Source organism: Chiloscyllium plagiosum, unplaced genomic scaffold (assembly GCF_037043375.1).
Source record: "Chiloscyllium plagiosum isolate Xiang-an unplaced genomic scaffold, Cpla_swu_hap1 HiC_scaffold_24, whole genome shotgun sequence".
Taxonomy (NCBI): domain Eukaryota; kingdom Metazoa; phylum Chordata; class Chondrichthyes; order Orectolobiformes; family Hemiscylliidae; genus Chiloscyllium; species Chiloscyllium plagiosum.
In genome coordinates, this window is record NW_028270162.1 from 56,604,981 (window position 1) to 56,677,069 (window position 72,089).

Genomic DNA, 72,089 nt, shown 5'->3' on the forward strand with positions numbered 1-72,089 from the left:
TCTGTGGGACATGCAGGATAGCCTGTTTCCCCTTGGCCTTCGACCCTAACAAATGTCTCACCTTGCACTTTATTTGTTCAGTTTCTGTGTCTCTGTGGAAAGGATTTGGAGTTGTAGTTCTGGGTTTGTAGTTTGTGAGTAGGAGTGTAATGAGGAGACACACAGGCAGCAGTTGTTGAAACTGGTCATAGAGTCGTAGTGATGGACAGCACAGGAACAGTCCCTTCGGTCCAACTCATCCATACTGACCAGATATCCTGACCTAATCTATAGCCCTATTTGCCAGCACTTGGCCCATATCCCTATTCATGTCCCCATCCAGATGCCTTTTAAATGTCGCAATTGTACCAGCCTCCACTACGTTAGGGTTTAACACATAAACCCTAAAGTACTACGCACATACATAGAATCCCTACAGTGTGCAAACAGGCCCTTCGGCGAAACAAGTCCACACTGACCTTCCAAAGAGTATTCCACCCACACCCATGTTCCACATTTATCCCTGACTAATGCACAAACCTACACATCCCTGAACGCTAGGGGCAATATAGCATGGTCAATTCACCCTAACCGGCACATCTTTGGACTGTGGGAGGAAACCAGAGCACCTGGAGGAAACTTGGAGTCCTCCTCTTTCCCAGAAAGTGTTTATTAATGCCTGCCCCTTTATATTCTACTGTGACACAGTCTCAGCATATCCCACAGCCCCTGGGTTCTGGAAGCAGTGTCATATAGGATACCAACAAATACCAGGCACAGCTAGTCCTCACACACACACAGAGGAATGTGACAATGGTAGATATTCCATTCTTTGGCACGAATTGAGGAGTAAATATTGAACCAGAACGCTGGCGTAACTTTGAAGTATTGGGCAGAGTCTTACAGGGCACTGGGCCATACAAACCCTCTGAAGACTATCCCACCCAGACACATTCCCCTCCACTGTTACTCTGTATTTCCACTGATTATACATTGAACCTACACATCCCTGAACACTATCGGCAATTTAGCGTGACCAACTCACCCTAATCTTTGGATTGTGGGAGGAAACCAGAGCACCCAGAGGAAACCCACACAGACATGGGGAGAATGTACAAACGGACAGTCACCCGAGACTGGGATCGAACCTGGGTCCCTCAGTGCTAACCACTGAGCCACTGTGCCACTTATACAGATTACAAAGACACACAAATACATATAGGAATACACAGACTCTAATATACATAGGAATACACACATGCAGTCCTTAGGAGCGTTCATAGACAGACACTTAGGAATACACAAAGACATATATACAACATACTTATGCAAACACATTTACATACAGATAATTATTCATGCTATTATCAAAGGGCGACTAATCGAGAAACTCAGCTAATGTTCTGGGGACTTGGGTTGAGTAGCCATTTCATAACCTCTGCCTCACAACCTCTCAAAAAAAACTAGGACAAAGTGACAGCATTATCACAGTCTCTCAGCCTCAAATATATTTAATGATCTAAGTTGAGAATCCGAAGGATTCATAATGTTTGGAGCGAAGCAATTTCTCCCCATCCTAGTCCCGAATAATTGGGCCCGACCCCTGGGAACATCATCCCCAATTCTGGACTCTCCTGCTATGTTTGCCCACACCCCATCAGGTTGTTGAAGGTTCCAATGTGATCACCCCTCAGTCCTCTAACCTCGAGCCAGCATTACCCCATTCACAGAGCCTTATAACAGCCTCCTGGCTGCTAGTTGGATAACTTGGCCAAACTGCAAGGGATGCTGGGTACGTTGGCCAAGTAAAACTCTGAAGTCACAAAACCTGCACACCAGACACAGTACAAACAAAGAAACCAGGTGCTAATGACATTAGTGAAATGTAAAAGGCAACAGTTATCCTGGGCAGGCATATGCCCCAATAACTTATCCACCAAACAAAGCAGGGCCCAGACAGAACAGCACTGGGTCCAGCTGTGCAAAGAAACTAACAAATGATTGACAACACTCCAAACTATTAAGTGAATCTCCCTGATTGGCCAGAATACAGAAAGTTCCAGAAAACCATCCGAAAAAGTATAAAAACAGGGTTCACCTGCAGGCTGCTCTCTTGAATCTTCTGGAAGCTTCCGAGTAGACCACCATGGCAAGAAGCAGAGACCTGCTGACCAGGGAGAGAGCGACTGTGTAAATCTACAAGAGACTGTCAGCTGAGGGGGACAAACAGAATTAGAGAGAGTATGTTTAGTATTCAAGGTTATTGTTACTTCTTTCCTAATAAAGTTGGGACTATTTTGCATTGGTATTGACTTGTGACTTTGACTGCTTCAGTATTGTGGGACACCTGGGCAAATTCACTCATAACATTCTTATCGGAGCTGTCTCACTTGTTTAAGGGAGGAAGTCGACAATGGTCTGTGTTCATAATCCCATCCAGTGACCCTCTGCTCGGCCAACTCCAACACGGTGTCTCCCTGTGTAGATACGGAGACCAGAACCCTGCTCAGTATTCCCGATGTGGTCTCACTCCAATCCTGGAAGCCTGCCCCGTTCGAGGGGAAAGTGAGGGCTGCAGATGCTGGAGATCAGAGTCTGGATTAGAGTGGTGCTAGAAAAGCGCAGCAGGGTCAGGCAGCATCCGAGGAGCAGGAGAATCGACGTTTCAGGCATAAGCCCTTCTTCGGGAATTCAGAGGGAGAAGGAACTGAGAAATAAATGAGGGTGTTGGAAGTGGGGCTTGGGGGGACGGTAGGTGGGAAGGTGCTAGGTAGATGCAGGTAGACAGTGAAGGCCTACAGAGTTCTTACCAACATTTCATTTGCCTTTCTAAATGCTCGTCATACCCGTATGTTAATTTTGTGTGTTTCTCGCAAGAGATTTTCAACATTTCAAAGTTTCCTATCATTTTGAAAATATTCTGTTAAAAGCATGGCGAGAGTCATTGTCTGAAACAGGGAGTCACTGCCTGAGGGCAGCAGGCGGCCTGTTCATTTTCCCACATGGATCTTGACTGCAGCTTCTCCCCATTCCCAGAAATAACGAGGTAAATGTCTGTCTTCGCTGCTTTCACTGAATACTGGCTTCAGATTGAATCTGCCCACTGCCACATGACCAGAGAGGTCGAATTTAGGATGGAGTTTTACCTCAGGAGAGTTTAACAACATGCTCCATATACCCCTCATCTGCTCCCCCTCACTCCCATCCCATCTCCCTCCCACGTCTCCATCCCTCCTGACCCACAGCTTCCACCGACTCCCTCCCCTTCACCTGCCCCTCTCCCACCTCCCACTCATGTGAGTGAGTGAGTGAGCAGGCCGTGTGGAGGATGTGAGTGTGAGCAGGCCGTGTGGAGGATGTGAGTGAGTGAGTGAGCAGGCCGTGTGGAGGATGTGAGTGAGTGAGTGAGCAGGCCGTGTGGAGGATGAGTGAGTGAGTGAGCAGGTCATGTGGAGGATGTGAGTGAGCGAGGGAGCAGGCCGTGTGGAGGATGTGAGTGAGTGAGTGAGCAGGCCGTGTGGAGGATGTGAGTGAGTGAGTGAGCAGGCCGTGTGGAGGATGTGAGTGAGTGAGTGAGCAGGCCGTGTGGAGGATGTGAGTGAGTGAGTGAGCAGGCCATGTGGAGGATGTGAGTGAGCGAGGGAGCAGGCCGTGTGGAGGATGTGAGTGAGTGAGTGAGCAGGCCGTGTGGAGGATGTGAGTGAGTGAGTGAGCAGGCCATGTGGAGGATGTGAGTGAGTGAGTGAGCAGGCCGTGTGGGGGACGTGAGTGAGAGAGCGAGCAGGCGGTGTGGAGGACGTGAGTGAGTGAGTGAGCAGGCAGTGTGGAGGACGTGAGTGAGTGAGTGAGCAGGCCGTGTGGAGGACGTGAGTGAGTGAGTGAGCAGGCCGTGTGGAGGATGTGAGTGAGTGAGTGAGCAGGCCGTGTGGAGGATGAGTGAGTGAGTGAGCAGTCCGTGTGGAGGATGTGAGTGAGTGAGTGAGCAGTCCGTGTGGAGGATGTGAGTGAGCGAGCAGGCCGTGTGGGGGATGTGAGTGAGAGAGCGAGCAGGCGGTGTGGAGGACGTGAGTGAGTGAGTGAGCAGGCAGTGTGGAGGACGTCAGTGAGTGAGTGAGCAGGCCGTGTGGAGGACGTGAGTGAGTGAGTGAGCAGGCCGTGTGGAGGATGTGAGTGAGTGAGTGAGCAGTCTGTGTGGAGGATGTGAGTGAGTGAGTGAGCAGGCCGTGTGGAGAATGTGAGTGAGTGAGTGAGCAGGCCGTGTGGAGGATGAGTGAGTGAGTGAGCAGTCCGTGTGGAGGATGTGAGTGAGTGAGTGAGCAGTCCGTGTGGAGGATGTGAGTGAGTGAGTGAGCAGGCCGTGTGGAGAATGTGAGTGAGTGAGTGAGCAGGCCGTGTGGAGAATGTGAGTGAGTGAGCAGGCCATGTGGAGGATGTGAGTGAGTGAGTGAGCAGGCCGTGTGGAGGATGTGAGCGAGTGAGTGAGCAGGCCGTGTGGAGGATGTGAGTGAGTGAGCAGGCCGTGTGGAGGATGTGAATGAGTGAGTGATTAGGCCGTGTGGAGGATTTGAGTTAGTGAGTGAGCAGGCCGTGTGGAGGATGTGAGTGAGTGAGTGAGCAGGCCGTGTGGAGGATTTGAGTTAGTGAGTAGGCCGTGTGGAGGATGTGTGTTAGTGAGTAGGCCGTGTAGCGTGCATGCAGGATTCATAGTCTCGGGGTTACTCGACATCGCTGGTCATTTCCCCAGCGCGGCTGAGACTGTCCGGAGCTGGGTGGTCACCTGGGACTAGCCTGGGCAGTGTTTGGTGTCACTGCCTTGACTGCCCATCTTGGGGGAAGAGGGCATGGCATGCCTGCACCATGCAGGGCAGCCCTGGACTGACACTGACTGTCTGGGTGCACAATGGGCACGATGGGGCTGTCAAAGTCCTCCAGGCCATCGTGAGCTCATTGATGGCGGTAGATGTGAGCGTGGGCCTCCCCCTGAGCATCAGCCGGCCTGGCATTGTGCAACAAACCTCCCAATCATCAAGATCCACTGGGAGGCTTTAGAGGATGTTGACCACGTCCAACCCCTTGATAGTGTCCTGTTGACCAAAGCAGTTATTGATGAAGAGATCTAGCGTGGCCTCCAGTGTGCCAGCACAGCCTCCGGCCGTATGAGGAAAAGGGCGTTCGAGGACAACAACATCAGATCTGACTCCAAGCTCATGGGATACAGGGCGATGGTGGTTTCCACCATCCCATTCAGCTCAGAGACATGGACTGGCTACAGCAGGGCCCTCAAGGTGCTGGAGCAGTCCCACCAACGCTGTCTGTGCAGGATCCCGCAAATCCACTGGGAAGACAGACACCAACAGCAGTGTCCTCGACGAGGCCAACATCCACAGCGTCGAGGCACTGCCCCACCCAGCCTGACCGGCTGCGATGGGCTGGCTACGTCGTCCCCATGATTGACACAAGACTCTTCAGGCTGGTGCCCTCCTCCCAGTTCCCAAATGGCAGCCGCGCCCCAGGGGAACAGAGACAGTGTTTCGGGGATACCCTCAAGGCCTCACTGCAGCATTCCCACCAACCCCTGGGAATCACACGGGCCAAGACCGTCCGAAGTGAAGGAGGAGTATCTGGGAAGGTGTCGAGGCTTGCCTTTAGGTAAAGGTGGAAGCCAGACATGAACAGCGTGAGGAGGGGGTGCTGCCACATCAGTTCCCCACCCACTCTTTCCCATGACCACCACCTGCACCAAGTGTCACAGAGCCTGGACAACCACCTACGGGCTCACTCTGAGACGGGAAAGAGAGTCAACCTCATCTGCGAGGGGCCGCCAATGATAATGATGCTATTTGACATGAGCTGAATATTTAATACCTGTTACTTGTTACGGTAATGGACCACACAACGTGTTCCCTGATGCAGAGCATGTGAGGATCAGGGTTACTGTGTTTGAGTAAGGTTTGAGCTGTCGGCTGTGCTGTGTTCGGTCCCAGTCATAATGCAGCCGTGAGCTTCAGTGATCTGCGACACGGGACAGAAGAAAACTGCAAGAAGATCTATCCTTGGCGTGGATCCTAGAACCACTGATCTGTTCCTGATCTGTCTCTGGCTCAGGGAAATGGTGATGACTGTCTCTGGTGCAGCCTGAAACATGGTCTCTGCTCCTCTGACTGTAGACAGGAGAGTGAATGGGTCTCGCACACACACCAGTATGTTCCCTCGTAGATTGCTGTGTTATACAAATGACATGGAATCATTCCAGAATACAGGTAAACGCTACAATCAAAAATAGAGCATTCCAATTAACCCTTTCCTCAACTGAAATGAAGTAAAGCGAAGAAGCATTAATTTAAATGGGAAAACATTTCAGTTTTTCTCATATAAGCGAAAATCCTCTTTGGATTTTTTTCCGGTTAGAGAAAGCAACTCATGCAGGTCATTCGTAAAGATGAAGTGGCGTAAAGTGAACTGTTGAAAAGCGGGGGATACCTGTATAACGCTGCAGCAGCGTGCGGTATCATCAGTGACACCGAACTGATTATGACAGCCCCACGACAGCGAGGCAAGGACTTGTCTCCAGCTTCCCCCCTGCCTTTCAGCCTGGTGTGGCCTCAGCTTGGGCCTCCAGCCTCAAGGTGATTCCAGAGCAGTGTCCCAGCCCCAGCAGCCTCCAGGTAAGGCCCAGCACTGTCTGGAGTCAAGGCCTAGCCTGGTCTGGAGGCTCGGTGCCAGCGTGGCCTTGGTGGGAAGGGCCATTATCCTGAACGCTTCATTTCTTTACTTTTCCAATGTATTCCTACGATCTGTAATGCTGGACTTTTTAAAAAAAATCTTTCTCGTTATTTTCCCTTTTAACTTAAGAGTCTATACCGAGGTACCTTCGTACCTGAAATGGCTCCGTAAGTGGCGACCTGTTAGCTTTTCAGTGTGAGTACGTGTATCAGTGAAGCTAATTCCGATTATATTTCATCCCATTGCTGGGAGCTGTGCCTTCAGCTCTAAGCTGTAAGATTCCCCTTCCTGAACCTCTCTCTTCCTTCCTTGAAGACGGTTCCTTGTGAACACACCTTTTGTCTACATGGCCTGCCCTTTGGTAGTTGGCACCTGCCCAGTCCAGCTCCTGTGAACTACCTTTGGGACAGGTTCAGGCTGGGACGGGTGGTATTTGTGGACAGGAGGGTGCTACAATCGATCTTCTTCCCTTTGATCCCTCTGTCTAATTGGTTGACAGTGACAGAGGGATCGACCACTCTTGAGTCTGATCAAGCAGAGTGTCTTGTTTAATAAGGTATAGTTGATTGCATCTTGATAGTCAGGTTCAAGTGACCGTAGTCTATTGGACATTGTGACAATGATGACGACATGAGGAGACTTGTGAATTTCAGTCTGTACTCCACAAGACCATAAGGTTCTGCCTTATCCCCTCCCAAACCTTATAGCAGCATCTGATTGGTTGGAGCTGAATTTGATCATGGCATTCACTGGGATAGCATGGTGGCTAAGTGGTTAGCACTGCTACCTCACAGCACCAGGGACCCGGGTTTGATTCCACCCTCGGACGACTGTGTGGAGTTTGCACATTCTCTACGTGGGTTTCCTCCCGCAGTCCAAAGGTGTGCAGGTTAGGTGGATTGGCCGTGCTAAATTGCCCATGGTGTTCAGGGATCTGCAGGCTGGATGGGTGAGCCACGGGGAATGCAGGACTACAGGGACGGATATGGGTTTGGGTGAGCTGACCTTCGAAGGGTCAGTGGGGACTTGGTGGGCTGAATGGCTTGCTCTCCACTACCCTATTGCCTTCCCTCCCGCCCCCATCAAAGTCTCTGACTTTCCAAATTGGAGTGGTCTGCAGGTTTCAGAACTTTTCCAGGATGCGTTCGAATTGGGCTTGGAATCTTGGTTGGGGTTTGGCCGGAGAGATGCTGGCTTTGATTTTGCTCTCCCTTGTACTCATTGTCGCCGTCATGATGCTCTTTGCTGAGCTCATCCCTATCAATCATGATAGTACTGTAGCGAGACGGGGTTTCCTGCAGATCCTCTGTACAGAATGTGTTGGCCCACTCTCTCTTTGAGTGACCGCACCATTCCCTAATCAACTCCCTCAACCCCCATCCTCATTGCCAGTTGGTCTATGTTTGGTATCCATCGTGCACCAAGTCTGTGGGTCACTTGCTGCTGCTCCCTCCTACATACAGGCCCCTGGGCACAACGTGGAATCGGCCTCTTTGCAAGGGGAAGGCATTGAGTCCTCTTACCGTTCGGTATTCCTGATGGCAATAAGGTAGACCAGTGGTTAAACATGTTATTAACCAGGCCAGACCACCTCAATCCACTTCAAGAAAGTAGTCTGGACCCTAACTTGGCTAGTTGCTTTAAGCAGGTGTAAAGTGGATATTCCAGGAGGGATGCAGCTGACCCAACCATTGAGTTTTAAACAAAACAGAATTGATTTACAAGATTACTGAATGAAACTCAAACAGAACAGAATACAGAATAACTTAACCAATCTGAAAACCTAACAGATTACCCCAACTTAATGATGCTGTTCCAAATACTTGCAGTAATCCCCATAAACACCCCTCAGCACAAAAGGTAAAACCCAACCCAGGTTGTGACAGCAGAGATGTCAGAGAGAGGGAGGGTCAGTGTGGATCTGCTTCTTTGGGTCCAGCAGCTTCACAACTGACTATTTGCTAAAACCAAACCAAACCAGAGTAAAGCTGAGCTGGGAGAACTGGCCACTCCCCTTTCATTGTACAAGTGGGTTTTTTTAAAGCTTGAAAGCCTTTTTGCCTGAGGCAGTATCTGGTAGCTATAACCATAAAACCCTTCGAACCTAAACCTTTTGGAATCGCTGCTTTAATGACCCCTCTGTAAAAGATGCCAAGGACAGCATAACCTTGTTAAAGGAGCAACATTGTCATAGACAAGGCTTTGTAAAAGGGAGCTAACTAACGCAGCACCATACTCCATTTCCCCATTTGGCAGTGGAGATGTCGGTGCTCCTGTTACTTCTTCACATCTCACGGCAGTTATGAATTGGCCAAAAGTATCATAAGTACCTTGGGAGAGAAAAGAATGAGATTCTGAGGACAGAATATAGGAAGTTTGGCAGGAATTTAAAAAGGAGGTCCTCGAGGGTAATAATATCTGGATTACTCCCAGTGCTACGAGCTAGTGAGGGTAGGAATAGGAGGATAGAGTAGATGAATTCGTGGCTGAGGAACTGGTGCAGGGGAGAAGGGTTCACATTTTTTGATCATTTGAGTCTCCTCTGGGGTAGAAGTGACCTGTACAAGAAGGACGGATTGCACCGAAATTGGAAGGGGACTAATATACTGGCAGCTGAAAATGTGTTGCTGGAAAAGCGCAGCAGGTCAGGCAGCATCCAAGGAACAGGAGACGTTTTGGGCATAAGCCCTTCTTCAGGGGACTAATATACTGGCAGGGAAATTTGCTAGAACTGCTTGGGAGGATTTAAACTAGTAAGGTGGGGGGAGGTGGGGGGAGGGGGGGGGAGGGGGGGGGGGAGGGGGGGGGGGAGGGGGGGAACCCAGGGAGATAGTGAGGAAACAGATCGATCTGAGACTGGGACAGCTGAGAACAGAAGCGAGTCAAACAGTCAGGGCAGGCGGGGACAAGGTAGGACTAAGAAATTAAACTGCATTTATTTCAATGCAAGGGGCCAAACAGGGAAGGCAGATGAACTCAGGGCATGGTTAGGAACATGGAACTGGGATATCATAGCAATTACAGAAACATGGCTCAGGGATGGACAGGACTGCCAGCTTAATGTTCCAGGATACAAATGCTACAGGAAGGATAGAAAGGGAGGCAAGAGAGGAGGGGGAGTGGCATTTTTGATAAGGGATAGCATTACAGCTGTGCTGAGGGAGGATATTCCCGGAAATACATCCAGGGAAGTTATTTGGGTGGAACTGAGAAATAGGAAAGGGATGATCACCTTATTGGGATTGTATTATAGACCCCCTAACAGTCAGAGGGGAATTGAGAAACAAACTTGTAAGGAGATCTCAGCTATCTGTAAGAATAATAGGGTGGTTATGGTAGGGGATTTTAACTTTCCAAACATCGACTGGGACTGCCACAGTGTTAAGGGTTTAGATGGAAAGAAATTTGTTAACTATATACAAGACAGTTTTCTGATTCAGTATGTGGATGTACCTACGAGAGAAGGTGCAAAACTTGACCTACTCTTGGGAAATAAGGCAGGGCAGGTGACTGAGGTGTCAGTGGGGGAGCACTTTGGGGCCGGCGATCATAATTCTATTAGATTTAAAATAGTGATGGAAAAGGATAGACCAGATCTAAAAGTTGAAGTTCTAAATTTGAGGAAGGCTAATTAAGAGGGAAATCAGGAGGGCAAAAAGGGGACATGAGATAGCTTTGGCAAATAGGGTTAAGGAGAATACAAAGGGTGTTTACAAATACATTAAGGACAAAAGGGTAACTAGGGAGAGAATAGGGCACCTCAAAGACCAGCAAGGCGGCCTTTGTGTGGAGCTACAGAAAATGGGGGAGATATTAAATGAGTATTTTGCGTCAGTGTTTACTGTGAAAAAGGACATAGAAGACACAGAATGTGGGGAAATAAACGGTGACAACTTGCAAAATGTCCATATTACAGAGGAGGAGGTGCTGGATGTCTTAAAATGCATAAAAGTGGATAAATCCCTCGGACCTGATCAGGTGTACCCTCGAGCTCCGTGGGAAGTTAGAGAAGTGATTGCTGGGCCTCATGCTGAGATATTTGTACCATTGATAATCACAGGTGAGGTGCTGGAAGACCAGTCTCACCAACAAATTCCTTATCATTTGTTGTCATGCTGAAAAGTGTCACCTTGGCGAGCATTTGTAGCTTCCAATGTGATCACGATGAACCCTGGGGTCTGATTGTTCGTGTAGTCGCTCAAAGGAAGACAGCTGGGGCCTTTTCCAACTTCCCGTGACATTTCACTCCACACATGGCTGAGACATTATGGGCCACATCCCACCAACTGCCATTCTCTGTCAACACTTCAGAATAAACGTGTCCTTTTTGCCTCCAATCCCGTGATTTCTATCCACTAGAAGGTCAAAGACATGAACAGGGGTGTCAAGGGGGGAGGCAGGAATTAGATTTAAGGCCAATCCTGTTTCACGTCTTGCGATTGGTCTGTCGATATACCTTAAAGAGACATGTTCTTGATCCCGTCAATGTATCATAACATATGTCCTGAGAGAATAAAGGTCTCATACTCCATCCGAGCTGTAATAAATGTCTTCTGGATACTTCAATACCACAGTATCCACATCCAGTGTCTAACTTTGCAAGGGATAACAGAAACATTGTAAAGTACCCATTAGAGGTAAAATCACATTAACCTATGACCTTATTAAATGGAAGAGGGAAGTTAAAATGGCTCCAAATTTGTACGTTCATATGTAAAGGCAAGTTTCCCTCCAAGCCACTCATCATTCTGACTTGGAAATATATCGCTGTTCCTTCAGTGTCTCTGGGTCAAAATCCTGGAATTCTGTTTCTGGGGGCATTGTGGGTCCACCCATATTGCACTGAGTGGAGCGGTTCAAGGAGTGGCTCACCATCACCTTCTCAAGGGGGCAACTTGTGATGGGCAATAAACACTGTTTTTTGTTAATGACACTTATACTTGTAAGAATTCATTTTTGACAGTTGTGCCATCTGTTGTCATGGTTACCTACAATAAGCGTCTGGGTTTTGAAGTCAGCTCGTTCCATACAAGTGAAAGCTCCAGTGACAATGAATCTTTCGCATTGCGGGACACGCTGGAGGTAACTGGCACTTCCAGCCTGTGGCGAACCATCTGTGTCGACACTGGGGTTCACAAAGCAGAACGTCCTCTTGCAAAGGTGGCTTCAGCTAACAGACCATTGAGCTGCCATTGGTGCCAAGGGTCCCCTCTAGTGCAAGGCATTGTGGGATAGAGGTGCCCTGCAAGGCATCATGGTACCTTATGTTTACTTTGTGGCCTATGCTGGGAATGCACATCATGTTCCACAGAATCTGAGTATCTTACTTACTGACTCTTATCCTGACAACTACCATGGTGTTTCTTTACAAACACAGGTAACATTGGCCATTTTACTGCCAGGAAGACTGGGCCGATTTGTTGTGGGAAATGAGAATTGACCCTGAGGAGCCCAGCACCCCTTTGTGTATTGTTCCCCAGACCTCACTTCCCACCAATAGGGGATGGGCTCCACCCAGATTAGGCTCACTCAGAGAAATTATGCAAATGTTTGTGTTGACTGGTCTCTTCCAGGGGGACATTAGTGCCACATTTGAGACTCTGACTGAAACACATGTGCGAACACGCACTGACAAATGCCATCATGGTCTTGACCTAAGACAAGAACCAAATGGAAGGTTGGCTGTTGGTTTTACCCACCAGGCCCCTTGCTGCAATGTTCCCTTGTTCCTCTGGGCACATGGATGTGACAGTCCAGGAATATAGGTTCAGCCAATCCCTACTGAGAATATTGGAGGGTGGATGTCTTAATGTGCTGTAGCTGTCTGGGTGGGCCCACACGCAAAGTGGCAAAGTGTGTTTGGGTCAATATGCTTTAACATAGTAAATAGTACATGTGGGTGCTCTGGGTGAATGTGTAAAAATGGATGGTGTAAGTGTGTGTAAGTGATTGGTGAGTGTGTAAATAGATGTTGAGAGTGTGTAAATGTAAAGTGAGTGTAAATGATTGGTGTGTGTGTAAATGATTGGTGAGTGGGTAAATGGAATTTGAGAGTGTGTAAATGGAAGGTGTGAGTGCGTAACTGAATGGCGTGAGAGGGTAAATGATTGGTGTGAGTGTGTACATAGATGAGGATGTATACATGGATGATGTGAGTGTGTAAGTAACTGGTGTGTGTCTGTGTGTGTGTCTGTGTGTATGTCTGTGTGTGTGTATGTCTGTGTCTGTCGGTGTGTGTGTGTCTGTGTGTATGTCTGTGTGTATATGTCAGTGGGTATGTCTGTGTGTGTATGTGTGTCTGTGTGTATGTGTCTGTGTCTGTGTGTATATGTGTCTGTGTGTGTATGTCTGTGTCTGTCGGTGTGTGTGTGTCTGTGTGTATGTCTGTGTGTATATGTCAGTGGGTATGTCTGTGTGTGTATGTGTGTCTGTGTGTGTGTCTGTGTGTATGTGTCTGTGTCTGTGTGTATATGTGTCTGTGTGTGTATATGTCCGTGTGTGTGTGTATGTGTGTGTGTATGTGTGTGTATGTATGTATGTGTGTGTATGTGTGTGTATGTATGTATGTGTGTGTATGTGTGTATGTCTGTGTGTATTTGAGTCAGTATGTGTGTATGTCTCTGTGTGTCTGTGTGTCTATGTGTGTGTCTGTGTGTGTCTGTCTGTGTGTGTGTCTGTGTGTGTCTGTCTGTGTGTTTGTCTGTGTGTGTGTCTGTGTGTGTATGTCTGTGTGTGTATGTCTGTGTGTGTTTGTCTGTGTGTATATGCCTGTGTGTATGTCTGTGTGTGTGTCTGTGTGTGTCTGTGTCTGTGTGTATGTCTGTGTGTATATGTCTGTGTGTATGTGTGTGTATGTCTGTGTGTATATGTCTGTGTGTGTATATTTGTGTGTGTATATGTGTCTGTATGTGTATGTGTGTGTGTATGTATGTGTGTGTGTGTATGTGTGTTTGTGTGTGTGTATGTGTGGGTGTATATGTGTCTCTGTCTGTGTGTATGTCTGTATGTGTGTGTATATATGTGTGTATGTGTGTGTGTGTATATGTGTATGTATGTGTGTGTGTATATGTGTGTGTGTATGTGTGTGTGTGTGTATGTGCGCGCTGAGTGTTGTGATGATCCCTGACTGAGCAGAGGGGCCTGGAACATCATGGGGCCGGGGGGGGGAGGGATCATGAGCTGAGAACAGGATCAGTGTCACTGTGATCCTGGGAAATCTGAGGGATCCGATCATCTGAGCAGCACTGGAAACAACCACCAGTGGGAACCACAGCACTTCCCCTCCCCCCAACATGTCTCACGGAATATGAAGGTGGGGATAGGAGAAAGTGTGGGATCCAGCATCACTCTGTTTCCTGGCGACGACCCATGTTCTCACACTCTGTGTAAATGAGAGGCTCCGGTTGCCATGGAAACACTAGGTTGCAGGTTCACATTGTGCGTCTGTAATGGTGGGGTTTGACTCAGAATTGAGATGTGAAGGAGAAGGTTCTGGAATGAGCGTGGATCCTACAGATTCCTCTCATCGACCTGACCCAGGAGAATGTGCCAAATGGGCTCCATGCATTTGGGTTTGGGAGCGGTGCCAGGGTCCTGAGATTGAGAGCCGGGCCTTGCCACGCTATTACTAAATGAGATACAACTGATTAAACCGCCTGCCTAACCTGCAATCTTCTTCCTGACCTCTCCGCCCCCACCCCCACTCCGGCCTATCACCCTCACCTTGACCTCCCTTCACCTGTCGAAATTCCAACGCCCCTCCCCCAAGTCCCTCCTCCCTACCTTTTATCTTAGCCTGCTGGACACACTTTCCTCATTCCTGAAGAAGGGCTCATGCCCGAAACGTCGATTCTCCTGCTCCTTTGATGCTGCCTGACCTGCTGCGCTTTTCCAGCAACACATTTTCAGCTCTGATCTCCAGCATCTGCAGTCCTCACTTTCTCCTACAACAGATTAAACCATCACACAATTCGCAAAAACCTACTCACAGATGAGAAATTTCCCTGTGAATGTGCCGAGTGCAAGTTCTATCAGGGAACACTTGATTTCAGCAAATGTGTCAGGGGAAACATATTTCTGGGCTTACTACTGACAATAAGTCAGATCCAGCAACTCAGACACCAAAACTAACAATTATTTTTACTCAAATCTGGTGAAAATGATAATTCTTTCAGAGATCTCCCAACATTTTATTTTAAATGCTATGATGTGACAATCTGGAGAGTGTGGCTCACTTTAACTCAGTCATAATGCGCACAGAATTTGTTCATGCGAGGGCGGGACTCAGTATGTGACTGCTGTGATTGCTCAGAACAGCAGCTCCAGGGACATGTGTTGTTCCGACTGAGAAGTCGCGGTGTGGAGGAGTTCAGATATTTGGGATACTGTGGCGAATAACTCACTTCCTGACTCCCCAGAGCCTGCCCACCATCTGCAAGGCACAGGTCAGGAGTGTGATGGAATACTTAAGCAAGTTACAGACAATTACAGACAACAGAACGAAAGTGTTCCACAATACTGAAGCGATCAAGTCAATACGTGCACAAGACAGTACCAGTACAAAACAGTCCCAACTTTATTAGGAGCAAAGTTACAATCAGCTTTAATACTAAACTAAGCTAATCTGTAACACTATTTGAACCCTTAAGGTTACAATACGTCTCTTGCAGATTTACACAGTTGCACACTCTCTGTCGCTCTGTCTCTGGGTCTGCAAACCTGTTTCTCTCTCTCACTCTCTGAATGGTCAGCTAGTCTCTGCCTCTTACCATGATGGTCTCCTCAGAAGGCGACCATTCGAAGAGAGAGGTCTGCAGGTGAACCCTGTTTTTATACCGTTTTAGATAGTTTTCTGGAACTTTCTAGACTTCAGACTAATCAGGGAGATACAGTTATTGTTTGAAACAAGAGTCAATCATTTGGATGGCTTGTTCCTGTTAGTTTCTTTGTGTAGCAGGACCCGGTGCTTTTCTGTACAGACCGTCTTTTATTTAGTGGGTAAGTTGTTGGGGATAGTTTGACCAGGATAACTGTTGCCTTTTACATTATGCTAATGTCATTAGCATCTGGCTGCTGTGTTTGCACTGTGTCTGGTGTGTGGGTTTTGTGATTTCGGAGTTTTACTTGACCAATGTACCCAGCATCCCTTGCAGTTTGGCCAAGTTAGCCATCTACCTGTGTTTTAGCAGTGAGGAGGCTGCTACACTCCCCATTTGTCTGGATGGACTCAGCCCCATTAACATTCAAGAAGCTCGACGACATCCAGGACAAAGCAGCCCATTTGATTGGCACTACATCCACAAACATCCACACCCTCTATCACTGATGCTCAGTAGCAGCAGTGCGTAATGTCTACAAGATCCTTAGATAAAACCTTCCAAAGCCAGGACCACTTCCAACTAGAAGGACAAGGCCAGCAGGTACATGGGAACACCATCACCTGCAAGTTCCCATCTGAGTCACTCACCATCCTGCCTTGGAAATCTATCTCTGTTCCTTCACTGTCGCTGGGTCCAAATCCCAGAATTTCCTCCCCAAGGGCATTGTGGGACATCTTTCAGCACATGGACTGCAGTGGTTCAGGAAGGCAGCTCAGCACCAGCTTCTCAAGGGCAATTAGGGGCGGGCAAAAGCCCATATCCCATGAATGAACTGAAAAAAACCCGTGTAGTCCTACCTGACCCTGAGGATATGAGGGAGATCAGTTGAGTTGCCTCAGTCTTTTCTCAGTTTTCATGTCACATCAGAAACGTAAGCAGCTCTGGGTTTAACTAACACCTGAATCTGATCTCAATCTCATTCAAAAGTTTAATTCCTGGGAAGAAGCCTACAGTTCACCCATGAAGTGAACTCATTCTTGATTTATTTGTTGTGACTATGGGTTGAGGTCCTGGGATATTTACAGGTGCTTTTAGCTCTGAATTCAAAAATATATCTTCGTTTTAAAAGAGGTCTGGCCCGATCAGGTGTACCCTAGAACTCTGGGAAGCTAGAGAAGTGATTGCTGGGCCTCTTGCTGAGATATTTGTATCATCGATAGTCACAGGTGAGGTGCCGGAAGACTGGAGGTTGGCAAACGTGGTGCCACTGTTTAAGAAGGGCAGTAAAGACAAACCTGGGAACTATAGACTAGTGAGCCTGATCTCAGTGGTGGGCAAGTTGTTGGAGGGAATCGTGAGGGACAGGATGTACATGAATTTGGAAAGGCAAGGACTGATTCGGGACAGTCAACATGGCTTTGTGCGTGGGAAATCATGTCTCACAAACTTGATTGAGTTTTTTGAAGAAGTAACAAAGAGGATTGATGAGGGCAGAGCAGTAGATGTGATCAATATGGACTTCAGTAAGGCGTTCGACAAGGTTCCCCATGGGAGACTGGTTAGCAAGGTTAGATCTCACAGAATACAGGGAGAACTAGCCATCTGAATACAGAACTGGCTCAAAGGTAGAAGACAGAGGATGGTGGTGGAGGGTTGTTTTTCAGACTGGAGGCCTGTGACCAGTGGAGTGCCACAAGGATCGGTGCTGGGTCCTCTACTTTTTGTCATTTACATAAATGATTTGGATGCGAGCATAAGAGGTATAGTTAGTAAGTTTGCAGATGACACCAAAATTGGAGGTGTAGTGGACAGCGAAGAGAGATACCTCAGATTACAACAGGATCTGGATCAGATGGGCCAATGGGCTGAGAAGTGGCAGATGGAGTTTAATTCAGATAAATGTGAGGTGCTGCATTTTGGGAAATCAAATCTTAGCAGGACTTATACACTTAATGGTAAGGTCCTAGGGAGTGTTGCTGAACAAAGAGACCTTGGAGTGCAGGTCCATAGCTCCTTAAAAATGGAATCGCAGCTAGATAGGATAGTGAAGAAGGCGTTTGGTATGCTTTCCTTTATTGGTCAGAGTATTGAGTACAGGAGTTGGGAGGTCATGTTGCAGCTGTCAAGGACATTGGTTAGGCCACTGTTGGAATATTGTGTGTAATTCTGGTCTCCTTCCTCCGGAAAGATGTTGTGAAACTTGAAAGGGTTCAGAAAAGATTTACAAGGATGTTGCCAGGGTTGGAGGTTTTGAGCTGTAGGGAGAGGCTGAACAGGCTGGGGCTGTTTTCCCTGGAGCATCGGAGGCTGAGGGGTGACCTTATAGAAGTTTATAAAATTATGAGGGGCATGGATAGGGTAAATAGGTAAAGTTTTTCCCTGGGGTCGGGAAATCCAGAACTAGAGGGCATAGGTTTAGGGTGAGAGGGGAAGGATATACAAGTGACCTAAGGGGCAACTTTTTCACGCAGAGGGTGGTACGTGTATGGAATGAGCTGCCAGAGGAAGTGGTGGAGGCTGGTACAATTACAACATTTAAGAGGCATTTGGATGGGTATATGAATAGGAAGGGTTTGGAGGGATATGGGCCGGGTGCTGGCAGGTGGGACGAGGTTGGGTTGGGATATCTGGTCAGCATGGACGGGTTGACTCTATGACTGCTACAGAGACTAAATGACAGTACGTGTAAATTCAGTCACTGGCTGGCAAATAGTTTATGTGAGATCCATGGGATATATATACTTGGATAAGTAAAAGATGGTAAAGAAACTTCAAGTGGATTGGACTATGATCTCTCATGACTACAAAGATAAGATACTGTCACATGTACCGAGATGCAGTGCCAAGTATTGTTTTGCCTGCAAAGCAGACAAATCATACCTTACATGAGCACATCAGGGTAATGGAACAGAGTGCAGAATATAGTGCTACAGCTACAGAGAAGGTGCAGATAAATATCGACTCTAATATATGACATGTCCATTCACAAGTCATTAACATCAGGGAGGGAGCTGGTCTTGAACGTGGTGGTATGTGTTTTCAAACTTTTGTACCTTCTGGCCAAGAGGGTGGGAGAGAGTATAACCAGGGTGGGAGGGGTCTTTGATTGTGTTGGCTGTTTTCCTGAGGCAGTGGGAAGGGTAGGCGGAGTCATTGGAAGGAAGGCTGGTTTGTATGTTCACAATACTCTGTAATTTCTCACAGACTTGTTGTCATAGATGCATCCGGATAGGATGTTTTAAATGGCAGAACTGTAGGAATTGGTAAGGGTCATTGTGGATGTGCTGAATTTCCCTAGCCTTCTGAGGATGTAGAGGCGTTGGTGTGCTTTCTTGACCATGGCGTTGATGTGGATGGACGAGGACAGATTGTTGGTGATTTTTATTTCAAGGAAACTGAAGCTGTCAAGCACCTCCACCTCAGCACCATTGATACAGAGCTATCTCCTAATCACCCCTGCACTCCAAGTAAAAGAAGGCTCTCTCACCCTGAATGCTGCAATTCAATCGTAATCAAAAGGAAGCAAAGCTACAGAATCTCAACCAATCTGCATGGTGCCTGGAACTGTAACAAATTGGGGAATCTCACTGGGTCTGAATATAACAAACTGCACTTTCACCAGTTCAATTGCATCAGTTCTCCTGCAAGAGGGATTTCTGAACACAGCCAACGAAATGAAATCTCCTCAGGATATTGACTTACTGCACTCTCTGACTCATGTGAACTTAATACAGATATCTTGGATTTAAAGTAATTTGTAACTTCTCTCCTTTCTCTTCCCTTTCTCCTTGGTACGTGTGGGTGTGATTGTGTGGTGCAAACCATTCCCCACTCAGGAATTTGCTGCGGATCACATTTAAAGTGGACTTCACAAACAGGGCGTGGATCAGTGCACGACCTTGTCTTTTTCAAAGGGAATGGAAAATAGAATCATAGAGCCATACAGCACTGAAACAGATCCTTTAGCTCAACATATCCACGCCAACCAGGTTTCCTTGACTTTACTAGTCCCATTTGCTTGCATTTGACCAATATCCCTCCAGGCGAAAGTGAGGACTGCAGATCCTGGAGATTAGAGTGGTGCTGGAAAAGCACAGCAGGCCAGGCAGCGTCTGAGGAGCAGGAAAATCGACATTTCCGGCATGAGCCCTTCATCAGGAATGAGGCTGGAAGCCTTGCGGGTGGAGAGATAAATGGGAGGGGGTGGGGCTGGGGAGAAGGTAGCTGGGAGTGCAATAGGTGGTTGGAGGTGAGGGTAAAGGTGATAGGTTGGAGAAGAGGGTGGAGTGGATAGGTGGGAAGGAAGATAGGCAGGTAGGACAGGTCATGGTGATGGTGCTGAGCTGGCAGGTTGGAGCTGGGGTAAGGTGGGGGGAGGGGAAATGAGGAAACTGTTGAAGTCCACACTGAGGCCCTGGGGTGGAAGTGTTCCGAGGCGGAAGATGAGGTGTTCTTCCTCCAGGCGTCTGGTGGTGAGGGAGCGGCGGTGGAGGAGGGCCAGGACCTCCATGTCCTCGGCAGAGTGGGAGGGGGAGTTGAAATGTTGGGCCACAGGGCGGTGTGGTTGATTGGTGCGAATGTCCCAGAGATGTTCCCTAAAACACTCTGCTAAGAGGCGCCCAGTCTCCCCAATGGAGAGGAGACCGCATCGGGAGCAACGGATACAATAAATGATATTAGTGGATGTGCAGGTAAAATTTTGATGGATGTGGAAGGCTCCTATAGGGCCTTGGATAGAGGTGAGGGAGGAGGTGTGGGCACAGGTTATGGAATTCCTGTGGTGGCAGGGGAAAGTGCCAGGATGGGAGGGTGGGTTGTTGGGGGGCGTGGACCTGACCAGGTAGTCACGGAGGGAACGGTCTTTGCGGAAGGTGGATGGGGTGGGGAGGGAAATATATCCCTGGTGGTGGGGTCTGTTTGGAGGTGGCAGAAATGTCGGTGGATGTTTTGGTTTATGCGAAGGTTGGTAGGGTGGAAGGTGAGCACCAGGGGCGTTCTGTCCTTGTTACGGTTGGAGGGGTGGGGTCTGAGGGCGGAGGTGCGGGATGTAGACGAGATGCGTTGGAGGGTATCTTTAACCACGTGGCAAGGGAAATTGCGGTCTCGAAAGAAGGAGGCCATCTGGTGTGTCCTGTGGTGGAACTGGTCCTCCTGGGACCAGATATGGCGGAGGTGGAGGAATTGGGAATACGGGATGGCATTTTTGCAGGAGGTAGGGTGGAAAGAGGTGTAATCCAGGTAGCTGTGGGAGTCGGTGGGTTTGTAAAAAATGTCAGTGTCAAGTCGGTCGTCATTAATGGAGATGGAGAGGTGCAGGAAGGGGAGGGAGGTGTCAGAGATGGTCCAGGTAAATTTAAGGTCAGGGTGGAATGTGTTGGTGAAGTTGATGAATTGCTCAACCTCCTCGCGGGAGCACGAGGTGGTGCCAATGCAGTCATCAATGTAGCGGAGGAAGAGGTGGGGAGTGGTGCCGCTGTAATTACGGAAGATGGACTGTTCTATGTAGCCAACAAAGAGACTAGCTTGCCTCAGTTACATTCTTGTAAATCTTTTCTGCACCCTTTCCAATTTACTAACACCTTTCCTTGTGCAGGATGACCAGAATTGTATGCAGTTTTCTAAATGTGGCCTTAACAACTTCCTGTTTGGTCCCAACTCCTGGACTCAGTGCTCTGACCAATAAAGACAAGTGTACCAAACGCTTTCTTCACCAACCTAGTAAGAATTCTTTCTTTGTTTGAAAAACCATCTCTATCATGGACAGGATGTGACGCAGTAAAGACAATTTGGTTCACCTCTCCCTCTGGTCTGTGTCTGTGAGTGAATCCCTCTCTGAAGCCAAGACTGTTCTGTGTTCATTTACTGGCCTCTCTCACTGGCTCAGGGAAGAGAAGGGGGAGGGAGAGAGAAGGAAGGTGAGAGAAAAGGTGAGAAAGAATGAGGTGGTTGGGAAAGGAAAATGGAAAGGAGATTGAGACGAAAGGTAGCCGTGAAAGCGGAGCTAAATTGCCCGTAGTGTCAGCTGTGTTAGTCAGAGGGGAATGGGTCTGGGTGGGTTACTCTTCGGAGGGTGGGTGAAGACTGGTTGGGCCAAATGGCCTGTTTCCGCACTGTAGGGAATCTAATCTAATCTAACTTCTATAATGTCTTTCAGCTTTGCACTCAGTTCAAATGTGTGCCTTTAATGCTGAGCTCTTGGTTTGTTTATAGTTCCCCATCTTCTAAACCAATTACAGCACAAAGCCGGGCAATCTTCCCACCGTACCTAGTAATAGCTTATTGACCAGATTAACCTGCTCGCGTCCATTTCTCTCCTCTTTTCAAATAACCTTTCATTTCTTTTTTTCCTAGACATTTCTGATTTCCCCTTAAGATGTTACAGTCTCCGGCCTCAACAGCCACTTTTGGTGACACATTACACCTTCTTGGTAACCTGGGATAAATGTTGCTTTTTTTTTAATGATAATCAATTGTGTATGGCCCCATTTTGTTTTCCTGAATCAATAGTCTGTAGAAACACAGTCTTTTGTTATTAAGCCTGTCATAATTTAGATGCTTTTTTCAGATTCCCTGCTTAACTCTATTTGTTCCAAAGGGGAGGGGATGGGAGGGGGCACAATATATCAAGTTGTCCTTCTCCTGCCGCATCTAATTCCTTGTATTATTTAATGAATCTTAATTGTTCCCTTTCCAAAGACTATAATTCCTGTCAGAAAATCATGCAATGGTTATAGAACATTTTTTAAAATTTATTTATCTGTGGGATGTGGGTGTTGCTGGCTGGGCTCACGATTTATTGCCTGTCCCTAGTTGCCCCCTTGAGAAGGTGGGGGTGAGCTGGCTTTTGAACTGCTGCAGTCCACCTGCTGTGGGTTGTCCCACAATGCCCTTAGCAAGGGGATCCAGGATTTTGATAATGACAGTGAAGGAACGGTGATATATTTCCAAGTCAGGATGGTGAATGGCCTGGAGGGGAACTTTCAGGGGTTAGTGTTCCCCTGTATCTGCTTCCCTTGTCCTTCTCGATGAAAGTGGTCGTGGGTTTGGTGAATGTCTGAAATGCATCTTGCAGACAGTACACACTGCTGCTCCTGAGCGTCGGTGGTGGAGGGAGTGGATGCTTGAGGATTTGAACATAGAACAATCCAGCGCAGAACAAGCCCTTCGGCCCTCGATGTTGCGCCGACCTGTGAACTAGTCTCAGCTCGTCCCCCTACACTATCCCAAAATCATCTATGTGCTTATCCAAGGATTGTTTAAATCTCCCTAATGTGGCTGAGTTGACTACATTAGCAGGCAGGGCATTCCACACTCTTACCACTCTGAGTAAAGAACCTGTCTCTGACATCTGTCTTAAACCTATCACCCCTCAATTTGTATTTATGCTCTCTCGTACACGCTGACGTCAACATCCTAGGAAAAAGACTTTCACTGTCTACCCTATCTAATCCTCTGATCATCTTGTATGTCTCTATCAAATCCCCTCTTAGCCTTCTAGCCAATGAGAACAGGTTCACGTCTCTCAGCCTTTCCTCATAAGACCTTCCCTCCAGACCAGGCAACATCCTGGTAAATCTCCTCTGCACCAATGCTTCCACATCCTTCCCGAAATATGGGGACCAGAACTGTACATAATATTCCAAGTGTGGCCGCACCAGCGTTTTGTATAGTTGCAGCATGATATTGCGGCTCCGGAACTCAATCCTTCTACGAATGAAACCTAACACACCGTATGCCTTCTTAGCAGCACTATCCACCTGGGGGGCAACGTTCAGGGATGGTGTCAATCAAGGAGCTGGTTTGTCCTGGATGGTGTCAAGCTTCTTGAGTGTTGTTGGGGCTGCCCCCATCCAGGTAAGTGGAGAATGTGTGCCTTGTAGATGGTGGACAGGACTTGGGGAGTCAGGCGTTGAGGAACTTACTGCAGTATTCCCAGCCTCTGACCTGCTCTTGTAGTTACTATGTGTATGTGGTGAGTCCAACATTTGGCCTGTTCAGGCTGAACTGACTACCTTCTCAAGTAATTTAGTTAGTCACAAGTCCCCAGTCTTTCCCCATAACTTTCCAGATTGTTCTTCATCAAATAGTCATTGACTTCCATTTTGAAGACAGACATTGATCCTGCCTCCACCACACTCTGAGGCAGGTCCTTACGATTGGGCTGCATTTGGCATTTGGTTCTTTTGACAAATACCTCAGACGGGAGTGCTTTCATTCTCAATGCTTCTGCCAATAACTATTCTCCCCCTATCTACTCTGTGCAGCTTAATCAATCTCCTCACAGCTTTCTCTTCCCCATGGAGAAAAGGCCCAACTTCTCCAACCAGTCTTTGCAACTGAAGCTATTTCTGTGGCCTCTCCAAATCCATCACATCCCTCCAGTATTTCATACACATTTACCCTCACTCCTTTCCTTTTAGTCTCTGTGTCCCTACTTTATAAAGCCAGCACGCTTCTGAACAACAGGTCGTCAATGCGAATTCGCTGTGACGCGGTGGACAAATTGGGGCTCGTTCCGTAAACACGAACTTTTAAAGCGTGTGTTGGCTGAAACGCAATGACATTGCCAACACTTTAAGCACTGTTTCTAAAGCGCGATTTTTCCTATAAGGCAGGGTTGCACAAGAACACAACTATCCCGTTATAGAAGAACGATCTGTACTTTTGCACTTGCCCCACACTTACAACAAGTTTGTTCATTTACACCAGTTTTCTTTTTGTATATTCATCCTTTTAAAAAAACTATCTTTGCGCATTCTTCCTATCATAATTTGCATTTCCAAGAATCCCTGCATGGTGGAAACAGGCCCTTCGTCGTAACAAGTCCACACTGACCCTCTGCAAAGATATCCAAACCGAACCCATTCCCCTACCCTATTACACGACATATACCCCTGACAAATGCACCAATCCTGCACACCCCTGAACACTATGGGTAATTTAGCATGGTCAATTCACCCTAACCTACACATCCCTGAACACTATGGGGTAATTTAGCATGGCCAATTCACCCTAACCTTCACATCCCTGAACACTATGGGGTAATTTAGCATGGTCAATTCACCCTAACCTTCACATCCCTGAACACTATGGGGTAATTTAGCATGGTCAATTCACCCTAACCTACACATCCCTGAACACTATGGGTAATTTAGCATGGCCAATTCACCCTAACCTACACATCCCTGAACACTATGGGTAATTTAGCATGGTCAATTCACCCTAACCTACACATCCCTGAACACTATGGGTAATTTAGCATGGCCAATTCACCCTAACCTACACATCCCTGAACACTATGGGTAATTTAGCATGGTCAATTCACCCTAACCTGCACATCCCTGAACACTATGGGTAATTTAGCATGGTCAATTCACCCTAACCTGCACATCCCTGAACACTATGGGTAATTTAGCATGGTCAATTCACCCTAACCTACACATCCCTGAACACTATGGGTAATTTAGCATGGCCAATTCACCCTAACCTTCACATCCCTGAACACTATGGGTAATTTAGCATGGTCAATTCACCCTAACCTACACATCCCTGAACACTATGGGTAATTTAGCATGGCCAATTCACCCTAACCTACACATCCCTGAACACTATGGGTAATTTAGCATGGCCAATTCACCCTAACCTACACATCCCTGAACACTATGGGGTAATTTAGCATGGCCAATTCACCCTAACCTACACATCCCTGAACACTATGGGGTAATTTAGCATGGTCAATTCACCCTAACCTACACATCCCTGAACACTATGGGTAATTTAGCATGGTCAATTCACCCTAACCTACACTCCCCTGAACACTATGGGTAATTTAGCATGGTCAATTCACCCTAACCTACACATCCCTGAACACTATGGGTAATTTAGCATGGCCAATTCACCCTAACCTACACATCCCTGAACACTATGGGGTAATTTAGCATGGCCAATTCACCCTAACCTACACATCCCTGAACACTATGGGGTAATTTAGCATGGTCAATTCACCCTAACCTACACATCCCTGAACACTATGGGTAATTTAGCATGGTCAATTCACCCTAACCTACACATCCCTGAACACTATGGGTAATTTAGCATGGTCAATTCACCCTAACCTGCACATCCCTGAACACTATGGGGTAATTTAGCATGGTCAATTCACCCTAACCTGCACATCCCTGAACACTATGGGGTAATTTAGCATGGTCAATTCACCCTAACCTGCACATCCCTGAACACTATGGGTAATTTAGCATGGTCAATTCACCCTAACCTACACATCCCTGAACACTATGGGTAATTTAGCATGGTCAATTCACCCTAACCTGCACATCCCTGAACACTATGGGGTAATTTAGCATGGTCAATTCACCCTAACCTACACATCCCTGAACACTATGGGTAATTTAGCATGGCCAATTCACCCTAACCTACACACTCCTGAACACTATGGGTAATTTAGCATGGCCAATTCACCCTAACCTGCACATCCCTGAACACTATGGGGTAATTTAGCATGGTCAATTCACCCTAACCTGCACATCCCTGAACACTATGGGGTAATTTAGCATGGTCAATTCACCCTAACCTGCACATCCCTGAACACTATGGGGTAATTTAGCATGGTCAATTCACCCTAACCTACACATCCCTGAACACTATGGGTAATTTAGCATGGCCAATTCACCCTAACCTGCACATCCCTGAACAGTATGGGTAATTTAGCATGGCCAATTCACCCTAACCTACACATCCCTGAACACTATGGGTAATTTAGCATGGCCAATTCACCCTAACCTGCACATCCCTGAACACTATGGGTAATTTAGCATGGCCAATTCACCCTAACCTGCACATCCCTGAACACTATGGGTAATTTAGCATGGCCAATTCACCCTAACCTACACATCCCTGAACACTATGGGTAATTTAGCATGGCCAATTCACCCTAACCTGCACATCCCTGAACACTATGGGTAATTTAGCATGGCCAATTCACCCTAACCTACACATCCCTGAACACTATGGGGTAATTTAGCATGGCCAATTCACCCTAACCTACACACCCCTGAACACTATGGGTAATTTAGCATGGTCAATTCACCCTAACCTTCACATCCCTGAACACTATGGGTAATTTAGCATGGTCAATTCACCCTAACCTTCACATCCCTGAACACTATGGGTAATTTAGCATGGCCAATTCACTCTAACCTACACATCCCTGAACACTATGGGTAATTTAGCATGGTCAATTCACCCTAACCTACACATCCCTGAACACTATGGGTAATTTAGCATGGCCAATTCACTCTAACCTACACATCCCTGAACACTATGGGGTAATTTAGCATGGTCAATTCACCCTAACCTACACATCCCTGAACACTATGGGTAATTTAACATGGCCAATTCACCCTAACCTACACATCCCTGAACACTATGGGTAATTTAGCATGGCCAATTCACCCTAACCTACACATCCCTGAACACTATGGGTAATTTAGCATGGCCAATTCACAATAACCTACACATCCCTGGACACTATGGGTAATTTAACATGGCCAATTCACCCTAACCTTCACACCCCTGAACACTATGGGTTATTTAGCATGGCCAATTCACAATAACCTACACATCCCTGAACACTATGGGGTAATTTAGCATGGCCAATTCACCCTAATCTGCACATCCCTGAACACTATGGGTAATTTAGCATGGCCAATTCACCCTAACCGACACATCCCTGAACACTATGGGTAATTTAGCATGGCCAATTCACCCTAACCTACACATCCCTGAACACTACGGGTAATTTAGCATGGCCAATTCACCCTAACCTACACATCCCTGAACACTATGGGTAATTTAGCATGGCCAATTCACAATAACCTACACATCCCTGGACACTATGGGTAATTTAACATGGCCAATTCACCCTAACCTTCACACCCCTGAACACTATGGGTTATTTAGCATGGCCAATTCACAATAACCTACACATCCCTGAACACTATGGGGTAATTTAGCATGGCCAATTCACCCTAACCTACACACCCCTGAACACTATGGGTAATTTAGCATGGCCAATTCACCCTAACCTACAGATCCCTGAACACTATGGGTAATTTAGCATGGCCAATTCACCCTAACCTCCACATCCCTGAACACTATGGGTAATTAAGCATGGCTGGGACCCTGGTGCTGTGAGGCAGCAGTGCTTACCACTGAGCCACTTTGCCATCCAAATTTCTCTGTATTAAATTTTCAATCTTCCACATGTCAAGGTTTCTTTCTAACACATAAATGGGATGTGGGTGTCGCTGGCTGGCCAGCATTTATTACCTATCCCAAGTGAAATAACTCCCAGAAGGCCAGTGTCCCATCACCAAGTTACCCTTTATTTACATATTCTGGATTAGTGGTGCTGGAAGAGCACAGCAGTTCAGGCAGCATTCAAGGTGCAGCAAAATCGATGTTTTGGGCAAAAGCCCTTCATCAGGAATAAAGGCAGAGAGCCTGAAGGGTGGAGAGATAAGCTAGAGGAGGGTGGGGGTGGGGAGAGAGTAGCATAGAGTACAATGGGTGAGTGGGGGAGGGGATGAAGGTGATAGGTCAGGGAGGAGGGTGGAGTTGATAGGTGGAAAAGGAGATAGGTAGGACAAGTCCGGACAGGTCATGGGGACAGTGCTGAGCTGGAAGTTTGGAACTCGGGTGAGGTGGGGGAAGGGGAAATGAGGAAACTATTGAAGTCCACATTGATGCCCTGGGGTTGAAGTGTTCCGAGGCAGAAGATGAGGCGTTCTTCCTCCAGGCGTCTGGTGGTGAGGGAGCGGCAGTGAAGGAGGCCCAGGACCTCCATGTCCTTGGCAGAGTGGGAGGGGGAGTTGAAATGTTGGGCCACGGGTCGGTGTGGTTAATTGGTGCGGGTGTCTCGGAGATGTTCCCTAAAGCGCTCTGCTAGGAGGCTCAGGTTGTGGGCCACAGGCTCCCGTGGAAAGTAGGGACCTTGGGGCCAATGTGAAATTCCGTCCGAGCTGGGGTGAGCGCAGACGGGATCCCACCGCACACCTGAGCGTCCTCCAACTGGTGCACTACATCGGGTCCGTTGCGACACTCCTGTTCGTGTCTGTCAGCCGGGACCTCCTGATTGGACCAGGTTAATAGCCCCAATCAGGGAACTCATATTCTCCAAGGTCCGCCTGGCTGACCTCATTTCAATCCCGCCACCCAGCGTCCTTGAGAAGGTGAGCTGCCTCCAGTCTGTGCTGTTTATAGGCCCAGAATACCATTACAGATGGAGTATTCACATTTTGACAATATCTTTCCAAGTCAGGAAGGGGTGACTCAGAGGGAAGCTTGTAGGCGTTCCCATGTAACTGCTGCACTTATCCTCCGAGATGGTAGTGGTCATGGGTTTGGAAGACACAGTCTAAGGAGTCTGGGTGAGTCTGTGCAGTGCATTCACGTAGATGGTGCGTACAGCTGCTGCTGAGCATCAATAACTTTTGATGGCCAGGAAGGAGTGAACATATCCACAGTGAGACATAACCGAGTGAGGGTATAGTTTGGGGAATTTGGAGGCTGTGTGGGAACTTGGTGCAGAGGGAAGAGGTGCTTTTTGCTCACTTTTACTGGATCATAGTCTTCTTACAGGATAAATTAGAGCCCAGCGCAAAGAGAGACACCACAGGAAAGCTGTGAGTTCATTGGTTGGTGATAATTTGACAATCTATTCTAGGTTATCTTCAGACTGAAGAGAAAACGGGGAAATATTTGCGTGTTACAAACCAAAAGACCAGTAGGACATTTTTAAAAATCGAAATAAGAACTATGTAATTAAAATAGAGATTAAAACAGAATTTGTTGGTGAAACTCAGTAGGTCTGGCAGCATCTGTGGAGAGAAAGCAGAGGTAATGTTTCACAACCTTATTCATTCTCCGTTCCCTCCACAGATGCTGCTAGAGTTATTTTACAATCACACAAAGAGACCCGATGGAGCTGGCGTGATTGAGGCTGCAGTGTACAAGCTGCCCCGCGGCGGTCACATGAAACCACCTGGAGAGATATGCAAAAAACAGAATGCATTTTTTAAACATGAGATGGTAATTATTGTAATGCGGCAGCTCGAGGTGTTTTGATTTCAGAGCGTTTGCCAGTATTTCCATTGGCTGCAGCATGTGGCAGAGCCGTCAAGGAGCAGTCTCCTTGACAACTCCCCTTCGCAGGCACACAGCCTTCCCAGCATCCTCCTGTCCTGGATGCGCAGGATGACGTCGAGGTGTCCTCTGGGAACTGCTGTAGTCAGAAAGCCTCAAAGTCCTTTGTATCTCTGCAACAGTCGTACTGCCACTGTGTCTGCACCAATCCTATCTCTCTCTCTCTCCCTCTGCCTTTGTTCCCCCACCCGCTCTCTCCCATTTCAGTCTCCATGAGGGGAAACAAAAAAAAACAGTTTGACAATTCAGTCATATTTCAAAGTGAATACACCAGACCTTTGTTTTGAGCCAGTTTAGCTTTCTTTGTCCTTTCTCTGTCTCTCTCTCTCTCTCACTGCCCTCACCACACTCCCCCCTCCCCATATTTCTCAGCCCCCCCCCTTTCTCTCAGACCCACCTCTCTCCTTCTGCCAATCTCCCCAGAGCCCCACACTCCCTCCCTCCCTTTGGCACAGTAGTACTCTTGGCTGTGGTAACACTGAGGCCGGTTGCCCTGGTTACCGGTTTAGCAATCCGTTCTGGGTGCGTGCACGATGAAGGTACTTTTCCCAGCACTCCATATCCTGTGAGCCAGCGAGTACCACCGACCCCCCCTTCCCACCCTCCCCCGCTCCTCCAGCACATTTCAGTAATGATCCAGCTGCCCGAACCATAGCTGGAGAAACACTCACAGGGCTTTCTCATCCTGCCCCTGCACAGTAATCTCCGATCTCCCACTGAAGATCTATCCTCAGTTCCCCTCATCCCTTATGCGACCTCTTGTTGGAGTCAGCCAAAAACACCGTGAACACTAATGACACCCGGCTCCACGTTGTTCCTGCTTCTCATTATTGGACTCTTTGTCCCACAGGCTGGCTCAGTGGTTAGCACTGCTGCCCCAGGGACCCAGGTTCGATTCCCATCTTAGGCGACTGTCTGTGTGGAGTTTGCACATTGTCTGTGTGGGTTTCCTCTCACTGTCCAAAGATGTGCAGGTTAGCGTGAAGTGGCCATGCTAAGGTGCCCGCAGTGTCCAGGGATGTGCAGGCAAGCCATGAGAAATGCAGAGTTACAAAGGATAGGGTAGGGGGCTGGGTGGAGGATCCAGGTGGACCCCAAGGGCTGAATGACCTGCTTCCACAAGGTGCTGCTGCTGGGCCAGATGGCAGTGGGTAACGCCCTGAACTGGGATCCCTCTGTATCCCTGGAGGCAGTGGGTTGTCTGGGGTCCAGACCCTGCTGTGTTGGGAGGGAGGGTGAGGGTGATCGTGACCAAATGGCTGGACAGAGCTGGATATTGCTTTTGGTTTTGTTTCTTTGATTTCTGCTCTTTTACTTAGAATTCTCAGATGGTGCTGAAAAATGATGCACATTTTGCACTTTTCACTGTCATCTGTACCTGAGTACACATGACAATAAAATCTAATCAACATAAATGGAGGTTTTCGGATTTCTTGAGGTGGGGTGAGATTATATATAAAGGTAGACTTTTGGAAATCCTGAGTTGGCACTAGATTCTGTACAAATATAGACCTTTGAGGTGGGGTTAGATTTGATATAAGTGTGGGACTTTGCGCTGTAAAAGACCCTGAGTACAGCCTTTAGCCGGGAGCTGGATGGGGTGGCTGTGCCAGGAGCTAGAAAAATTCAGCAAAGTGAAACGTCGGACATCCTTTGTAAAGGGATTTGAAGGAAGCTGAGTCAGCCTGGATTCCTGAGCTGTGCAGCACAAGTCAAACTCACAGTCAATGTGCAACCCAGGACGAGTGAACAGGGTAATCAATCCAAAATTAGGGCAATGTTACTTCAACGTAAGTGGTTCAAAGCCAGTAATTCGGTAAAATAAGTATGGATAGCCAGACTGCCTTTGACAGACTGAGTCACTGAACATTTCACCAAGGTCATGTCAGTGAAGGTCTTTTCTTGTTGTCCCCTGTTATCCTTAATTCAGCCTTGCTCAGACTTAACAACAATGTCAGAAACATTAATTCTCTACCTGAGTGGTGAGGGGCTGACAGGGAGGGGAGGGTCAAGGAGCTATGGGAAGGCAGGTGAAAGAGTGAGAAAGGTGGAAGCAGCCAATCAGGGAGCGCAGAATGCTCGAAGGATATCCTAAACCTTCAGCATGTGCTTGTTGGGAAACAGAAAACAGCCTGACAGATCTTGGAGACGCCTCTGGATTGGAGAACATGGCAGAAAGACAAAGTAGAAAGGGGGGAAACCAATCCGTAATGAAACCTGGGGAATGTTTCCCGGGATCTCAGGACACACTCCCCTCCTTTAAGATGTTCCTTAAAACATCCTGTCGCTGACCCAGATTTTGATCCAGTTTCTTAATGCACAAGGGTCATTTATTCTTTCATGGGATGTCGGGATTATTGTCAGACCTGCATTTAATGTCCATCTCTCATTGTTCCCCAAACTGAGCATCTTCACAGTCATAGAATCCCGACAGTGTGGAAACAGGACCCAACCGACCCTTCGAAGTGCAATCCCACCAAGATCCATCCCTTTACCCTATCCCTGTATCCTTGCATCTCACAACACCAAACAATCTCACTGCCTTGTGGCTGACCACTTTCACTCCCCCCTCCCACTCACCCAAGGACGTGCAAATCCTGGGCCTCCTCCACCGCCAAATCAAAGACACCCTCCAACTAGAGGAAGAATGCCTCATCTTCTACCTCGAGGCTTTACTCGTTTCCAAATCTCCCCTACCCCTCCACCTCATCCAAGATCCAACCCTCCAACTCAGCACTGCCCTCTTGACCTGTCTGACTTGTCCATCTTCCTTCCCACTTATCTGCTCCACCCTTCCCACTGACCTTTCACATTTGCCTGCATCCATCTATCGCCTTCCCAGCTACCTTCCTCCCACCCCCAACCCCTCTACTTATCTCTCAGCCCCCTTCCCCCACATCCCCCCATTCCTAATGAAGAGCCTGAAACATCGACTCTCCTGCTCCTCAGATGCTGCCTGCCCGGCTGTGCTTTTCCAGCACCGCACTTTTCAACTCTGCATTTCCCATGGCCAATTCACCCTTACCTGCACATCTTTGGACTGTGGGAGGAAACCGGAGCACCCGGAGGAAACCCACGCAGACACGGGGAGAATGTGCATACTCCACACAGACGTCTTGCTCAGCTACTTCAGAGCCAGAGACATGGAGGCCAAAACTGGGTAAGGCAGCAGAGTAATTTCCTTAAGAGTTTTAAATGGCAATTTGACAGCCACTATTGCTGAGAAAAGCTTTATAATGTATAATTTGTGAATTTAATGTTAAATCCAGCAATATTCTGGAGATTTCTGGAGAATCTAATGTTCTGGAAGGTTCTGGGAGGAATGTTTTTCTGGAGGGTGTGGTTTTCCAGATCGTGCTGGAGAGTGTGATGTTCTGGAAGGTTCTGGAGGATATGCTTTTCTTGAGGGAGTGATTTTCCAGATAGTTCTGGAGGGTATGATATTCTGGAAGGTTCTGGAGAGTGTGATGTTCTGGAATGTTCTGAAGGGTGTGATGTTCTGAAAGATTCCAGAGGGTACGCTTTTCTGGAGAGTGTAGTGTTCCAAATTGTGCTAGAGGGGGTGTGACGTTCTGGAGAGCTGGGTAATTCGGGGTGAGGGGGAATGGGGGGGCGCTGTTTCAGAATTATTTTCATTGAACTGAGAAGCAATGTCAGGAGGAAATCAAACCAATCTCACATTAGCAGCTAGCCTTCCTTTCAATACACAACACCTTCAACAATTCCCGTTTTATCAGCACTCCCTCTGGAAGAGACTCCTGTTGAATTCTCAATTTGATCTGTTAGTGTCCACACCCGATAATCCTAACTCACCTGTAAGTGGAGAAAATCTTGCCCCCAACTGTCTCATCAAACCTCAGGAGTAGTTCTCAGTTCCAGATAATCCGAAAACTGTCATGTCCCTATTACCTGCCCAAGGCCCCTCAGGATTGACAATTGACAAATGGAGCCACACCTTCCTTGGCCATCAGATCCCAAGGTTTGAAGCTGAACTTGGTACCTCTGGCTCAGAAGCAGCGACAGCGTCAGCATCCACTGCACCACCTCACCAGAATGAATCCTGGGGCTTTGAGGGTTAAGTTGTAGAATAGAATCCCCATACCGTGGAAACGAGCCATTTGGCCCAGCAGATCCTCATCGACCCTCCAAAGAGTAACCCACCCAGACCCCTCCCCCTACATTTACCCCTGACCTAATGCACCTAACCTACACATCCCTGAACAATCTGGTACCGGGAATTCACCTAAACAGCACATCTTGGGATTATGGGTAGGAAACAGAACACCCGGATACTGGGAGAATGTGCAAACGCCACACAGATAGTCACCTGAGGCTGGAATTGAACCCTGGTCCCTGGCGCTGTGAGGCAGCAGTGCTAACCACCGTGCCACCCTGAGGATGATAGGTTCCTCTGCCAGGTTTTCTCTTGAGTTTAAAGGTTGGGCAATACTTTAAAGGAATGTTTAAAATAATGAAATGTTTTGATTGTGCAATGGTATTGAAATGATTTTCTCTGTTTGGAAAGACAGAGAGAATGTCAGGGGTCTCTTCAAGCAGGAGCAAGGCCTGAGACCAGGGAGCAAAGAGATATTGAAGATCTGGAGAAAGGAATGTTGGGGGTCAGTAACGAGATTGAGACTTGTATTAGGTATTCAGAAAAAACAATTGTTGCCTTAGTGTCAGATGTTTGGAGGTTTAAGCTCCACCCTTGTTATGGTGGGGACAATTCATGAGTACAGTCTCCACACAACACCGACAAAGCAGATTTAATGCCTCAGGGAGGCTTGAGGCCTACCTTGAGGGTGGAAATTGATGGTGGAAGTGTGGAGAAATAGAGAGGCTAAGGGGTCAAATTCCAAGCCTGGGGTCTCAGCCATGAAAAGCTCAGTCTCCAAGGGTGGAGGGATTAAAACTGGGGATTTACCAGAGGCGAGGATTAGAGGAGTCATGTCTCAGAGGGTTGTGGGCAGAAGGAGGTCACGGAGATGGGGAGAAGCGAGGTCATCGAGGGAATTCAAATCGTGGGCGTGAATTTCTAAATCTAAACAGCCATGATCGGGGAGTCAGCGCATGTCAGCGAGCTCAGGGACATGATGTGAGACAAAATCCATTAGGAGCGTGTTGGGTCATGTCAAGGTTATGGAGGGTAAAATGTTGGACACCAATCAGGAGTGTGTTGGCAAAGACATGGTTAGAAGTGACCAAGGCGTTAGTGCAGGTTTCAGCTGCAGATGGCCTGAGATTGGGGTGACATCAGCCAGAGGTGGAACGAGGTTGACCCAGTGACTGCACAAAGATGTGGTTTTGGGGTCAAAGGTTACAGACTGACATTGTTCGTTGCCAGGAAGAGAGACAGAGTCAGTAGCTCAGGAATGGAGTCTGACACGGAGATTGCGAAACGATGGCTCGGCCATGTCCCAGTAGTCAATTGGAGGAACTTTCTAGAATTTGTCCAGAATTGGGTGAGTTATGCAGTCACAGACCCCAGTGACAGGGAGGAATTGAGAGGAGTATCGCTGAAGCTGGCATCAGTGAAAACTGGCATGCATTGGTGAGGCCACATTCGGTGTGCTACACACAATTCTGGTCACCCTGCTCCTCCCACACCTCCCAGATCTCTGTGCCTCCTTCATTCTGCCATCTCCGAGGAAATGTACAGGTTTAACAGCAGTGGCTTCAGCTACCCAGATCCCAAACTTGGGAATTCCCTCCCTAAAACTCGCCATCTCTCTTTCCTCCCTCGTCGAAGACTGCCTCCTTGGACAATCTTTCAGCGTCTGTCCTCTGTGTGGCTTCGGGTGGTTGGTGGGGGGGGGGTGGATTTCGATAATGCCCTGTGAAGCATCTTGGGGATATTTTAGCGACATTGTAGGCACTACATAAATGCAGGGCATTGTTGACTTGCATCTGCTGGATGCGTATTTCGGCGTCAGATGGGTGAAGATTAGGCCCGACTCGAATCACTTGCAAAGCCTTTCAGTGGGTGAAGATGCGCTGAAGAATAAGCCACGATTCTGGATAGAATTCCGGCCGACAGGAATGGAGGATATTTTATAAAATGGGACTTTGGAAGGGCTGAATCCAAACAAATTCAGTTGGTTGTCGAGAAGTTGAGGTACAGGCGGTTCTGCTCAAACACTATAGTTCTGTTCTCATGCAGCCCGTGTTATAAGAAAATGGTGTAATAGCAGCAGCATTTAAACTAATGGGGCCTTTATTGCATTATAACCAATATAGTATTGAGTATAGGAGTTGGGATCATGTTGCGGCTGTCCAGGACACTGATTAGGCCACTGTTGGAATATTGTGTGCGATTCTGGTCTCCTTCCTATCGGAAAGATGTTGTGAAACTTGAAAGGGTTCAGAAAAGATTTACAAGGATGTTGCCAGGTTTAAAGGGTTTGAGCTACAGGGAGAGGCTGAACAGGCTGGGGCTGTTTTCCCTGGAGCGTCGGAGGCTGAGGGGTGACCTTATAGAGGTTTATAAAATCACAAGGGGCATAGATAGGATAGATAGACAAGGTCTTTTCCCTGGGGAGAGCATAGGTTTAGGGTGAGAGGGGAAAGATATAAAAGAGACCTAAGGGGCAACATTTTCACACAGAGGGGGGTACGTGTATGGAATGAGCTGCCAGAGGATGTGGTGGAGGCTGGGACAATTACAACATTTAAAAGGCATTTGGATGGGTATGTGAATAGGAAGGGTTTGGAGGGATATGGGCCAAGTGCTGGCAAATGGAACTAAATTCAGTTGGGATGTCTGATCGGTATGGACGGGTTGGACCAAAGGATCTGTTTCCATGCTGTACATCTCTGTGACTGCATGACATGCTTGAAACGTTTGAGCTTGAGAAATAATATCCCCAAATCATCAATCATGTAACAGCAAAATTGCATTAATGAAATGTGTGTTATAGCAGAATGACCTGTGATCTTCAGGCATGAGTAGAATCCTTTCAGATCCCATTGGCACTCTTATGTTGGCCAACAGGATCTCTCTGCCGCCTCCTACTGGATGGGCTGGGCAGTCTGGCTGACATTTCTGTGTCTGCAGCAGAGCCTGGCTGCATCCCAACACTGCGTCCTGAGCTGCATTCCTGACTGCGAGCAGTTTGCAGCACGCTGCCCCAGCAGTCTCACTCCGAATCCGAATCCTAACACCACACAGCCAACCTCCTTCCTGTTCCCATTGTTCCGAATTACTGATCCAAGTGGAACAGTTAGACACAGAACTCTCCCTCATGCATAAAGACTGTCATTTCCACTGTCCGGCATATTCAATGCCGCCAATCCATCATCAAATCATCAAGCTTCACTCTGCCTGAGAGCACAGCCTCCACAATACCACTCTGACAGGAGAGACCAACGGAGGGAGAGACAGACAGACAGAAAGAGACAGAGACAGAGGGAAAGAGACAGAGAGAGACAGATGGAGAGAGAGCGACAGAGACAGAGAGAGAGGGAGAGATAGAGAGAGAGAGAGAGAGAGACAGAGACAGACAGATGGAGAGAGAGCAACAAACAGACAGAGACAGAGAGAGAGGGAGAGATAGAGAGAGAGACACAGACAGAGACAGAGAGACACAGGGAGAGAGACAGAGAGACAGAGTGAGACAGAGAGAGACAGAGGGAGAGAGACAGAGAGACAGACAGAGAGAGACAGACAGAGACAGAGGGAGAGAGAGAGTGAGAGAGAGAAAGAGACAGTGACAGAGAAAGGGAGAGAGACTCACAGACGGAGAGAAACAGGGAGAAACACACAGGGGCAAGGTAGAGAGAGATTGACAGAGAGAGAGGGAGAGGTGAGGGGTGACAGAGACACACAGAGCAAGGTAGAGAGAGATGGACAGAGAGAGAGGGAGAGGTGAGGGGTGACAGAGACACAGAGCAAGGTAGAGAGAGGCAGAGAAGAGATGGAGACGGAGAAAATCAGAGAGACAGCGGGAGGACAGAGAGAAAAGACTGAAGGACAGAGAAAGACAGAGAGAGAGAGTAACAGGTACGATTGGTGATATAATGAAAGCATATCAGAAGAAAGAATTAATCCAGAATTTCCCAATCACTGCAGTCTTTATTCTTTATTTCCTCATTTTTCTGCCTTTATATTCTTTGTTTAGATTTATTTTCCTGTGTTTTAAGATGGTGCCGGAGAGTGGTGACACTGTACAACACTTTGCACTGTATTTTGTTACAAGATACAGGCGTCCATTAATCAATCAAATCGATTCAGACCTGGAAGCACCACTGGGGTAAATCACACCCACGTAGAAGTGTTCGGAACATCTCGGCAAACACATTGCTGCCTTTGCAGTGTGAACAGGACCAGGAATGATCTGCACAGGGAAAACTAAGGTCACAGAGTTCCAATCCAGCAGCATCATTTTACAGCAACATTTCAAAGGCAAATACATAAATACTTCCACTGGGAGGAAATTGCTGGGGATGGGGGGGGGGGGGGGGGGAGAGCCAATGGGATAACTAAGATGGTCTTGAGGGGCTGAGTGGCCTTTGTATAGTTTCAGTGATTTGGAACCTGATTACTTTTGGATGGGGGCACTTGAGAAAATGAACACAAAGACGCAACAAAACACGACTTATGATTGTTTGTAAAACGAGGAACATGACTCAGTATAACCAGGCGGTCAGAGATACGAGCTCACCCAGAGACTGGCTTCACTTCCAGAACAATCGGCCGCCATTTGAGATGTGATTGTTCGGATCCCTGAGAGACAACCGAACCAGGAACAGGATGGCTGAAGGTGGGGAAGACTGGGAGATGGTTAACACTGACCGAGAGTAGGCCACTTTGTGTGTTGTAACTTGGAGATGTGTATGTCTGGGATGGGAAGGGAGAGGGGAGGCAGTGGTGGTAATGGCCATGTCATTGGCCTCAGGCTGAGGTCGCAGGTTCAAATCCCACCACCACTGCTGATGGAATTTTAACCTACCGAATAAATAAACCCCATAAATCATTGGGAAGACTCATCCAATTCCCTCAGATCCGTCGCGGATGGAAGTCTGCTGTTCTCCCCATGTGACTCCAGGGACTGATTCCAAACTGCCCCCTGAGTGAGTCAGTTGCTTTAGGGGCAGTGAATGTTGACCGAGCTGAGGGTGCCGATATTCCACAAGGAAAAGACATCTGGATAAGGATGTGAATAGGGAAGGTTTGGAGGGATATGGGCGAGGAGCAGGCAGGTGGGACCAGTTCAGTTTGGGAATATGGGCGGGTGGGAGTGACGGGTCTGCTTCCATTCTGTGTGACTCTGTCCCTCATCTGACTCCAGCCCCAGTTGGGAAAACAACTCGATTGTCAGACCCCCAGCCCGCCCACCACCCTCCTCCGGGCTGAGGATGGATCAATGAATATCAACTTCAAAGGCAGAATGCTCTGCCCAACGAGATGCTTGAGGTGGAAATGCCACACGTTTTTGAGCAGGAGTTGGAGATAGTTCCGAGGATGAAAGGAGGCAAAGAGGATGGGACAGGAAGTGGGAGCAGGGGACTGAGTTGGACGACCAGCCATGATGACATTGAATGGCGGAGTGTTTCCGAAGAGTCTATTCCTGTTGCCTTTGTCTATATTTCGATACCTCACCCATATCTCACCTGACACAACAGAAAATAATCACAATTTGGTGTTGGACTGGGGTGTGCAACGTTAAAAATCACACAACACCAGGTTATAGTCCAACAGGTTTAATTGGAAGCACACTCGCTTTCGGAGCGCCGCTCCCCTTCATCAGGTGCTGGTGGAGTATAAGATCGTGAGACAGAATTTACAGCAAAAGTTTACAAGTGTGATGTAACTGAAATGATGTATTGAAAGAGACCTGGATCGTTTGTAAAGTCTCTCATCTTGTCCCATCTCATAGCCATCTTGATTCGAGATGGATCAGACTTTGAGAAGGAGAGCTGTAAGAACATAAGGAGGACGGGTTGCAGGAGGCCATCATTACTGTGCTGCCTTGATCACGGCCTGAACTCCACTCTCTCGTCTAACCTTCCAGCCCCAATAACCCATGAGTCACAGAGGCGCACAGCCTGGAAACAGACCCTTCGGTCAACTGGTCCGTGCAGACCATAATCCCAAACTAAACTAGTCCCACCAGCCTGTGCTTGGCCCATATCCCTCCAAACATTTCCTGTTCGTGCACCTATCCAAATGTCCTTTACCCGTACCCACATCCACCACTCCCTCTGGAAGTTCATTCCAAACACTAACCACTCCATGAAAAACAAAAGTGCCCCTCATGACTTTTCAAAATCTTTCTCTCTCACCTTAAAAATACTGCCCGTACTCTTGGAACCCCCCACCCTCGGGAAAAGACAGCTGCCATTCACCTTATCCAAATCCCTCATGGTTTTATGAGGGGGTATACCCCTCGTGGTCACCCCTCAATCTCTAACATTCCAGTGAAGAAATTCCAGCCTTAGCCAGCCTCTCCTTATAGCTCAAACCCTCCATTCCCAGCAGCATCCTGGTAAATCTCTTCCGAACCCTCTCCAACTTGACAATATCCTTACTCTCACAGGGGGAAACAGAACGAGACGCAGTGCTCCAGAAGAGACATCACCAATCACCTCAACATGGCGTCCCAATCCCTGTCATCAATATTGACTCCTCCATCAATTAAATACCCAACTCAGCCTCGAATATACTCAATGGTGCAGCTCTGTCAGCTCAAGAATTCCCAACAACTCCCTCAGAGATGTCAGTCTTCCTCCGTATTTGTAGGGGGTCTCTGATCTTTACGTAACCCCCGTCCCCTAACCCTATAGGCCAGCAGGAGGTGGAATATGCACTTTGTAAGCAGCTTGTCAATACCCCTCACCGCTCACAATCCAACAGTTAGTGCTAGAACACAAATCACCGTTTGGTAACACAGATTTCAAGCATTGCTGCAAAGAGACATAGTTGGTCAAAGCATTTCATTTTGAACTCATTATGCCAGTGGATTGGCAGTGGGGCACATCCTCAACACTGACCCTCCGACACTGCGGCACTCCCTCAGCACTGACCCTCCGACAATGCGGCACTCCCTCAGCACTGACCCTCCGACAATGCGGCAATCCCTCAGCACTGACCCTTCGACACTGCGGCACTCCCTCAGCACTGACCCTCCGACACTGCGGCACTCCCTCAGCACTGACCCTCCGACACTGTGGCACTCCCTCAGCACTGACCCTCCGACACTGCTGCAATCCCTCAGCACTGACCCTTCGACAGTGTGGCACTCTCTCAGTACTGACCCTCCAACAGTGCAGCACTCCCTCAGCACTGACCCTCTGACAGTGCGGCACTCCCTCAGCACTGACCCTCTGACAGTGTGGCACTCTCTCAGTACTGACCCTCCAACAGTGCAGCACTCCCTCAGCACTGACCCTCTGACAGTGCTGCACTCCCTCAGCACTGACCCTCCGACAGTGTTGCACTCCCTTAGCACTGCCCTCGAACAGTGTGGCACTCCCTCAGCACTGACCCTCTGACAGTGTGGCACTCCCTCAGCACTGAACCTCCGACAGTGCGTTACTCCCTCAGCACTGACCATTTGACAGTGCGGCACTCCTTCAGCACTGACCCACCGACAGTGTGGCACTCTCTCAGCACTGACCTTTGACAGTGCGGCACTCCTTCAGCACTGACCCTCCGACAGTGCTGCACACCCTCAGCACTGACCCACCGACAGTGTGGCACTCCCTCAGCACTGACCCTCTGACAATGTGGCACTCCCTCAGCACTGACCCTCCAACAGTGCGGCACTCCCTCAGCACTGACCCTCCGACAGTGTGGCACTCCATCAGCACTGACCCTCTGACACTGCGGCACTCCCTCAGCACTGACCCTCCGACAGTGTGGCACTCCCTCAGCACTGAGCCTTCGACAGTGCGGCACTCCCTCAGTACTGACCCACCGACAGTGCAGCACTCCCTCAGTATTGACCCTCCGACACTGCGGCACTCCCTCAGTCCTGCCCCTCTGACAGTGCAGCACTCCCTCAGCACTGACCCTCCGACAGTGTGGCACTCTCTCAGTACTGACCCTCTGACAGTGCGGCACTCCCTCAGCACTGACCCTCTGACAGTGTGGCACTCCCTCAGCACTGACCCTCTGACAGTGCGGCACTCCCTCAGCACTGACCCTCTGACAGTGTGGCACTCTCTCAGTACTGACCCTCCAACAGTGCAGCACTCCCTCAGCACTGACCCTCTGACAGTGCTGCACTCCCTCAGCACTGACCCTCCGACAGTGTTGCACTCCCTTAGCACTGCCCTCGAACAGTGTGGCACTCCCTCAGCACTGAACCTCCGACAGTGCGTTACTCCCTCAGCACTGACCATTTGACAGTGCGGCACTCCTTCAGCACTGACCCACCGACAGTGTGGCACTCTCTCAGCACTGACCTTTGACAGTGCGGCACTCCTTCAGCACTGACCCTCCGACAGTGCTGCACACCCTCAGCACTGACCCACCGACAGTGTGGCACTCCATCAGCACTGACCCTCTGACACTGCGGCACTCCCTCAGCACTGACCCTCCGACAGTGTGGCACTCCCTCAGCACTGAGCCTTCGACAGTGCGGCACTCCCTCAGTACTGACCCACCGACAGTGCAGCACTCCCTCAGTATTGACCCTCCGACACTGCGGCACTCCCTCAGTCCTGCCCCTCTGACAGTGCAGCACTCCCTCAGCACTGACCCTCCGACAGTGTGGCACTCCCTCAGTACTGTCCCTCTGACAGTGTGGCTCTCCCTCAGGACTGACCCTCTGACAGTGTTGCACTCCCTCAGTACTGACCCTCTGACAGTGCGGCACTCCCTCAGTACTGACTCTCTGACAGTGCAGCAGTCCCTCAGCACTGACCCTCCGACAGTGCGGCACACCCTCAGTACTGACCCTCCGACAGTGCGGCACTCCCTCAGCACTGACCCTCCCACAGTGCGGCACTCCCTCAGCACTGACCCTCCCACAGTGCGGCACTCCCTCAGTACTGACCCTCTGAAAGTGTGGCACTCCCTCAGCACTGACCCTCTGACAGTGCTGCACTCCCTCAGTACTGTCCCTCTGACAGTGTGGCTCTCCCTCAGCACTGACCCTCTGACAGTGCTGCAGTCCCTCAGTACTGACCCTCCGACAGTGTGGCACTCCCTCAGTACTGTCCCTCTGACAGTGTGGCTCTCCCTCAGCACTGACCCTCTGACAGTGCAGCACTCCCTCAGCACTGACCCTCTGACAGTGTGGCACTCCCTCAGCACTGACCCCCCTGACAATGTGGCAGTTCCTCAGCACTGACCCTCCGACAGTGCCCACTCCCTCAGCACTGACCCTCTGACAGTGCAGCACTCCCTCAGCACTGACCATCCGATAGTGCTGCACTCCCTCAGCACTGACCCTCTTACAGTGTGGCACTCCCTCAGCACTGAGCCTCTGACAGTGTGGCACTCCCTCAGCACTGACCCTCCGACAGTGCGGCACTCCCTCAGCACTGACCCTTTCACTCTGTGGCACTCCCTCAGCACTGTCCCTCCGACAGTGTGGCACTCCCTCAGCACTGAGCCTCTGACAGTGTGGCACTCCCTTAGCACTGACCCTCTGACAGTGCGGCACTCCCTCAGTACTGACCCTCTGACAATGCGGCACTCCCTCAGCACTGAGCCTCTGACAGTGTGGCACTCCCTTAGCACTGACCCTCTGACAGTGTGGCACTCCCTCAGTACTGACCCTCTGACAGTGTGGCACTCACTCAGTACTGACCATCCGACAGTGGGGCACTCCCTCAGCACTGACCCTCTGACAGTGCGGGGCTCCCTCAGCACTGACTATCGACAGTGTGGCACTCCCTCAGTACTGACCCTCTGACAGTGTGGCACTCCCTCAGTACTGACCCTCTGACAGTGTGGCACTCACTCAGTACTGACCCTCTGACAGTGTGGCACTCACTCAGTACTGACCATCCGACAGTGGGGCACTCCCTCAGTACTGACCCTCTGACAGTGTGGCACTCCCTCAGTACTGACCCTCTGACAGTGTGGCACTCACTCAGTACTGACCCTCTGACAGTGTGGCACTCACTCAGTACTGACCCTCTGACAGTGTGGCACTCACTCAGTACTGACCGTCCGACAGTGGGGCACTCCCTCAGCACTGACCCTCTGACAGTGCGGGGCTCCCTCAGCTCTGATCCTCCGACAGTGTGGCACTCCCTCAGAACTGACTCTCCGACAGTGCGGCACTCCCTCAGCACCGACCCTTTCACTCTGTGGCACTCCCTCAGCTCTGATCCTCTGACAGTGTGGCACCCCCTCAGCACTGACCCTCTGACAGTGTGGCAGTCCCTCAATACTGACCATCCGACAATCCGGTACTCCCTCAGCACTGGCCCTCTGACAGTGCTGCACTCCATCAGTACTGACCCTCCGACAGTGTGGCACCCCCTCAGCACTGACCCTCTGACAGTGTGGCACCCCCTCAGCACTGACCCTCTGACAGTGTGGCAGTCCCTCAATACTGACCATCCGACAATCCGGTACTCCCTCAGCACTGGCCCTCCCTTATTATAGCACTGGTCTGATGGCCTGCATTAAGGACTCAGATCTCTGAGTTAGTCTTTATACTTTTAAGATGATTACTCACAGTACTCGCAGACATAAATATTTCATTCTAAATTAATACCTGTCATGTTTTGCAAACGTAACCATGAAGTAAAGTTTCTGCTTATTGGTTCAGTTGAACCATTACGTGGAGCAATACCACCTCCATGTGGCCATTCCGTGTAATGACCCAAACAAGTATAATCATTATAAACACATGACAGTGAAGCAAAAAGAGTCGAGAGTGTGGTGCTGGAAAAGCGCAGCAGGTCAGGCAGCATCCGAGGAGCAGGAGAATCGATGTTTTGGGCATAAGCTCTTCATCGGAACGTCGGGGTCTGGGAAGGGGGCTGAGAGATGAATAGGGGGTTGGGTGCGGGTGGGGGGTTTGGGGGCAAGGTGCTCTTCCACATCTGACATAGATTTTCCCCTCCCCCCCCACCTTATCCCAGATCCAATCTTCCAACCCGGCACTGCCCTCTTGAACTGTCCTTCCTGTCCATCTTCTTTCCACTCCACCCTGCCCTCCGACCTATCACCATCACCTCTCACCTGCATCCACCTATCACCTCCCCATCTGCCTCCCCCCACCCCACCCCCTCCCATTTACCTCTCAGCCCCCTGCCCCCAGACATCCCCCCCCTCCCAAACACTGCCACATTCCTGATGAAGGACTTATGCCCGAAACATCGATGCTGCCTGGCCTGCTGTGCGTTTCCAGCGCCACCCTCTCGACTCGGATCTCCAGCATCTGCAGTCCCCTCACTTTCCCTCAGTCGCTGGATCACAATATCCTTTTATTTTCCAAAGAGTCATCAAAATATCGTAAATACAAATGGGAAAAACTGCGGATTCTGGAAATCAGAAACACAAACAGGAATTTGTGGAAAAGCTCTGCATCGATGGAGAGAAGTCAGAGTTAACATTCCCCGAGAAGTTAGCTCTGACATCTCTCTGCAGTTGCTGCCCGACCTGGTGAGCTTTTCCAGCAACTTCTGTGTTGGCATCAAAATATAGCGACAGATTCCGTTTGAGGGTCTTCCTGAACTTTCTTCCCTGAGAATTGTCCCAGGCTGTGAGTGAGGTGGCTGGCACCATGCCCGAGCTGTGAGGGGAGGGGTGTGGAATGTGAAAATCCTCAAGGCTCAGAAAGGGTTGGAGAGATGTCCACGCTCAGTCGCAGCACATCGGAACATCGGTGCCTCAGCACTGAGGAGCTCTATCAGAGAGTTGGGTCCTGCTGTCAACACTTGGAAGATTGTAGAAAGGTTTAACCATGTGAAGATATTATCCTAAGCACAACTCCGAACAGCTTGGCTCCAATCACAATTTTATATAGAGTCATAGGATCACACAGCGCAGAAACAGACCCCAGTCCATGCCAACCATAATCCCAAATTAAAATAGTCCCATCTCCGCCGTATCTGCTCCCAGGAGGACCAGTTCCACCGCAGAACACACCAGATGGCCCCCTCCTTTAGAGACCGCAATTTCCCTTCCCAAGTGCCCTCCAACGCATCTCGTCCACATCCCGCACCTCCGCCCTCAGACCCCACCCCTCCAACCGTAACAAGGACAGAACGCCCCTGGTGCTCACCTTCCACCCTGCCAACCTTCGCATAAACCAAATCATCCGCCGACATTTCCGCCACCTCCAAACAGACCCCACCACCAGGGATATATTTCCCTCCCCACCCCTTTCCGCTTTCCGCAAAGACCGTTCCCTCCGTGACTACCTGGTCAGGTCCACGCCCCCCCTACAACCCACCCTCCCATCCTGGCACCTTCCCCTGCTACCGCAGGAACTGTAAAACCTGCGCCCACACCTCCTCCCTCACCTCTATCCAAGGCCCTAAAGGAGCCTTCCACATCCATCAAAGTTTTACCTGCACATCCACGAATATCATTTATTGTATCCGTTGCTCCCGATGCGGTCTCCTCTACATTGTGGAGACTGGACGCCTCCTAGCAGAGTGCTTTAGGGAACATCTCCGGGACACCCGCACCAATCAACCACACCGCCCCGTGGCCCAAAATTTCAACTCCCCCTCCCACTCTGCCGAGGACATGGAGGTCCTGGGCCTCCTTCACCGCCGCTCCCTCACCACCAGATGCCTGGAGGAAGAATGCCTCATCTCCCGCCTCGGAACACTTCAACCCCAGGGCATCAATGTGGACTTCACCAGTTTCCTTATTTCCCCTTCCCCCACCTCACCCTAGTTCCAAACTTCCAGCTCAGCACTGTCCCCATGAGTTGTCCTACCTGCCTATCGTCCTTCCCACCTATCCACTCCACCCTCCTCTCTGATCTATCACCTCCATCCCCACCCCCTCCAACTATTGTACTCTGTTACTTTCTCCCCACCCTCCACCCCCCTCTCATTTATCTCTCCACTCTGGAGGCTTCCTGCCTCTATTCCTGATGAAGGTCTCTAGCCTGAAACGTGGATTTTCCTGCTCCTCGGATGCTGCCTGACCTGCTGTGCTTTTCCAGCCCCACTCTGATCCAGACTCGGGTTTCCAGCATCTGCAGTCCTCGTTTTTACCTCGTCCCACCTACCTGTGCTTGGTCCACATTCCTCTAAACCTTTCCTGTTCATCGACTTATCCAAATATCTTTTAAACATTGTAACTGTACCGACATCCATCACTTCCTCTGGACGTTCATTCCACACACGAACCACCCTCTGTGTAAAATCTCTTGCCTTAAAAATATGCCCCTGAGTTTTGAAAAAGACATCTACCATTCACCTCGTGATTTTGTAAACCTCTATAAGGTCACCCCTCAAAGCCCTCTGCTCCAGGGAAAACAGCCCCAGCCGATCCAAACCATCCTTATAACCCAAACCCTCCATTCCTGACAACACCCTGATAGATATTTCCTTGTCCTGAATCCCCTCCAATCTGGGATTGAACTGAGACCTGCTCCCTTTCGGTAAACATCTGACAATGAACAGCCAGACCCTTCTTCACTGGGACACAGGGGGAGGCAAAATACGGCAGACGCAGGAAAGCTGAAGCAAAAACGACGAATGCTGGAGAAACTCATCAGTGTCTGTGAAGGCGGAAATGGAAATGGAATTAGACTTAGGTTTGATTGTCACGTGCTCAAGTACGTGGTTACAGGCAGTGCAGTGAACAGTTCACCAACTCACCATTCCCCAGCAACATGACAGCTATAAAGGTATCGGGTATAAACGAGAAAAATGAGGAAATAGAAGTAAAAATTGGGACGCTGTACAGGACATTGGTTAGGCCACTGTTGGAATATTGCGTGCAATTCTGGTCTCCTTCCTATTGGAAAGATGTTGTGAAACTTGAAAGGGTTCAGAAAAGATTTACAAGGATGTTAGCGAGTTTTGAAGAAGATTTGTAGCCAGGGTGGAGGTTTTGGGTGGAAGTCTGCTCACTGAGCTGGAAGTGCTGGCCAGGTGCTGGCTAATGGGACTAGATCAGTCTAAGGACATCTGGGTCGGCATGGACAAGTTGGACCGAAGGGTCTGTTTCCGTGCTGGACGTCTCTATGACTCCATTACAGTCCTACAGTTGTAAACTTCAGCCTTGAGGCCGGGAATCCATGGAGTTTGAGGGAAATGGGGGAAAAGAAAACACACAAAGAGGAGAAAGAAGGAGAGAAACGGACAAGCCCCCGCTTAGCAACCCAACTCCGCCGCCATCTTGGAGCGGACGATGACGACACTTCAGGTCTGACTCCTCTTCGGAATCTTGCCTGGGCTTTCTCCTTGGGGATTTGGCCAAATCGCAACGATAATTGGGGCCAGGCACGGATCTGAAAGGGTTAATAGTGCCGTTAGTATCACCCACTCGGGAGATTGTGGATGGACCAGAGAGGCTGAGCAGTTCTCAAACGGGTGAGACCCTCGCCCTTCCACCTTGTCGCACTTTAAGTCTCTCTGACAATGTTTGTCATGTCGATGTAACCCGTACTCAGTTGGCAATCTGCAATAAACTAGATCCTGCTCAAGGCAGGGTCCTGTTCTGGGAAGTAGGTGTGTCTACCCCCACAGTGGGCCAAGTGGACTCTGCTGATCCCGCAAGGAGAAAGTGAGGGACTGCAGATGCTGGAGAGTCAGAGTCGGAGAGTGTGGTGCTGGAAAAGCGCAGCAGGTCAGGCAGCAGGGGCAGGAGAGTTGACGTTTCAGAAAAGAGGGAACGGCCCAAGGGGGCTGAGAGATAAATGGGAGGGGGTCTGACTGCGGCAGGGGAAAGCCAGCTGGAAACGCGATAGGTAGATGAAAGTGGGGGGGGGGGGCGGTGAAGACCCCAAATGATCCTTCCACATCCGGCAGAGATTTTCCTGCACCTCCAAACACCTCATACAGCGTCTGTTGCTCTCGTTGTGATCTTCTCTACATCGTGGAGACAGGATGCCAACTTGCAGACCGTTTCAGGGAACCACACACCAAACCTCCCCACCGCCCCGAACACTTCAACTTTCCCTCCCACTCCACAAAGGACATGCAAGTCCTTGGCCTCCTCCACCGCCAAACCCTAACCACCCGACTCCTGGAGGAAGAACGCCTCATCCTCCACCTTGGGACCCTCCAATCACACGAGGTCAATGTGGATTTCACCAGGTTCCTCATTTCCCCTCCCCCCCACCTTATCTCTATCCGCTCCACCCTCCTCTCCGACCTCCCACCTCCATCCACCTATCACATTCTCAGCTACCTTCCCCCCAACCCCATCCCCCTCCCATTTATCTCTCAGCCCTGAGGGGCAGGAGAATCGACGTTTCGAGCACAAGCCCTTCATCGGGAATGATGAAGACATTGGCGTTACCCGTTGGCATGGAAATGCAAGCAGGAGTGGGCAGAGTGGCCTAACTTTGGACATATTCTACTGAAGCTGTTCAGGGAGTTTTATGACACACTGCTCTGGGCAGGTGGGGCTTGAACCTGGGCCTCCTGGGTTACAGATAGGGCCTTGTTTTTAAAAAAAAAGAAAGCAGGTACTATCTTCAGGAGTGACCCTCCTGGTGTCAACTCCCCCAGTTCCCCGAGTCCGTTCCTAACATGGTCCAAGGCTGCCCCACCCAACCCCCACCCCACACCCTCCCCAGTCTCTCTTGGATTCAGGATCCATTGGGGCCTTTGCGTTGGGATGAGTTGTAGTACCTGCAGTGCCCACTACCAAACTGTTGGTGCTGTCCAACTTTCCGGAACATTCCCACTCCAGTGTCAGTGTTAACCTCTCAGATTCTGGATTAGTGGTGCTGGAAGAGCACAGCAGGTCAGGCAGCATCCGAGGACAGGCAAAATCGACGTTTCGGGCAAAAGCCCTTCATCAGGAATAAAGGCAGAGAGCCTGAAGCGTGGAGAGATAAGCTAGAGGAGAGTGGGGTGGGGAGAAAGTAGCATAGAGTACAATAGGTGAGTGGGGAAGGGGATGAAGGTGATAGGTCAGGGAGGAGAGGGTGGAGTGGATAGGTGGAAAAGGAGATAGGCAGGTAGGACAAGTCCGGACAAGTCATGAGGACAGTGCTGAGCTGGAAGTTTGGAACTAGGGTGAGGTGGGGGAAGGGGAAATGAGGAAACTGTTGAAGTCCACATTGATGCCCTGGGGTTGAAGTGTTCCGAGGTGGAAGATGAGGCGTTCTTCCTCCAGGCGTCTGGTGGTGAGGGAGCGGCGTTGAAGGAGGCCCAGGACCTCCATGTCCTCGGCAGAGTGGGACGGGGAGTTGAAATGTTGGGCCACGGGGCAGTGTGGTTGATTGGTGCAGGTGTCCTGGAGATGTTCCCTAAAGCGCTCTGCTAGGAGGCGCCCAGTCTTCCCAATGTAGAGGAGACCGCATCGGGAGCAACGGATACAATAAATGATATTAGTGGATGTGCAGGTAAAACTTTGATGGATGTGGAAGGCTCCTTTGGGGCCTTGGATGGAGGTGAGGGAGGAGGTGTGGGCGCAGGTTTTACAGTTCCTGCGGTGGCAGGGGAAAGTGCCAGGATGGGAGGGTGGGTTGTAGGGGGGCGTGGACCTGACCAGGTAGTCACGGAGGGAACGGTCTTTGCGGAAGGCGGAGAGGGGTGGGGAGGGAAATATATCCCTGGTGGTGGGGTCTGTTTGGAGGTGGCGGAAATGTCGGCAGATGATTTGGTTTATGCGAAGGTTGGTAGGGTGGAAGGTGAGCACCAGGGGCGTTCTGTCCTTTTTACGGTTGGAGGGGTGGGGTCTGAGGGTGGAGGTGCGGGATGTAGACGAGATGCGTTGGAGGGTATCTTTAACCACGTGGGAAGGGAAATTGCGGTCTCTAAAGAAGGAAGCCATCTGGTGTGTTCTGTGGTGGAACTGGTCCTCCTGGGAGCAGATCCGGCGGAGGCGGAGGAATTGGGAATACGGGATGGCATTTTTGCAAGAGGTAGGGTGGGAAGTGGTGTAATCCAGGTAGATGTGGGAGGCTATGGGTTTGTTAGAAATGTCTGTCAAGTCGGTTGTCATTAATGGAGAGGTCCAGGAAGGGGAGGGAGGTGTCAGAGATGGTCCAGGTAAATTTAAGGTCAGGGTGGAATGTGTTGGTGAAGTTGGTGAATTGCTCAACCTCCTCGCGGGAGCACGAGGTGGACACTGGGCACCTCCTAGCAGAGCGCTTTAGGGAACATCTCCGAGACACCCACATCAATCAACCACACCGCCCCGTGGCCCAACATTTCAACTCCCCCTCCCACTCTGCCGAGGACATGGAGGTGCTGGGCCTCCTTCACCGCCGCTCCCTCACCACCGGACGCCTGGAGGAAGAACGCCTCATCTTCCGCCTTGGAACACTTCAACCCCAGGGCATCAATGTGGACTTCAACAGTTTCCTCATTTCCCCTTCCCCCACCTCACCCTAGTTCTAAACTTCCAGCTCAGCACTGTCCCCATGACTTGTCCGGACTTGTCCTACCTGCCTATCTCCTTTTCCACCTATCCACTCCACCCTCTCCTCCCTGACCTATCACCTTCATCCCCTCCCCCACTCACCCATTGTACTCTATGCCACTCTCTCCCCACCCCCACCCTCCTCTCGCTTATCTCTCCACGCTTCAGGCTCACTGCCATTATTCCTGATGAAGGGTCTTTGCCCAAAACGTCGATTTCGAAGCTCCTTGGATGCTGCCTGAATTGCTGTGCTCTTCCAGCACCACTAATCCAGAATCTGGTTTCCAGCATCTGCAGTCATTGTTTTTACCTCGTTGATGTTAACCTCTCAGGGCCTACCCTCAGGGCTGAATCAATCAAGCACGTGTTGTGGAATTGGAGGATTGAACACGATGCTGCCTGATGGAAGATGAGGAATAACTGTCATTATGGTCCCTCACATCGCCATGGTGCACCTGAAATACACCATTTTGAGTGCTCGCTGGAGGGAATAGAACAGGTCTTGTTCTGGTCTCTTCCAGAGTAATCAGGAGAAACGTCATCAGCAAAATCATAAACTCCAAAAAAAGTAAAGGTGCCCAGGCATTGAGAGATGGGACACTCCAAAAGACTTCGGGTAAGATAGCGGCGGAGTGGGGGTTCTGAGCAAAGGGCTCGTCTGCTCTGACTGCTTTTCTTTTCATTTCTTTCTTTTGCCACTTTTCTTGTTTTTGTTTTCTCCCAGTTTAATTTTACTTACCTCCAGGTAAAGCACTCGGTACTGGCGACAGCATCTAGGCTAGGTAGGCCCAACACAGACAGGAGTGGGCTTAGCGCAGACTGGAGTGGGTCTAGTGCAGACTGGAGTAGGCCCAGCACAGACGGGAGTTGACCTTGCACAGAATGGGCCTAGCGCAGACTGGAGTGGGTCTAGTGCAGACTGGAGTGGGTTTAGCACAGACTGGAGTGGGTCTCGTGCAGACTGGAGTGGGTCTCGTGCAGACTGGAGTGGGTTTAGCGCAGACTGGAGTGGGCCTAGCGCAGACTGGAGTGGGCCTAGCGCAGACTGGAGTGGGCCGAGCGCAGACTGGAGTGGGTCGAGTGCAGACTGGAGTAGGCCCAGCACAGACGGGAGTTGACCTTGCACAGACTGGGCCTAGCGCAGACTGGAGTGGGCCTAGCGCAGACTGGAATGGGCCCATCACAGACTGGAGTAGGTCCAGCACAGACGGGAGTTGACCTTGCACAGACTGGGCCTAGCGCAGACTGGAGTGGGCCAAACACAGACTGGAGTGGGTCCAGCATAAATGGCAGGAAGTCCAGCACAGACTGGATTAGGCCCAGCGCACACTGAACAAGGCCTAGCGCAGACTGGAGTGGGCCCAGCACATACTAAAGTGGGCCCAACATTGACTGGACTGGGCCCACAATAGCCTGGATTGGGCCCAACGTAGAGTGGATTAGGCCCACCATGGACTGTAGGAGTCCCAGCATAGACTGGAGTAGATCCAACATAAACTCCAAACTGGAGTAGGCCCTGCACGGACTGGAGTGGACCTAGCGCAGACTGGGGTAAGCCCAGCACAGACTGGTTTGGCCCAGCACAGACTGGTTTGGCCAGCACGGACTGGAGTGGACCAACACAGACTGCAGTAAGACCAGCACGGGCTGGAGTGGCTAATGTGAGAACTGCAGACGCTGCAGATTAGAGTCAAGATTAGAGTGGTGCTGGAAAAGCACAGCAGGTCAGGCAGCATCCGAGGGGCAGGACGTTCCTGATGAAGGGGTCCTGCCCAAAACGTCGATTTTCCTGTTCCTCTAATGCTGCCTGACCTGCTGTGCATTTCCAGCACCACTCTAATCTGGACTGGAGTGGGCCTAGTATGGACTGGAGTAGGCCCAGCACATACTGGATTGGGCCCAACCCAGACTGGACCAGGCCCAGCACAGTCTGGAGTAGGCCCAGCACAGACTGGAGCAGGCCCAGCACAAACTGGAGAAGGCCCAGCACAGACGAGAGAAGGCCCAGCACGGACTGGAGTGGGCCCAGCACAGACTGGAGCAGGCCCAGCACAAACTGGAGAAGGCCCAGCACAGACTGGAGTAGGCCCAGCACGGACTGGAGTGGGCCCAGCACGGACTGAAATGGGCCCAGCACAGACTGGAGTAGGCCCTGGCAGCATGTGGTGGTGGAGGTGAGGTTTGGGCACAGTACAAAGTCCAGCATCGGTGAGGTCCACTGGCGGGGGGGGGGGGGGGGGGGTCATAGTTGTGGGAGTAGGATTGGAGGCAAGATGGAGATGGCCCCAAAGTGTGGTGACAATGGAGGGCACCCTTAACAAGAAGGACTGTAAATTTGAACACTTTCTTTATTTCTCCATTCTCCTGCCTTTATAGTCAATGTTTTGGTTGTTTTGCTGTGTTTTAAGATGGCCGCCGGAGAGTAGCATCACAACACAACTGTAACACGATACGCGTGACAATAAATAAATCAAATCAAATCAAATCAAGAACCTGTCAGCCAATATCAGCAGTCAAGCTCTTTGAGTTTGGCTGAAGCAAGAGTGAGCGTTGTGTGCCAGAGATAGGGGCAGCATGTCTTAAATAAATTCATGGGATGTGGGTGACAGTGTCAGGGCCAGTACGGTTGCCCACCCCTAGTTGGTGCTCTTGGCTGTTTCAGAGGAAGTTATATTTGGACCAGACCAGGTAGGGAAGAGCAGATTACCTTCCGGAAAAGATATTTGAGAATTGGAAAGGCTTTTAGCAACAACAATTGACAGTGGTTTCATGGGTGTCATTAGAACAACCTCTGGATTTTTATTGGATTCAAATGTCACCATCTGTCATGGTGCGATAAGAAGCAGATTATTAAATTGGAGAGAGTTCAGAAAAGATTTATCAGGATGCGACCAAGTCTGAGTCATGAGGAAAGGCTGGGACTTTTGTCACTGGAGCGTCAGAGGCTGAGGGGTGACCTCACAGAGGTTTATAAAATCATGAGGGGCATGGATAAGGTGAATAGCAAAGGTATTCTTCCCCAGGGTGTAGACATCCAAAACTGGAGGGCATAGGTTTAAGGTGAGAGGGGAAAGACAATAAAAGAGACCTAAGAGACAGCTTTTTCACACAGAGGGTGGTATGGGTATGGAATGTGCTGCCAGAGGAAGTGGTGGAGGCTGGTACAAGTGCAACATTTAAAAGGCATCTGGATGGGTGTATGAATAGGAAGAGTTTGGAGGGATATGGGCCAAATGCAGGTTAAATGGAACCAGTTTAGTTTGTGTAACTGGGTCAGCGTGAGTTGGGCCAAAGAGTCTGCTTCCATGCTGTTTTACTCTATGACTCTACATAACCAGAGTCCTGTGACATTATCTTCCACCAACTCCTCAGAGTTCTGAGTGCGGAGGTGAAAGGTTACAGAGACGAGTAAACACTCTCTAAGGACTGGATTAATACTCGAATAGGGAAACCATGGTCGAGAGGTCAATTGGTCACTGAGCCAGGGGCGAGGGTTTCTGTCTCTGATGCGGAGGATGGAGGATGCAGAATGTGAGAGGGTGATGCAGAGGGATCTCAGTGTTTACAGAAGATTAAGGAGTGTCATTGGACCTCTACTCAGCTGATAAGTCAAGAAGATCGTGGTTGATCTGATATCCCTCAATTCCACTTGCCCCTTTCCCCATAACCCTTGATTGCCTTCCCGATTAAAAATCTGTCTACCTCAGCCCTGAATCCGTAATGACCCAGCCTCCTCTCTCTCTCTCTCTCGTACAAGACAAGGCGGAACGTAAACTGGATCCCAAAGCTCGCTCACTGACAGGAAACCTGACCCCTCCTTGGGACAACTACCACCATTTCGCTCGATCTAGGGCCTGACCTGAGGCAGGATCCTACTTTACCACCAGCGGGACTGAAAAGCTCAACACCTTGGGGCTCAAAGTCTCTTTATGTCCAATTGGAATTAAACACCCTGTTCACTGAACATTACGGTTGAAGTCTGGTTTGCTAACAATGTGATAATTGTCGCTTTGATTGAATCTGTTCACTATACACATGACCTTAAAGATTAGATCCAGGCAGTTTACATTATTGGACAACAAGCAGATTTCTATTCAGTAGTACATTGTGTTAACTGATTAAAAAAAATTGAAATGTCTTATCTTCTCTATTCCACAGCTCACTATTCACAGCACTTTCCAAACACTGGCAGTTCGGATAATCATTGGAAGAAAGTGAGAACCTTATTAATGACTGATTATTAATTATTTGTTCTTCAAGATTAAGACCGGAGGATTCACAAAGGGAAACGCAAGTCCCTTGAGCAATGTCTTCACAACTCATAACATTGAAAGTCGAAAAGTGTGACGCTGGAAAAGCACAGCAGATGGCGTTTGAGGAACAGGAGAGTCAATGTTTTGGGCGGAAGCCCTTCATCATTCCTGCTGTGCTTTTCCAGCACCACACATTTCAACTCTGACCTGCAGTCCTCACTTTCTCTTGATTGAGTCGAAAGTAAGCCAGGACAATAAAGCCAATATCAGTAACCATGTCAGTGACAACTGTTATCGATTGTTGTAAAACAAAACATCTCCTTCACTAATATCCTCCACGATATTGGCAGTCATACAGTTACAGCAGAGAGAAAGGTATTTCTGCCTCATCTCATCCATCCAAGTCAAAAGCAGCCACTGAATGATTGTAATCCCGTTCTCCAGCGTTCTGTCTCTCCCAGCCTCACAGGCACTGAGTTCCAGATGCCCACCACCCTCTGAGCGAGAAAGATGTTCCTCACACCTGCTTTAATTTATGCTCCTCGATTCTTTCACCGATTGAAAAGGTTTCTTCCTGTCTCCCCTGCCTACGTCCCTCATTATTTTCTCCATCCCGATCACATCCTCTCTCAACCTCCTCTGCTCTCAGGAAAACAATCCCAGTCTGACCAATCTCTCTCCATCACTGAAACTCTCCAGCCCAGAGCAACATCCTGGTAAAGCTCCCTCTGCACCCCCTCCTGTGCTATCGCATCCCTCTGATAATGTGGACTCCAGAACATCACACAGTACTCCAGCTGTGGCCTGAGCCATGTGTTATACAGTTCACAGGATCACCTCCCTGCTCTTAAACTCTATTTTGATTTGATTTGATTTATTCCTGTCACGTGCACCAAGGTACAGTGAAAAGTGTTTGTCTTATAAGCCTTCCAGGCAGATGGTACTGTACAGGTGCGTTCGGGTAACAGAGCAGAGAGCAGAATCCAATGTGAAAGTTGCTGAGAAGGTGCAGAGAGAGAGATCACATTAACCTTTGAGCAGGGAAGAAGCTGTTTTTGAATCTGTTCATACGTGTCTTCAAACTTTTATATCCTCTGCCTGATGCAAGAGGGTGGAAGACAGCACAACCAGGGTGGGAGGGTTCTTTGATGATGCTGGCTGCTTTTTTCCAAGGCAGTGGGAGATATGGGGGGGGGGGGGGATCAGTGGAAGGGAGGCTGTGTGTGATGGACTGGGCTGTGTCGTTTCTCTAGTTTCTTGCGGTCCTGGGAAGGCCGATTGCCATGTCAAGCTGCGGGTACACCCAGGTTGGACGCTTTCTATAGTGCAGCTATAAAAAAAATATTGGTGAGAGTCTTTGTGGACATGCTGAGTTTCCTTAACTTTCTTGACTGTCGCGTCAGTGTGGGTGGACCAGGACAGATTGTTGGGGATCATCAGTCCGAGGAGCTAGATGCTCTCAACACATCTCCACCTTAGCACCACTGATGCAGAGGGAACTTCCTGAAATCCATCACCAGCCCTTTCATTTTACTGATATTGAGAGGGAGACATTGCTTTCTTTACACCTGGCCATTAAGCACGCAATCCCTTTCCTATACTACATCTCATTGCTGTTTGTGATCTGACCTATAACAGTGGTGTCACCAGCAAACTTGTAAATGGAGTTGCTGTGGCGTTTGGCCACACAGACATGTGTCTGTCAGGAGTATAATAGGGGGCTGAGTACACAGCCTTGAGGAGCAATGGTCATTGAGTCATAGAGTCCGACAGCACGGAAACAGATCCTTCGAAACCCCATTTCCCTGCACTTGGCCCAGACCCTTCTAAATCTTTCCTGTCCCATGTATTTGTCCAAATGCCTTTTAAATGTTAATGTACCGGCCTCAACCACTTCCACTGGCAGCTCATTCCACATGCGTACCACCCTCTGTGTAAAAACGTTGCCCCTCAGGTTCCCTTTTATTCTTGCCCCTCTGACCTTAAACTGATGCCCTGTAGTCCTCGATTCCCCAACCCTGGGAAAAAGACTGAGTGCATTCACCCGACGCATGCCTCTCATGATCTTATATACCTCTATAAGAGTCATAGAGTCATAGAGATGTACAGCACATAAACAGCCTTCGGTCCAACCTGTCCATGCCGATCAGACACCCCAACCGAATTTAGTTCCATTTGCCAGCACTTGGCACATATCCCTCCAAACCCTTCCTATTCATATACCCATCCAAATGCCTCTTAAATGTTGTAACTGTACCAGCCTCCACCACTTTCTCTGGCAGCTCATTCCATACACATACCACCCACTGTGTGAAAACGTTGCCCCTTATGTCTCTTTTATATCTTTCCCCCTCTTCCAGCACCACTGATCCAGAATCTGGCTTCTAGCATCTGCAGTCATTGTTTTTACCTCGTTGATATAAACCTATGCCCTCTAGTTCAAGACTCCCCCACCCCAGGGAAGAGACTTTGTCTATTTATCCTATCCATGCACCTCATAATTTTATAAACCTCTATAAGGTCACCCCTCAGCCTCCGACGCTCCACGGAAAACAGCCCCAGCCTGTTCAGCCTCTCCCAATAGCTCAGATCCTCCAACCCTGGCAACATCCTTGTAAATCTTTTCTGAACCCTTTCAAGTTTCACAATATCCTTCCGATAGGAAGGAGACCAGAATTGCACACAATATTCCAGCAGTGGCCTAACCAATGTCCTGTACAGCTGCAACACAACCTCCCAACTCCTGTACTCAATACTCTGACCAATAAAGGAAAGCATACCAAGCGCCTTTTTCACTATCCTATCTACCTGTGACTCCACTTTCAAGGAGCTATGAACCTGCACTCCAAGGTCTCTTTGTTCAGCAACACTCCCTAGGACCTTACCATTAAGTGTATAAGTCCTGCTAAGATTTGCTTTCCCAAAATGCAGCACCTCGCATTTATCTGAATTAAACTCCATCTGCCACTTCTCAGCCCATTGGCCCATCTGGTCCAGATCCTGTTGTAATCTGAGGTAACTCCCTTCACTGTCCATTACATCTACAATTTTGGTGTCATCTGCAAACTTACTAACTGTACCTCTTATGCTTGCATCCAAATCATTTATGTAAATGATGAAAAGTAGAGGACCCAGCACTGATCCTTGTGGCACTCCACTGGTCCTCAGTCTCCTACACTCTTTAAAAAAAAGTTCTAGCTTGTCCAACCTCTCCCAATAACTCAGACCCTTGAGTCCTTGAGTCCAAGGCAACATCCTTGTAAATTTCTTCTGCAACTCTTTCCAGTTTAATGACATCCTTCCTATAACAAGGTGACCAAAACTGAACACAATACTCCAAGTGTGGCTTCATCTACATCCTGTACAACTGCAACATAACTTCCCAACTTCTGTACTCAGTGCCCTGACCGATGAAGGCCAGTGTACCAAAAGCCTTCTTCATTGTCCTGTCTACCTGGGACTCCACTTTCAGAGAATGTGCACCTGAACTCCAAGGTCCCTCGGTTCCACTACACTCCTTAAGGCCCTACCATTCACCATGAAACTCCTACCTGGATTTGACTTTCCAAAATGCAAGGCCTCACACTCATCTGCAGCAATGACCATGGATACAGGTGCACCCAAGGCTGATGGGATAGGTGACATCGTTTCATTAGTCTGTGCCTTGATTAAGGTCAGGCAGCATCCAGGGAACAGGAGAATCGACGTTTCTTCATGGCTTATGCCCGAAACGTCGATTCTCCTGTTCCCTGGATGCTGCCTGACCTGCTGCGCTTTTCCAGCAACACATTTCCAGCTCTGATCTCCAGCATCTGCAGACCTCACTTTCTCCTGTACCTTGATTAATAAAGACAAGTATCACACAAAACTTCTTGACCATTTTATCGACCTGTTCCGATTCCTTAAGGGACTGGTGTACATGAACACCCAATGTCCCTCTGCTTCTCTGTGTTTCCCAGGCTCCTGCCCCTCATCATGTATTCCGTCGTCTTGTTTGTCCTATCTGACAGACATCACCCTATGTTTATCCAGATTTAATTCCATTTGCTACTGATCAACCCATCCTGACCACCCTGTCTATATCCTCCGATAATCGAAGACTTCCCTCTTCACTGTTTAATGTCCCACCAGTTTTTGTATCGTCTGCGAACTTACTGACCAACCCACCTGCATTCGAGACCAATTCATTTATATAAACGTAACACTGACCCCTGTGAGGGCAGAATTCCAGGCACAACAACAGCCCTCACCCATCACCCTCTGCTTCCTGCATCTCAGCCAATTGTGGGTCAACTTTCCCAAATTTCCTTGGATCCCATGGACTCTTACCATTGCTATCAGTCTCCCACATGGGACCTTTGCAGAAACCTTGCCCATATCCAGTAGACGGCATCTAAAGCATTGTCCTCATCGATTCTCAATTAATCCCTGCCTCTTCAAGTGCAGATGAATTTTGTCCCTCAGAATTGCTGAGCTTAGACAGACTGGCCCCTGGTTTTATTTTAATTAGATTAGATTCCTTACAACATGGAAACAGCCTTCAGCCCAACTAGCCCACACCGACTCTCTGAAGAGTAACCCACCCAGACCCATTTCCCCTGACTTACACATCTAACACTATGGGGCAATTTCGCACGGCCAATTCACCCTAACTTGCACATCTTTGGATTGTGGGAGGAAACCAGAGCACACCCACGCAGGGAGAATGTGCAAACTCCACACAGACAGTCACCCAAGGCTGGAATTGAACCCGGGTCCCAGGTGCTGTGAGGCAGCAGTGCTAACCACTAAGCCACCGTATTGCCCATACTTCCTGCTCAAATAGCATGTTGACTGTCTTCCAGTTCCCCAGCACCTCATCTGTGGCTCGAAAGGGATTGAAAACTTTTTGCAAGTGCTCCCTTTTTCCTCCCATGACTCATCCAACATTCTGGGGTATATTCCATCTGGCCCTGGAGATTAAGCCTACCAGACCACTCAACACCTCTCCTCTGTCGATGCTAATTTCTTTTATTGTGCCACAGACCTTATTCTTGATTTCTACTCCCATATCATCCCTCTCCCAGATCGCTGACCCGATATTTTTTAAATTCATCTGTGGGACATGGGCGTCGCTGGATGGGCCAGCATTTATTGCCCGTCCCTAGCTGCCCCCTGAGAAGGTGGGGGTGAGCTGCCTTCTTGAACCACTGCACTCCATGTACTGTGGGTTGACCCACAATGCCCTCAGGGAGGGAATTCCAGGATTTTGACCTAGCAACAGTGAAGGAATGGTGCTATATTTCCAAGTCAGGATGGTGAGTGGCTTGGAGGGGAACTTTCAGGGGTTAGTGTTCCCCTGTATCTGCTGCTCTTGTCCTTCTAAATGGAAGTGGTCATGGATTTGGAAGGTGCTGTCTGAGGATCTTTGGTGAATGATGCATGTTCTCAACAGAAACAGAAGACTCCAAGATCTCGCAAAGTACAATACATTTCTTGGGACAACTCAGAAGTAGAATTGAGTTCATTTGAGATATCATATAATCCACGTTGTTAAGTCAATAATGCCTGTTGTGTTTAAGTCTTTAAAAATGATGAAATCTGTGTTTTTGCTTAACAGTGTGAAATCTTCGGGCACAATTCTGTTGGTGAATTGGAAATCTTCAAACTTTTCTTTAATTGTTAATGGTCCTGACCTGGATCCAAACTAACCAGTTGCTGACTTTAGTCACAGACATTGTTCACGCACAGTAATGGGATGTGTCTGATTAAACTTGAATTGTCTTTGGCAAGTGTCCCAGATGCTGGTCAGTTGTTGGGTAATTGTAGTTTGGTATCAAGTGGATTTGTGATAAGTCTTTCGTGGCGAGTTGGCTATGTGGATCGTTAGCTGTATTCCTGTTTGTCCTATGCAGTGTTTTGTAAGGACTGCACAAAACACTACATAAGTCAAACAGGAAGACAGCTAACGATCCGCATCCATGAACACCAACGAGCCACGAAACCACACGACCAGATATCCTTTGTAGCCACACACACAGATGACAAGCAACATGAATTTGACTGGGACACTACTACTATAGGACAAGTCAAACAGAGAACAGCTAGGGAATTCCTAGAGGCATGGCACTCATCCACAGATTCAATCAATAAGCACATCGACCTGGACCCAATATACCGACCACTGCAGCGGACAGCTGGAACTGACAACCGGAAGCGGCAGGTACAAATCTCTACAAATGCCGGAAGAAAGATCACAGAAGCGCTTCACAGGAGGCTCCCAAGCACTGAGGATGTCACCAAGACAGGGGACGAAACGTCTGCAACACAAATTCCCAGCTCGGCGAACAGAACCACAACAACGAGCACCCGAGTTACAAATCTTCTCCCAAACCTTGAATATCTCTCTCACTCTACTGGTCTGTCCTGTGTAAACTGATGTTGCAATCTCCTTTTAACCTTAAAGTGAGGAAGCGTGATATAGGGCATTCAGAGAATTGAACAGAACACCACCCTGAGACATTATTACGGTGATAGAGGAATGAGAGACTCGGAGATAGCGAGGAAGTTCTCCTGCAGTTCACACCAAAGGGACCTTCACCGTGGAACTTGGCTGGAGACCTCTCTAATATTGCCTGCAGATATCTGTCAGCCCTCATCTGGAAGTAACTGAGTCTTTGGAAAGGAATATGGGCCAGGAGCAGGCAGGTGGGACTAGCTTAGTTTGGGATTATGGTCAGCTTGGACCGGTTAGACCTAAGTCAAGATCAGAATGGAAAAGCACAGCAGGTCAGGCACCATCCAAGATGCAGGAAAATCGACGTTTCGGGCAAAAGCCCTTCATCAGGTTTTTGCTCGAAACATCGATTTCCCTGCTCCTCGGCTGCTGTCTGACCTGCCGTGCTTTTCCAGCGCCACTCTAATCTTCACTCTAATCTCCAGCATCTGCATACCCACTTTCTCCTGGTTAGACCCAAGGGTCTGTTTCCGTGCTGTTTGACAACATGACTTCATAAGACCAGAAGACATTGGAGCCAAAAGTAGACCATTCAGTCAGATCATCATTAATCTGATAATCCTCAGAGCCACTTTCCCACCTTTTCCCCATAACTCTTCATTCCCAGACTAATCTCAGCCTTGAATGTGGTTAATAACTCACCCTTTACAGTGCTTTGTGGTAAAGGAGTCCAGAGGTTCACTACCCTTTGGGAGAACCACCCCACTTCAGTTTTAAAAGAGCAATCCCCTTACTCTGAGATATAAATCAGCAACTTCTTTTTAAACTTCTCCTACGGTTCATCAACTGTCCTTTCCGCTAAACTCTTTTCCCAGTCCTCTCTGCTGTCATTCCCATGTAATTACCTGATTTAAGTTTAGCACAGTTGTTGCCAAACTAGGTTTCTCACTCTCAAACTGAATGTTTAATTCTACAAGACTCTGGTCCTGAGGGGAGTCTTTTATTCAAAGATCATTAATTAAACCAGCTTCATTACACATCACTGGATCGAAAATAGCCTGATAGCTGGTTGGATCCATGACACATTATTCTAGGAAGCAGTTTAGAAGACATCCTATGAATTTTTCCTCATGGCTATCTTTGCCAATATGACTTTCCCAATTGACTTCAGAAAGAAAGATGGAGGACATGGTGGCTCAGTGGTTAGCACTGCTGCCTCAGCGCCAAGGATCTGGGATTGATGTCAGCCTCGGGCAACTGTGTGGAGTTTGCACATTCTCCCCGTGTCTGCGTGCGATTCCCCCAGGTGCTCCGGTGGGTGTTACTTCCACAATCGAAAGATGTGCAGGTTAGGGTGAATTGGCCATGCTAAATTACCCATCGTGTTCAGGGATGTGCAGGTTAGGGTGAATTGGCCATGCTAAATTACCCATAGTGTTCAGGGATGTGCAGGTTAGGGTGAATTGGCCATGCTAAATTACCCATAGTGTTCAGGGTTGTGCAGGTTAGGGTGAATTGGCCATGCTAAATTACCCCATAGTGTTCAGGGATGTGTAGGTTAGGGTGAATTGGCCATGCTAAATTACCCATAGTGTTCAGGGATGTGCAGGTTAGGGTGAATTGGCCATGCTAAATTACCCATAGTGTTCAGGGATGTGCAGGTTAGGGTGAATTGACCATGCTAAATTACCCATAGTGTTCAGGGATGTGCAGGTTAGGGTGAATTGACCATGCTCAGTTACCCATAGTGTTCAGGGATGTGCATTTAGGGTGAATTGACCATGCTAAATTGCCCATAGTGTTCAGGGATGTGCAGGTTAGGGTGAATTGACCATGCTAAATTACCCATATATACAGGGATGTGCAGGTTAGGGTGAATTGGCCATGCTAAATTACCCATAGTGTTCAGGGATGTGCAGGTTAGGGTGAATTGGCCATGCTAAATTACCCATAGTGTTCAGGGATGTGTAGGTTAGGGTGAATTGGCCATGCTAAATTACCCATAGTGTTCAGGGATGTGCAGGTTAGGGGGAATTGGCCATGCTAAATTACCCATAGTGTTCAGGGATGTATAGGTTTGGGTGAATTGGCCATGCTAAATTACCCCATAGTGTTCAGGGATGTGAAGATTGCGGTGAATTCGCCATGCTAAATTGTCCCATAGTGTTCAGGGATGTTTAGGTTAGGGTGAATTGGCCATGCTAAATTACCCCATAGTGTTCAGGGATGTGTAGGTTAGGGTGGATTGGCCATGCTAAATTACCCATAGTGTCCAAGGGTGTGAAGGTTAGGGTGAATTGACCATGCTAAATTGCCCCATAGTGTTCAGGGATGTGTAGGTTAGGGTGAATTGGCCATGCTAAATTACCCCATAGTGTTCAGGGATGTGCAGGTTAGGGTGAATTGGCCATGCTAAATTACCCCATAGTGTTCAGGGATGTGTAGGTTAGGGTGAATTGGCCATGCTAAATTACCCATAGTGTTCAGGGGTGTGTAGGTTAGGGTGGATTGGCCATGCTAAATTACCCCATAGTGTTCAGGGGTGTGGAGGTTAGGGTGAATTGGCCATGCTAAATTGCCCCATAGTGTTTAGGGTTGTGCAGGTTAGGGTGAATTGGCCATGCTAAATTGCCCCATAGTGTTTAGGGTTGTGCAGGTTAGGGTGAATTGGCCATGCTAAATTACCCCATAGTGTTCAGGGATGTGCAGGTTAGGGTGAATTGACCATGCTAAATTACCCATAGTGTCTAAGGGTGTGAAGGTTAGGGTGAATTGACCATGCTAAATTGCCCCATAGTGTTTAGGGTTGTGCAGGTTAGGGTGAATTGGCCACGCTAAATTGCCCTTGGTGTTCAGGGATGTGCAGGTTTGTGTGAATTGGCCATGCTAAATTGCCCATAGTGTTCAGAGGTGTGCAGGTTAGGGTGAATTGGCCATGCTAAATTACACCATAGTGTTTAGGGATATGCAGGTTAGGGTGAGTTGGCCATGCTAAATTACCCATAATGTTCAGGGATGTGTAGGTTCCGGTGAATTGGCCATGCTAAATTACCCATAGTGTTCAGGGATGTGTAGGTTAGGGTGAATTGGCCATGCTAAATTACCCATAGTGTTCAGGGATGTGCAGGTTAGGGTGAATTGGCCACGCTAAATTGCCCTTGGTGTTCAGGGATGTGCAGGTTTGTTTGAATTGGCCATGCTAAATTGCCCATAGTGTTCAGAGGTGTGCAGGTTAGGGTGAATTGGCCATGCTAAATTACACCATAGTGTTTAGGGACGTGCAGGTTAGGGTGAGTTGGCCATGCTAAATTACCCATAGTGTTCAGGGATGTGCAGGTTAGGGTGAATTGGCCATGCTAAATTACCCATAGTGTTCAGGGGTGTGTAGGTTAGGGTGAATTGGCCATGCTAAATTACCCCATAGTGTTCAGGGATGTGAAGATTGCGGTGAATTAGCCATGCTAAATTGTCCCATAGTGTTCAGGGATGTTTAGGTTAGGGTGAATTGGCCATGCTAAATTACCCATAGTGTTCAGGGATGTATAGGTTTGGGTGAATTGGCCATGCTAAATTGCCCATAGTGTTCAGAGGTGTGCAGGTTAGGGTGAATTGGCCATGCTAAATTACCCATAGTGTTCAGGGATGTGTAGGTTAGGGTAAATTGGCCATGCTAAATTACCCATAGTGTTCAGGGATGTGTAGGTTCGGGTGAATTGGCCATGCTAAATTTCCCACAGTGTTCAGGGATGTTTAGGTCAGGGATAAATGTTGAGTAATAAGGTCGGGTATGGGTCTGGGTGGATTACTCTTTGCAGGGTCAGTGTGGACTTGTTGGGCCGAAGGGCCTGTTGCCACACTGTAGGGAATTCTGTGACACACCTCTATCTCTGTCAATGGTGCTGAGGTGGACAAGGTCGAGAGCATCAAGGTCCTTGGAGTGACGATAATCGAAAAATTGCCCTGGTCCTCCCACAGAGATGCGATGGTTGAGAAGGCACAACAACACCTCTTCTTCCTCAGGATGCAAAGGAAATTTGGCATGTCCATAGGGACTCTCAACAGATACACCATAGAAAGCATTCAGTCCAGTTACAGAACAGCCTATAACAGCAACTGCTCTGCCCAGGACTGTAAGAAACAACAGAAAGTTGTGTGCACAGTCCAGACCATCTTGGAAGCCAACTTCCCATCCACGGGCTCCATCTCCACCTCTCATTGCCACAGAAAGGCAGCCAACATCATTAAAGACCCTTCCCACCTCGGTTACACTCTCTTCCAAACTCTTCCCTCAGGCAGAAGGTCCAGAAGCTTGAACACACGTACCAACAGGTTGAAGAACAGTTCCTTCCCTGCTCTTATTAGACTGCTGAATGGGCCTCTCTAACTCCAAATCTAATGTTGGTCATGTATTGTGCAGCCATAACCTGGTCGGCCTTGCTGTGTCTGAGCACCCTATGATTTGTATGACCTTGTTGGCTATGATCTGCCTGTCCTGCTCACAAAACAAAACGTTTCACTATACTGAGGTACATGTGACTACAATAAATCAAATCAAATCGATCTTACATGAAGTCACCCATAATTAATGCACTGACATTTTCACATGGCCTTATTATTGTCTGATTTATTCTCTGTCATAAAGGGCAGCTGCTGTTCGAGGGCCCATAGACCACTCTGACAGTGTCTTCCTGCCTTGTTATTTCTAATCTCCACTCATATAATTTCTACATCTTTTGTTCTAAGACCATTTCTTGCTATTGTCCTTAATCCACCCTGCACGAACAATGCTACCCCACCACACATTCCAACATGTCTGCCCTTGTGAAAAGCCACCTCCTCCCGAAGTTCCCAGCTTACTTCCCAACTTCGATCCCCTTGCAACCATATCTCTGCAATGACTATAAATTCAAACTCATTAAGCCGTATTCATTTTTCTTTTGTTCAGAATATTCCACACATTCGAGAAAAGAGCCATTAATCTTCCTCTTTGTCACTATTTCCTGCTTTTTTAAAATGTTTGTACACTATGTTCTTTCCTGTCATTCTCGGAACAGTTGTCCTGCAATGCCGTCCTATCCTCTTGCCTTGTAAGTCTGCATTTCCCTGCTCCCAGATTCTCCCCTTCTAGTTTATTTACAGCCCTAGGTCCTTGATTTGTCAGTTTGCTGGGACCATCCCACCAGAACAGTTCCCCTCTCGCCCAGTACTGATACCAGTGTCCCCTAAACTGAAACGGATTCCACCCACATCAAGGTCTGTGCCATGCCTTTAACTCCTTGCCTTTATATGCCCTATGCCAGTTTGCCTGTTCCCCAGGCAAAGCCAGAGATTACCACCTTGCAGCTTCTTTTTAACTATGCTGTGGTTCTGTTCGCTGAGCTGGAAGTTTTTGTTGCAAACGTTTCGTCCCCTGTCTAGGTGACATCCTCAGTGCTTGGGAGCCTCCTGTGAAGCGCTTCTGTGGTGTTTCCTCCGGCATTTATAGTGGCCTGTCCCTGCCGCTTCTGGTTGTCAGTTTCAGCTGTCCGCTGTAGTGGCCGGTATATTGGGTCCAGGTCGATGTGTTTGTTGATGGAGTTTGTGGATGAGTGCCATGCTTCTAGGAATTCCCTGGCTGTTCTTTGTTTGGCTTGCCCTATAATGGTAGTGTTGTCCCAGTCAAATTCACGTTGCTTGTCATCTGCGTGTGTGGCTACTAGGGATAGCTGGTTGTGTTGTTTCGTGGCTAGTTGATGTTCGTGGATGCGGATCGTTAGCTGTTTTCCTGTTTGTCCTATACAGTGTTTTACCACTATATTTGTGCAGTCTTACCACAAATTCAACCCAAACTCTGGGCCAAATATGTGGATGACACCTTTGTAATAATTAAAAACACGTAAATACAGAAAACACACCGGACCATCAACTCCACACTCACAGGAATCAGATTCATGAGAGAGGAAGAAAAGGACAACCAACTCCCATTCCTAGACGTGATGGTACAGAGAACATCGAACGGAGAATTCACCACAAAAGTATACAGGAAAGCCACACACACAGACCAAGTCCTAAACTACGAAAGCAACCACCCCAACACACACAAAAGAAGTTGCATCAAGACACTATTCAAAAGGGCCACAACACACTGCAGTACACCAGAACTGCAAAAAGAGGAAGAAGAACACCTCTACAATGTATTCGCCAAAACAGATACCCGCGCAATTTCATCAACAGATGCCTAAGGGAAAGACAACAGAACGAGGACATGCCGCAACCCAAAGGACTAGCCACACTACCATACATCAAGAACATCTCTGAACTGACAGCCAGACTACTGCGACCACGAGACTGATAAAACCAACAGCCACACTCAGACAACAACTCACCAGAACGAAGGACCCGATACCCAGCATGAGCAAAACTAATGGAGTGTACAAAATCCCATGCAAGGACTGCACAAAACACTATATAGGACAAACAGGAAGACAGCTAACGATCCGCATCCACGAACATCAACTAGCCACGAAACGACACGACCAGCTATCCCTAGTAGCCACACACGCAGACGACAAGCAACATGAATTTGACTGGGACAACACTACCATTATAGGGCAAGCCAAACAAAGAACAGCCAGGGAATTTCTAGAAGCATGGCACTCATCCACAAACTCCATCAACAAACACATCGACCTGGACCCAATATACCGGCCACTACAGCGGACAGCTGAAACTGACAACCGGAAGCGGCAGGGACAGGCCACTATAAATGCCGGAGGAAACACCACAGAAGCGCTTCACAGGAGGCTCCCAAGCACTGAGGATGTCACCTAGACAGGGGACGAAACGTTTGCAACAAAAACTTCCAGCTCGGCGAACAGAACCACAGCAACGAGCACCCGAGCTACAAATCTTCTCACAATCTTTTTAACTATAGCTCCCAAATGTTCAAACTCCTTGTCTTTGGTCCCATCAATGTTGTTGGTATTAATGTAAATCATCGTATCCTCTTGCCTTGTATTTCCCTGCTCCCAGATTCTCTCCTTCTAGTTTATTTAATGTAATTAACTAATGTAATGTAATTTAATGCAGACTTAATGTGAATGACAACAACTGGGTCCCTCCCGTCCCCCTTCCTCTCCACCCTGAGGTAATGTCCCTCGCCCTGGCACTGAGCAGGGAACACAGTCCTTGGGGCTCCCACTCACGGGTGCAGAGATTCGCCCAGTTACACCGCCCCCTACCACAACTACATTCCCATGTCGTCCTCACATTTGATTGACTCCCTCTCCCAAGGTGCCATGGTCAGATTGCTCATTCTCCCTGTCGTCCCCACTCTTGTCTGGAAAGTTTGTAACTGTTGGATACTTGCAGGGACTGAGGCTATTGAAGGAGTGTGCCTCAGGTCACTCACCTCCTACCATCCCGTCCTGCTCTTGGTCACAGACCAGCTTTGAATTGCCTAATTTAATGGGTGTTACCACCTCCTGGAACAAAGTGTCCAGGTAACTATCCTCTCCCCTGTTGCGGTGCAATGTCCTCAGCTCTGGCTCCAGCTCCTTCATTCAGCTCCAGAGTTGTTCAAACAGCAAACAGGAGGTGGGACCTTGAGTCTAGGCCTATTGGCCCAGAGGTAGGGATGCTACCACTGCACCATGATGGTCGGCATGGACTGCTTGGACTGAAGGGTCTGCTTCCATGCTGTATGACTCTATGACAACTCCAGGTGTGTTCCCTGTGGATCGGTGTGTTGTCCAGCAGCCCCCACACACTGCAGCTGCAACACTTCATCTGAGCAGCCATCTCTATTGTATCTAATTTAGTAAGATCACTTGCATATCCTTGCTTTTAACACTTTATTGGATTATTACTCTTTTTTTTAAAATCTTACACCGAACAAAATATTTTGGAAATAAGAGAAATAAGGCTGGAGATCTGAACACAAAGTGAGGGATTTACTTTCACTTTAAAGACTCGAAATACCAGAGATTAAAACTCAATCATCTCTCTCCATCCTACACTGAATGCCTTGAGATGCTTAACTCCTGCACTCCATTGTAAATCAGATTGGCTGAGCACAAAGGGCCCAGCTCATTGCAGTAAATGAGGGCCCACTTTCAGATGGCTTTCCCTGAGGCTGCTTTTTCAGAGCAACCTTTGAAAAGCAGCCTGTTCAAAGGACTCAAAACTGTCGGTTTCTCTTCGAGCAGCTGACTGCTGGGTTGCTGCGTTTTGCTGAGGATGAGTTCTGGGCTCGGGAGGAGAGCTCTCGGGAATGGGAACGTGATAAGGCAATCCTCAGCAGGACGCCATTTCAAACCAAGATGAGGAGGAATTTCTTCACTTGGAAGGCAGTGAATCCTCGACCACGGAGGGCTGCAGAGGCTTGGGCGCTGAGTATGTACATGATAGAACTCACTTGACTTCTGGAAATTAAAGGTATCAGGGATAATTCAGGAAAAAAAAAAGCGGTTGGTGGTAGAGGGCCAGCCATGATTGAGTGAAACAGTGGTGGGTGGGGGATGGGGAGGCTGAAAGGGCCGAATGGCCTGCTTCTGTCTCAATTTCCCACTGGATCCGGGGTGACATCCTGTTCCCATTGGCTCCACAATCGCTTCAGAAAGCTCAGCAGAATCCCGAATCCAGCTGAATAGATCCAGGCTCACCCATCCCAGCACACCCTCCTGGATCCAGCTTCAGTTATCCCAGTTGACTCCCCCTCCCCCGTGCCCGGGTCAGACCAACCATGAGGAGTGATCAGTTTAGTGAACCTTCTCTCCACGGCATCCAATGCTAATATGTCCTTTCATAAATGCACAGAGTACTCCGGATCTGGTCTCAGCACAAACCCTATACAATTTTAAAGTTAAAAACCACACAACACCAGATTATAGTCCAACAGGTTTATTTGGAAGTGCTAGCTTTCGGAGCGACGCTCCTTCATCAGGACTACTTGATGGGATCTCCAGCATCTGCAGTTTCGAGCACCACACTCTCGACTCTGATCTCCAGCGTCTGCAGTCCTCAGTTTCTCCTGGTGTTGTGTGATTTTTAACTTTGTCCATCCCAGTCCTGCACCAGCACCTCTCAATCATGACCAAACAATTTTGGTCAGACCTCTCTATGATCCTGTACATCACTCCCATGCACAAAGACCAGCATGTGCAGTTTTGGTCTGCTAGTCTGAGGAAGGACATTGCCATTGAGGGAGCCCAGCGACGGGTTACCAGACTGATCCCCGGGATGGCAGGACGGGCATATGAGGAAAGAGTGGATCGACTGGGCTTTTACTGGCTGGGATTTAGATGAATGGTGGGGGGGGGGGGAATCTCATAGAAACATGTAACATCCGAATGGGACTGGACACGCTGGATCCGGGAAGAATGTTGCCGATGTCGGGGGGAGTCGAGAACTGGGGTCACAGTCAGGACCGAGATGGGGAAGAATTCCTTCCCTCAGAGAGTTGTGAACCTGTGGGATTCTCTCCCACAGGTAGCTGTTGGGGCCAGTTCATTGGATATCCTCAAGAGGGAACTGGGCATGGTCTTTGCTGTTAAAATGATCAAGGGGCATGGGGAGAGGGCGGGAGTCGGATTTTGAGATCGCATGATCAGCCAGGATCGTATCGGATGGTAGTGCAGGCGAGGAGGGCCGAATGGCCTCCTCCTGCATCTATTTCCGATGTTTCTGTGTTTATCGTCCAAACTGTCTGCTGCACCTGCACACCAACTTTGTGCATTACTTGTACAAATCCCACTAAAACATCAACAAGTTACAAACTTTCACACCTTTTCATAAACAATTTTTCACAATTCCCCACATGGGGTCCAGAGTCAATGCTGAGGACTCCCAGGGCAACTCCCTCCCGACTGTATCCCACTGCGCCGCCCCCTCTGCTGGGTCTGTCCATCCAGTGGGTGTATCCAGGAATGGTGACGGTAGTGTCTGGGACAGTGTCTGTGCGGTATGATTCCATGAATATTGACTCTGACAGGCTGTTGCTCTGACTAGAATGTAAGACAGGGAGAACGTGAGGACTGCAGATGCTGGAGATCAGAGTTGTAAGGTTGCTGGAAAGCACGGCAAGTAAGGCAACATCTGAGGAGCAGGAGAATCGACGTTTCGGGCTTCTGCCTGCTGTGCTTTTCCAGCGCCACACTTTTTGACTCTGACTGTGGGACAGCTCTTCCCACCCCGCTCCCACAGTGTTA

At 48.8% G+C, this 72,089-nt stretch overlaps 1 long non-coding RNA gene across 1 annotated transcript; it reads right to left on the minus strand.

Moving 5' to 3' along the window:
- Positions 1-2,077: 2,077 nt before the first annotated feature.
- On the minus strand, positions 2,078-6,920 carry LOC148145758 (uncharacterized). The gene is made up of 3 exons (XR_015761314.1): positions 6,857-6,920; positions 5,845-6,199; positions 2,078-2,192 (listed from the first exon to the last, which is right to left on the minus strand). It is a non-coding gene; the product is annotated as an uncharacterized LOC148145758 (long non-coding RNA).
- Positions 6,921-72,089: the final 65,169 nt, after the last annotated feature.